The 72,089-nt window shown below is 36.9% G+C and overlaps 4 protein-coding genes across 6 annotated transcripts; 3 read left to right on the plus strand and 1 right to left on the minus strand.

Moving 5' to 3' along the window:
• Positions 1–36,277: 36,277 nt before the first annotated feature.
• Positions 36,278–37,041, plus strand: LOC145064339 (L10-interacting MYB domain-containing protein-like). Its single transcript, XM_079011809.1, has 2 exons — positions 36,278–36,595; positions 36,679–37,041. The coding sequence occupies exons 1-2, from the start codon at positions 36,278–36,280 to the stop codon at positions 37,039–37,041; spliced, it is 681 nt and encodes a 226-aa protein (XP_078867935.1).
• Positions 37,042–37,044: 3 nt separating this feature from the next.
• Positions 37,045–38,700, plus strand: LOC145064340 (uncharacterized). Its single transcript, XM_079011810.1, has 3 exons — positions 37,045–37,138; positions 38,007–38,201; positions 38,270–38,700. Exons 1-3 carry the CDS (start codon positions 37,045–37,047, stop codon positions 38,698–38,700), a joined length of 720 nt encoding a protein of 239 aa, XP_078867936.1.
• Positions 38,701–39,171: 471 nt separating this feature from the next.
• LOC145061217 (Tetratricopeptide repeat (TPR)-like superfamily protein) lies at positions 39,172–40,859 on the plus strand. 2 transcript variants are annotated; one of them, XM_079008641.1, is made up of 8 exons: positions 39,172–39,514; positions 39,600–39,666; positions 39,825–39,864; positions 39,957–40,089; positions 40,173–40,244; positions 40,361–40,441; positions 40,520–40,586; positions 40,678–40,859. In XM_079008641.1, the coding sequence occupies exons 1-8, from the start codon at positions 39,248–39,250 to the stop codon at positions 40,758–40,760; spliced, it is 810 nt and encodes a 269-aa protein (XP_078864767.1). In that variant the 5' UTR covers positions 39,172–39,247; the 3' UTR covers positions 40,761–40,859. The 2 variants fall into 2 exon arrangements, with proteins under 2 accessions (XP_078864767.1, XP_078864768.1); XM_079008642.1 differs by having other exon boundaries at positions 40,520–40,581.
• Positions 40,835–43,373, minus strand: LOC145061216 (Protein phosphatase 2C family protein). 2 transcript variants are annotated; one of them, XM_079008639.1, is made up of 6 exons: positions 43,218–43,373; positions 42,558–42,812; positions 41,955–42,263; positions 41,595–41,712; positions 41,295–41,518; positions 40,835–41,066 (listed from the first exon to the last, which is right to left on the minus strand). In XM_079008639.1, the coding sequence occupies exons 2-6, from the start codon at positions 42,801–42,803 to the stop codon at positions 40,863–40,865; spliced, it is 1,101 nt and encodes a 366-aa protein (XP_078864765.1). In that variant the 5' UTR covers positions 42,804–42,812; positions 43,218–43,373; the 3' UTR covers positions 40,835–40,862. The 2 variants fall into 2 exon arrangements, with proteins under 2 accessions (XP_078864765.1, XP_078864766.1); XM_079008640.1 differs by lacking the exon at positions 41,295–41,518.
• Positions 43,374–72,089: the final 28,716 nt, after the last annotated feature.

Here is a 72,089-nt window from a genome sequence, read left to right on the forward strand (position 1 = left end):
GAGAGAGCCTTCTAGTTGACAGCGGAGGAGGTCCGCGCAACGCCAGATGTTGTGGCTGGTATGTATTCTTTCATATGTTTATTTTGAGTTTGTAGTGTCATGCTTATATTATAATATGTGTAGGTACATTTCTTGTGAGTTTTGTACCTACTTTGGTGTTATTTGACTCGGGTGCGAGTCGGTCTTTTGTGTCGTTAGCCTTTAGTCAGCACATCAGTATTCGTCGTGAGGCGTTGAGTCGACCTTTGCGAGTTTCCATAGCAGACGAGAGAGTAGTGTATGCCACCGATGTGATTCGAGGATGTGTACTCGAGATCTTCGGCGTTGAGTTTTCGATTGATTTGGTCCTGATTGCTATGGGAGATGTCTGTGTCATTGTGGGCATGGACTTGTTGAGTAGATTTGGAGCGGTTATCGACTACGAGCGACATCTGGTGACCATATGAGACCCTAGCGGGGGAGTTCTTACGGTTTATGGCGAGGGTATCCATTCTGGGTCAGCATTTTGTTCAGCCGCGAGAGCGAGGCAGAGTCTACAGCAGGGTTGTAATGGGTTTGTGGCTTATTTGGTGGATACGAGAGTAGGTGTAGAGAGACCGAGTCGGTCGATGAGTTCCCAATAGTGCGTGAGTTCCCAGATGTTTTCCCCAAGGAGTTGCCAGGTGTGCCTCCCGAGAGGCTGGTGGAGTTCCGTATCGATTTGGTTCCGGGGGCAGCGCCTATTGCCAAGGCGCCTTATCGCCTTGCACCTCCAGAGATGCAGGAGTTATCTCCGCAGCTTCAAGAGCTACTGGGAAAGGGGTTTATACGGCCGAGTAGCTCGCCGTGGGGAGCGCCGATCCTTTTTGTCAAGAAAAAGGATGGTTCACATCGGATGTGCATTGATTACCGAGAGTTGAACAAGCTAACAGTCAAGAACCGTTACCCCTTACCGAGGATTGACGATTTGTTCAATCAGTTGTAGGGAACGTCTTGGTTCTCCAAGATTGATTTGAGTTCTGGATATCATCAGATGAGGGTGCGTGATGAGGATATCGAAAAGATAGCGTTCAGGACTCTTTACGGGCATTACAAGTTCGTGGTGATGCCTTTCGGGCTCACCAATGCACTGGCGGCATTCATGGATCTCATGAACAGGGTGTGCAGGCCGATGTTGGATCGTTCGGTGATCGTGTTTATTGATGATATATTGGTGTATTCGAGATCCAGAGAACAACATGAGGAACATTTGAGGGAGATCCTCAGAGTTCTGAGAGCGGAGAGGCTTTACGCCAAATTCTCCAAGTGCGATTTCTGGTTACAAGAGGTCCAGTTTCTAGGACACCTCGTCAACCAGAATGGGATATTGGTCGATCCGGCCAAGATTGAGGCGGTGATGAGTTGGGAGGTGCCGATATCCCCTTCGGAGATTAGGAGTTTCCTGGGGTTGGCCAGTTATTATCGTAGATTTATCCAGGATTTCTCCAGAATTGTTGTTCCTCTCACCAGACTGACCCGGAAGGGCGTGGCTTTCAGTTGGGGCCCGGAGCAGCAGGCCTCATTCGAGACACTTCTCCAGAGATTGTGCAAAGCCCCAGTGTTGGCCCTTCCGGAGGGAATGGAGGACTTTGTGGTATATTGCGTCGATATCGGGATTGGGTGCAGTGCAGATGCAGAGAGTGCATGTGATAGCATATGCATCGAGGCAGCTGAAGCCTCATGAGACGAGGTATCCTACCCATGATCTGGAGTTAGGGGTTGTGGTGTTCGCCCTTAAGACCTGGCCTCACTATTTGTATGGGGTTCGGTGTACCATATACACGGACCACAAGAGCTTGAAGTATCTGATGGATCAGCCCAACCTGAACATGCGTCAGAGGAGATGGTTGGACGTGGTAAAGGATTATGAGATCATGTACCACCTGGGCAAGGCTAACGTGGTAGTTCATGGCTTGAGTCCCAGGGCAGAGAGTGCCCCTTTGTGAGATATTTTTTTGAGGTTGACAGTGATGACTCCAGTGTTGGACACCATTCGGGAGGTCCAGGTAGAGGCCATGAGACCGGAGAACGGCAAGCAAGAGCAGGTGAACGGACAAATATCTGAGTTCATTGCCGATAATCGGGGGCTTATGACCTTCCAGGGCCGGATTTGGTTGCCATTTGAGGGCGGGGCACGTGCCATTTTGATGGAGGATTTGGGTGCCATTTCGAGGTTTTCGATCCTTCCCGGGGCCACTAAGATGTATTTGGACCTGAAAAGAGACTATTGGTGGCCCTGTATTGTCACACCCTCAAACCTGAACGGCGGAAACGTTCGGGGGCGGATGACTTCATGTGGTAACGTAACAAATGAATACATAGTAAAGAAAGCAATACAACCATCATATATATAATTGAAAGTTTACATTTGTCAAAAGTTACATGTTCAAAACCAATTACAATATGATGTCAAAATATGAGATTAAACTGGCGCCGCAGCATCTCTTCTTCAAAAGCATATTAGTACCTGAAATTACTGAATCCCTGGGACATACAAGTAATTTTGAAAGAGTAGATCAGCATTTAAGCTGGTGAATTTCATAAGTATTCAAGTGACAATGTTTGAATGAAATGAAATGTTTTATCTTTGTTTGTTTGTGTTTAGAAAATCCTATATTTTCTACTAGTATAAAAGTAGCCTTCACTCAAGACCAATGTTTGTTTCCAAAATGTATGTAAATGTAAAATAACCAATGAGTTTGAAAACCTTGTAAATCAATGCATTTTTAATACCCCTTGTGAGTTTTATAACCATACTATTGACTCTGAATGCCTATACACAACGTTCTTCAGGCGTTGGAATGTTATGACGTTTGTCACCCCAAACGGTGGACTGCAGCTAACAGTCAGGGCGCGGGTTGTCAAGCCCGTATAGATCTATACACAAACACCATGCTCCCCCTCCAAGGGATTCTGGTATATAATACAGGACTTGAAATGTGTACTCGAACGTACATGAAGTTAGTGTCTCACAAATCCGTGGTATAAAAACAGATCTACTTGTTAAAATGTTACGTTTGTTCTTGTATACGAAAGTGAACTTCTTGAAATATGTGATTCTAGTACATAAGAGTTAGAAATTTGTTCGTAAAACTATACCTATTATAGTTTCCAAAAAGCGTGTCTTGTTTGTTTAGAAACATTGAGAAAAGGAATCAATTGTTTATGAAAGTATAGATTTTTGGGTGTAGAGTCTAGGATAGACAAGAAAAATCTAAGAACAGTTTAGTTTATACATGCATTACAACAACATTATATTTTAAAAGATAAAATGCTATTGTGACATATGTTATATATATATATATATATATATATATATATATATATATATATATATATATATATATATATATATATATAAAAGTTCCTTTAAATGTTTATAAATCGCATGTGATTTGAATATATAACAGTATATAAAAGAGTTTCTTTATGTAACACATGATAATACTCGTGTGTTTTACTTGTAATCCCCCCCTTGAAAGCATATAAAAGTATTTAGAATAATTAAAAAGGTTGATTAAGGGTTTGAAACTCACTTGAAAGTTTTGGAGATAGCGAGATGGAAAACCGGGCAGAGTTTCGTCTCGGGAAACGGATTTTCCTCGGGATTCTCGGGAATCTCGGGAGTAAAATCGACCTTCGGGACTTGAGCCAAAAAGACCAGAGCTTCGGGTTTGAACGGACACGGAAAACGAGGCAAAGTTGAGAGAGAGAGAAGAGAAATGAACCCTTTCTTTGGAAACCCTCGTATCCTATTTATAGTAAGGCTGGTCTGCCTCGGTACGCGGGGCGTACGCTCGTACGCAGCGCGTACGCGTACGTCATGCATGACCGAAGCCTCGACTGCCTCGGTTCGGATGGGACAGGTTGCTGGGTACGCGGGTCGGATGGGACGCCGGGTCGGATGGGACGTCGGGTCGGACGGGTCGGGGCTTCGGACGGGTCGGATGGGTCGGTCTCTTCGGATAGCACGACGTGGACGATCCGAGGCCAATCCTCTCGGTTACGCGGGGCGTACAGGAGTACGCAGCGCGTACTTCGGAGAAGGATGCTGACTCCCCTTCGGATAATATCCGAAATTTGAATTAAATAAATAATTAATATATTTAATAAACTTCAAAAATTCATATCTTCTTCATACGAACTCCGTTTTCGATGGTCTTTATATCCTCGCGTAGGTGAGACTATGCTCTACAACTTTCGTTTAGACTCCGTCGGCAAATTCCAAAATTATATTTTTATTATTTATTAAAAATCCATCGTGTTTAAGGAATTTCTTAGAAAATTCATAACTTCTTTATCTGATGTCGGTTTTTGCCAGACTTTTTACCGCTGGAATACCATTGTCGAGACCTTCGATTCTCGTTTAGGTCATTCCGGCCAAAAGTCGCTCGATCTCCGATTCGAGTTTTTAGCTGTCTGTTGCTAAGCCGAACTTGGAAAAATCATAACTTCGCTATATGAAGTCGGATTTGGGCGTTCTTTTCACGTACGATCATGGTTCAAAGACATTTAATCATAGAAGGAAATTAAGTAGAACTTATTTGTACATTTTATTATGAAAGTAATTTTTTTATTATTATTCGGAAGTGGTTACAATACTTGACCCATTTTGGTCGTTACAAAGAGTTGAAATATCAGGTTGTCACATCATCCCCCCGTTAGAGAGAATTTCATCCCGAAATTTAAAGTAGTAAAGATACTAGTGAACATGAAAGAGATGAGGGTACTTTTGTTTCATCTGATCTTCGCGTTCCCATGTGAATTCGGGTCCCCGCTTGGCGTTCCAGCGAACCTTCACGATGGGTATGCGACTTTGTTTTGTTTGTTTGACCTCTCGGCCCATGATTTCTACTGGTTCTTCCACAAAGTTGAGGCTCTCGTTGATCTCGATCTCGTCGAGTGGAATAACAAGAGTCTCGTCGGACAGACACTTTTTCAAGTTTGAGATGTGGAAGGTTGGATGGATGTTACTAAGTTCGCGCGGTAGGTTAAGCTTGTAAGCCACTGGGCCGATTCTGGCAAGAATCTCGAAAGGCCCTATGTATCTTGGATTTAGTTTCCCACGCTTTCCAAATCGTATTAAACCCTTCCACGGTGAGACCTTTAATAAGACGTGGTCTCCTACCTGGAATTCCAAAGGTTTCCTCCTTTGGTCAGCGTAGCTTTTTTGTCGGTCTCTTGAGGCTTTCAATCGTTCACGAATCTGAACGATCTTCTCTGTTGTTTCACGTATGATCTCCGGACCTGTGAGAGTGCTTTCAGGAACTCTTCCTCTAGCTAACTGGGTATCGCCAACTTCAGTCCAGCACAGAGGGAATCTGCACTTTCGACCATAGAGGGCTTCAAACGGAGCAGCCTTTATGCTTGTATGATAACTATTGTTGTATGAAAATTTGACAAGGGGTAAATGAATATCCCATGCCTTTCCAAAGTCAATCACGCAGGCTCTCAGCATGTCTTCTAAAGTTTGTATTGTTCTCTCACTTTGTCCGTCTGTCTATGGGTGGTAGGCTGTACTCATGTCTAGCCTAGTTCCCAGGGAACTTTGTAGTGACTGCCAGAACCTTGAAGTGAATCTACTATCTCGATCGGAGATAATGGATATCGGAACACCATGCAGTCGCACTACTTCCCTTAAGTAAGTTCTTGTAAGCTTCTCCATTTTGTCAGTCTCCTTGATGGGTAGGAAATGTGCGAATTTGGTCAATCTGTCGACAATGACCCATATGGTATCGAGTCCACTTGTCGTCTTGGGTAACTTGGTTATGAAGTCCATAGTAATCCGCTCCCATTTCCATTCCGGTATCTCTGGTTGTTGTAGTAGTCCTGACGGTTTCTGATACTCGACCTTAACCTTAGCGCAAGTAAGACATTTACTCACGAAGGTAGCAATTTCTGCTTTCATGTTAGGCCACCAGTACAGTTTCTTAAGATCCAGATACATTTTATCTGAACCCGGGTGAACGGAATATCTTGAGTTGTGCGCCTCGGTCATGACTACGTTCCTGAAACCACCATGATTTGGGGTCCAGATTCGGTCCATGAGATAGTAGGCTCCGCCACCCTTGACTTCTAAATTCTTCTCCATTCCTCGCAGGGATTCACTGGCCACATTTTCAGGTTGCAAAGCTTCCATTTGTGCTTCCTTAATTTGTGTGGATAAGTAGGAATGGATAGTTATGGTCAGAGATTTGACCCTCCGACCAGTGTATTCCTTTCGACTGAGGGCGTCGGCTACTACGTTGGCTTTGCCAGGATGATAACGAATTTCGCATTCGTAGTCATTCAGTAACTCGACCCATCGTCGTTGGCGCATGTTGAGTTCCTTCTGATCGAAAATGTGTTGAAGGCTCTTATGATCGGTGAAAATAGTACTCTTTGTTCCGTATAAGTAGTGCCTCCAGATCTTCAGAGCAAATACCACTGCTCCTAATTCGAGATCGTGTGTCGTATAGTTCACTTCGTGTGTCTTAAGCTGTCGGGAGGCATAAGCGATAACCTTCCCTCTCTGTATAAGAACACAACCAAGTCCTTGATTTGAAGCATCGCAATACACTACGAAGTCTTCTATCCCTTCGGGCAGAGATAGTATTGGTGCGATGCATAAGGCCTGCTTTAGTGTCTGGAATGCCTTCTCTTGTTTCGCTTCCCAATCAAAGGCCACACCTTTCTGGGTTAATGAAGTAAGAGGTTTCGCAATGCTCGAAAAGTTCTTTATGAATCTGCGATAGTAGCCAGCTAGACCTAGAAATTGACGAATTTCTGTAGGTGTCTTTGGTGCCGACCAGTTCTCAATAGCCTTAATTTTGGAGGGGTCCACGTGTATACCTTCCTCGCTAACAACGTGGCCTAAAAATTCGACTCTTCGAATCCAAAATTCGCATTTAGAGAACTTCGCATAGAGTTTCTCCGTTCGCAGTGTTTCTAGGACTTTTCGTAGGTGTTGACTATGCTCTTCCTCACTTCGAGAGTAGATAAGTATATCATCGATAAAAACGATGACGAACTGATCCAAGTAAGGGCGGCATACCCTATTCATTAGGTCCATGAATACCGCTGGTGCATTGGTTAATCCGAACGGCATTACCACGAATTCGTAGTGTCCATAACGAGTTCGAAAAGCTGTCTTTGGAATGTCCCCCTCTAAAACTCGTAATTGGTGATATCCGGATCGCAGGTCTATTTTGGAGAAGTAGTTCGCTCCTTGAAGTTGATCGAATAGGTCGTCAATACGGGGTAGAGGATAGCGGTTCTTGACAGTAAGTTTGTTCAGCTCTCTGTAGTCGATGCACATACGGAACGATCCGTCTTTCTTCTTTACGAACAAGACTGGTGCTCCCCAAGGTGAGAAGCTTGGTCTTATGAATCCTTTGTGAAGGAGTTCATTAAGCTGACTGGAAAGTTCCTACATCTCTGCTGGTGCAAGACGATAAGGCGACTTCGCTACTGGGGTAGCTCCTGGAATTAAGTCGATTCTGAACTCGACTTGGCGTTGCGGTGGTAATCCTGGTAGTTCTTTTGGAAAGATATCGGGAAAGTCGCGTACTACCGAGATGCTCTTGATGTCCTTCAGTTCTTGACTTGTATCGACGATGTGCGCTAGGAATGCTCGACAATCCTTCCGCAAGCACTTTCGAGCTTGGATGCACGAAATGATGCGAAGGTTTGTACTAGATTTGTCGTCGTAGATAACTAATGTTTCGGTGTTTGGGAGGTTAAGACGGACTGCTTTCTCAAAGCACATGATGTCGGCGCGAAGAAGACTCAACCAATCCATGCCGACTATGACGTCGAAACTTTTAATTTGAACCGGCATGAGATTGATTGGGAAAGAATGGCCGTCTAATGTTAACGTACAGCCCATGTATATGCAATTTGTGTTTTCGGTTTTTCCATTGGCCATCTCTACAGTGAATGAATTTTCTAACTTGCTAGGTTTAGGTTTAAGTAAATGAATAAAGTTTTGACTCACGAAGCTTCTCTCCGCTCCACTATCGAATAATATGCATGCGTATGAATTATCGAGAAGGAACGTACCAGCAACTATAGTTGGGTCAGCTACAGCTTCGTCGTGGCCTATTGCCAAAACTCGTCTCACACCTCCGGTGTCTGCTGCCTTAGGACAGTTTCTCTGGTAGTGGCCCACCTCGCCACAACCGTAGCAAGCCTGCCCTACACCCGCACCGGGAACTTGAGTGATCGGCTTTGCGGTTTCCTTACAGAAACGGGTTGTGTGCCCTTTCCTGCTGCAGTTGGCGCACTGCATATCTCGACAAGGTCCATGGTGGTGGTAATTGCATTTGGTGCATTTTGGGAGGTTGCCTATATAAGGCTTTGTTGGGTAGGTATTTATAGGGGCTGTAGCAGGTACAATGGCAGCATTTACTGACACCAGTTGTTTCTTTACGGATTCTTGGGAAGACCCACCCTTCCCTTTAATCCACGCTCTCTTCCTGCCATTGTTGTTGTTGTTGCTGTTGTTGTTGTAGTTGTTGTTGTTGTTGTTGTTTCCTTTCTGTGGTGCTGATGCAGAAGTGGTTGAGTTCTGATGACCTCCGTAGTCGATCAGAGATTGTGCCAGTTCCTTAGCACTTTCAAAGGTGTCAGGTTTAGAAGCTAACACGCTTGATCGCATTTGGGGCGTCAGTCCCCAGATGTACCTTTCTATCTTCTTGCTCTCGGGAGCAATCATATCTGGACAAAGGATTGCCAGTTCGCAGAATCTGTTGGTATAAGTAGCGATGTCGGTACCCACCATTCCGAGAGTCCATAGCTCGTGCTCAAGCTTTTGAATCTCTCCCCGTGGGCAGTATTCTCTCATCATCATGGCCTTCAAGTTCTCCCAGCTTATGGAGTTTGCCACGATTAGGGTGAGTACTTTAACGTGGCCATTCCACCAAGTTAAAGCTTTATCGAGAAGGGTGAAAGTTGCAAATTTGACCTTGCTGTGCTCGGGGCAGGAGCAGATTTCAAAGACTGCCTCCGTCCTTTCAATCCACTGCCTCAGGGCCATCACACCACCAGTACCATAAAACATCCGGGGCTTGGCATTAGTGAAGTCCTTATAGGTGCATTCTCGAGGTGGTCCATGACTCTCGCCATGGTTGGATGGGTGTGTGCCAGATCCCGAGCCATTAGTACTCGAGTTATTGATCTGTGACATGGCAGCTGCTACCGCTGCGGTGACTGCTGCTTGAAACATAACAGCATCAAATTGGGGTGGTGGAGGTGGTTGTGGTATAGGTGCTTCCTCACCGTTGTTTCGCCTCGGATTCCTACGCGGAGGCATCCTTCAACTATAGATTTGAGAAGACAAGGATAAGAATTTCATAGAATGGAAAATGTATGTGTCTCATGAACTAAATCGTTTATAGTTCAACAACAGATGATAGTATGAGTCTTAAAATAGAAGAATGAAAGTTATTTGTAAGACTGAAGGTATGAAACAAGTATTTGGGTTCACAAAGACCATTCAAGGTTCGAACGAAATGATCAACATAGTAGTAGTAGTGCCACTTATATTAATATAAAAGTTGTTACAACGATCAAGAAAACTTGACCCCTATAAGGGTCTCCGATTACTAAGTTCGAGAAATTTAAAGACTTTTAGCCGAGGTCCTAAGCTATAACAAAATTGGAGTCCTAGACAAGCACTACTTGCGTCGAAGGTTGTGCTTGGAGCTTGACTCCGTATCTGATTGCTTTGACTCCATTAGACGCCTATCGAAAGCGGCTTGTTGTTCCCTTAGTTCGGCGAGGGCTGCAATCATTTGCGCTTGAAACGATTCAGCTTGGAATTGGGCGTTGTCTTGCATCTTGTCCAGCCTACGGATGTCAGAAGTGTGAACCTGCACTTCCACGTTGATATCCCGGAGTCGACTAGCTTGTACTCCAGACTGATAGGACTGATTGGCTAACTTACCCACCATTACCGGGAGTGCTCGATCAGCCGAACCTCCGCCGCGGACATCATAGAAGTCCCGGCACATGCCGTAGGGAGGGCGTAGGTTTTGCTGTTGGCTCCAATGGTGGAGGTGACTTCCCCAGACGGGAGTCGGTCCTTGAAAGTTCCTTACGAAGACGGGAGGTTGAATGGGTGGTGGATCGATAACTTCTGGCTCTGAGTCAGTACCGGAGTCATCACCCACTTATATGGGTTCCTCGTCCTCTTCGGGATCATCTTCGATCCATCCTCCGTTGCCTTGGTTGGGAAAGTAGGGGTCGCCAGGGTGGTGAAATCCAGCCATTTGACTGTACGAGAAATAGGGTTATAAGAATTGAATAAAGTCGGAACATGTAAAACATGTAAGTTAAACTAGTTTAGATAGCAAATACTCCTATAGTATTTAAGTTCTTGTGTTTGATTCTTGTAATGGTTTGGTAAGTTTTGACTTGTTGCTTACTACGATCATTCCTCGATATACGTTGGTCCAATCTTGGGCAAATATAGTTGATCACGCTATATTTGTCCAAAATCTGATTACATATATCGAGTCTCAATCGTAGTGTCAACTTGTCTAAATACTTGTATAGTTATATAACATGAAAATAATTTGTGGTACGCATGTAAGTGTACTTAAATGAACTATCAATTTAAGTTGAACGAAATGCTGCTTAAGTGTAAAAAGAAAATTTGTTTTGTCAGAGAGTATTAGTCCCTTAAGCATTTATAGTTTGTATATCTTATGTGGTTCGATATACTTAGTTCACTATAAACATTGCTCTGATACCAATCTGTCACACCCCCAAACCTGAACGGCGGAAACGTTCGGGGGCGGATGACTTCATGTGGTAACGTAACAAATGAATACATAGTAAAGAAAGCAATACAACCATCATATATATAATTGAAAGTTTACATTTGTCAAAAGTTACATGTTCAAAACCAATTACAATATGATGTCAAAATATGAGATTAAACTGGCGCCGCAGCATCTCTTCTTCAAAAGCATATTAGTACCTGAAATTACTGAATCCCTGGGACATACAAGTAATTTTGAAAGAGTAGATCAGCATTTAAGCTGGTGAATTTCATAAGTATTCAAGTGACAATGTTTGAATGAAATGAAATGTTTTATCTTTGTTTGTTTGTGTTTAGAAAATCCTATATTTTCTACTAGTATAAAAGTAGCCTTCACTCAAGACCAATGTTTGTTTCCAAAATGTATGTAAATGTAAAATAACCAATGAGTTTGAAAACCTTGTAAATCAATGCATTTTTAATACCCCTTGTGAGTTTTATAACCATACTATTGACTCTGAATGCCTATACACAACGTTCTTCAGGCGTTGGAATGTTATGACGTTTGTCACCCCAAACGGTGGACTGCAGCTAACAGTCAGGGCGCGGGTTGTCAAGCCCGTATAGATCTATACACAAACACCATGCTCCCCCTCCAAGGGATTCTGGTATATAATACAGGACTTGAAATGTGTACTCGAACGTACATGAAGTTAGTGTCTCACAAATCCGTGGTATAAAAACAGATCTACTTGTTAAAATGTTACGTTTGTTCTTGTATACGAAAGTGAACTTCTTGAAATATGTGATTCTAGTACATAAGAGTTAGAAATTTGTTCGTAAAACTATACCTATTATAGTTTCCAAAAAGCGTGTCTTGTTTGTTTAGAAACATTGAGAAAAGGAATCAATTGTTTATGAAAGTATAGATTTTTGGGTGTAGAGTCTAGGATAGACAAGAAAAATCTAAGAACAGTTTAGTTTATACATGCATTACAACAACATTATATTTTAAAAGATAAAATGCTATTGTGACATATGTTATATATATATATATATATATATATATATATATATATATATATATATATATATATATATATATATATATAAAAGTTCCTTTAAATGTTTATAAATCGCATGTGATTTGAATATATAACAGTATATAAAAGAGTTTCTTTATGTAACACATGATAATACTCGTGTGTTTTACTTGTAATCCCCCCTTGAAAGCATATAAAAGTATTTAGAATAATTAAAAAGGTTGATTAAGGGTTTGAAACTCACTTGAAAGTTTTGGAGATAGCGAGATGGAAAACCGGGCAGAGTTTCGTCTCGGGAAACGGATTTTCCTCGGGATTCTCGGGAATCTCGGGAGTAAAATCGACCTTCGGGACTTGAGCCAAAAAGACCAGAGCTTCGGGTTTGAACGGACACGGAAAACGAGGCAAAGTTGAGAGAGAGAGAAGAGAAATGAACCCTTTCTTTGGAAACCCTCGTATCCTATTTATAGTAAGGCTGGTCTGCCTCGGTACGCGGGGCGTACGCTCGTATGCAGCGCGTACGCGTACGTCATGCATGACCGAAGCCTCGACTGCCTCGGTTCGGATGGGACAGGTTGCTGGGTACGCGGGTCGGATGGGACGCCGGGTCGGATGGGACGTCGGGTCGGACGGGTCGGGGCTTCGGACGGGTCGGATGGGTCGGTCTCTTCGGATAGCACGACGTGGACGATCCGAGGCCAATCCTCTCGGTTACGCGGGGCGTACAGGAGTACGCAGCGCGTACTTCGGAGAAGGATGCTGACTCCCCTTCGGATAATATCCGAAATTTGAATTAAATAAATAATTAATATATTTAATAAACTTCAAAAATTCATATCTTCTTCATACGAACTCCGTTTTTGATGGTCTTTATATCCTCGCGTAGGTGAGACTATGCTCTACAACTTTCGTTTAGACTCCGTCGGCAAATTCCAAAATTATATTTTTATTATTTATTAAAAATCCATCGTGTTTAAGGAATTTCTTAGAAAATTCATAACTTCTTTATCTGATGTCGGTTTTTGCCAGACTTTTTACCGCTGGAATACCATTGTCGAGACCTTCGATTCTCGTTTAGGTCATTCCGGCCAAAAGTCGCTCGATCTCCGATTCGAGTTTTTAGCTGTCTGTTGCTAAGCCGAACTTGGAAAAATCATAACTTCGCTATATGAAGTCGGATTTGGGCGTTCTTTTCACGTACGATCATGGTTCAAAGACATTTAATCATAGAAGGAAATTAAGTAGAACTTATTTGTACATTTTATTATGAAAGTAATTTTTTTATTATTATTCGGAAGTGGTTACAATACTTGACCCATTTTGGTCGTTACAAAGAGTTGAAATATCAGGTTGTCACATGTATGAAGAGGGATGTGGCGTGGTTTGTAGAAACGTGCTTGACCTGTCGCAGGGTTAAGGCCGAGCACCAGTGCCCTCATGGCAAGTTGCAGCCACTTGAGGTTCCCCAGTGGAAATGGGAACAGATATCCATGGATTTTATCACCAAATTGCCGAGGACTGCAAGAGGCGTCGATGCAATTTGGGTGATCGTCGACCGGCTGACAAAGAGCACTCATTTCCTTGCTATCAGTGAGAGCTCTTCCACAGAGAGGCTGGCAAAGGTGTATGTGAAAGAGGTGGTATCGCAGCATGGTGCACCGATCTCGATTGTGTCAGATCGAGATGTGTGTTTTGATGGGTTTTGAGCATTCTAACACTTCCTAAGTATACATGCAAACCTAATAACCTTGGATCTATGTTTGTCTAATTATCATGCAAAGTTGATTTCCAAGGCTATGATCCTATCTAGCATACATGGGGAACAATTTTAACTTAAATAATAGATTGAATTACATACCTTGTTGTTGTAAATGTTCCTTGAAACCTTGTGAGCCTAGCACCCCAAGTGTGATGCCTCAAATGCTTCACACAACACCAAATGTTATGGAGTAAACTTGGAGAGAAAGTGTAAAACACTAAAATCGGCTCTAGCCCTCTTGTTTCTTGTCAAACCGATTTTGGGAGAACACATGAGCTTTATATAGTGTTGACACATCTAGGGTTACACCATGTAAACCCTAATGTGTCATGACTCTTCCTTTCCATGACCCATGGGTTTGTAACTCCCATGGAGCCTCCATGGAGCATCCAATGGGTTTAACCCAACTTGATTATCCATGGAGCCTCTTAGCCCACTATATAAGTTATGGATGATTTACATAATCAACCCATATATTTAATTAGTTATCTTTTGATCACTTAATTAATTCTAAAATTAATTCTTGATCAAACTAATTAAATAATATTATTAATATATTAGAACTTATAATATATTAATAACCACAAGTGTTATTTCTCTCATTTAGTCTATCCAATTGCATGGTGCCATGCAACCCAAATGGACCATGTCGGGTCGGGTCAAGTACATACCAGAAATAGTTATGGACTTAGACACTTTATCCAACAGTCTCCCACTTGGATAAGTCTAATAACTATAACCGCAAGTATGAATTCAGGAACCGATCGGCAATCGTAGCTCTTTTCAAGGTTTCTCGGAATTGAGAAGATGATGGTACGCCATTTCAGATAAGGGACCATATAATCCTCTATTCTAGATATCAGTCGGACAAATACATGGAACAATGTCTTACTTATTGTCCAGCAGTTTGTTTCCTGATTTCCGATTTGTTTAACATAGAACTTAATTGAACACATCAACTTAGTTCTGACCGGGCCCGGTACATAGGTCAAAACAAAATCATCGAGGGGCCCAGATATCAGCTTCTAATCCAAGAAAGAACAAATAAACTTCGACTCATATGCTTGTTCTACTACTTGTTAAATTACACACAAACGCACGTTTTATAACATCGAGTTACCAATGCGGTTTCACACGTTCAATGCATAACTAACTCATAGTTAACAAGTCATATCTCTAGGTTTGAAGACTTATATGATACTACCATCTCGCGATCACTCGAGATAAATTCCATGAAGTGATATCAGCGAGCGTGGGTTGAATCCAATACTCAGAACTTATGAGCACTCAAGAGTGTTGATGCCATGTCCAACATCTTAGACCTCTACAACCAACTCATGACAGTCTTATTTCATATCTACTTCCAACATATGACTGACTGTGGATAATTTGAATAATATGTAAAATAACATAAATATTCTGGAAGTCAAAACATGCAAAAGAAATAATAGTAAACGATTGACCAAAGATAGTAACACTTTACTCATAAACAAACACAACTTTTATTCATCATCAAATGTCAATTACATTTTACAAATTTCAAAATTATCTAACTACTAAGACTAATATCATCCTTCAGCCCTATGCTCCTAGCATGTTGGAGATGCTTAACACTACCCAGTCCCTTCGTGAGGGGATCTGTCGGGTAATCATCCGATGATACCCTCTTTGCCACGAGAAGTCCTTCTTCTATACGATGTCTGATGAAATGATATTTTCTGTCAATGTGTCTGGATCTCCCGTGATCCCTTGGTTCCTTTGCTAAGGCAACTGCACTTTCACTGTCACAGAAAATCTCTATAGGCTTCGATATAGCTGGTACAACTCCAAGGTCTCCAATGAAGTTCTTTAGCCACAAAGCCTCTTTTGCCGCTTTGCTTTCCACTATATAATCTGATTCGCAAGTTGAATCAGCCACTGTCTCCTGCTTGGAACTTTTCCAAGAGATTGCTCCTCCGTTTAAGGTAAAGACCCAGCCCGACTGAGAGCGGAAATTATCCCTGTCAGTCTGGAAGCTAGCATCACTATACCCTACAACTCTTAAGTCATCACTCCCACCGAGGGTAAGTACCCAGTCCTTAGTCCTCCGTAGGTACTTGAGAATGTTCTTTACCGCTGTCCAATGAGCCTTACCAGGATTCTCCTGATACCTGCTAAACATGCTTAAAGCAAAGGCTACATCAGGACGAGTACAGGTCATAGCATACATGATCGAGCCTACTGCTGAAGCATAAGGTATCCGACTCATTTCTGCTATCTCATCCTCAGTACTCGGGCTCTGAGTCTTACTCAGTCTAGTGTTACTCTGGATGGGTAACTCTCCTTTCTTGGAATCTTGCATGCTGAATCTCTTCAGTACCTTATCCAAGTATGTACTCTGACTAAGTCCAGTTAGTCTTTTACTCCGGTTTTTCAAGATCCTTATCCCTAGAATATAGGCAGCTTCTCCTAGGTCCTTCATAGCAAAACACTTCCCAAGCCAGGACTTAACTTCCTTCAGGTTGGAGATTGTGTACTCCTGAAAGTGTCTCATTGGAAAGGAGTGATCCGATTTAGGAAAAAGGGAAAGTCGGGGCCCCGGTACATTGGACCGTTCAGGGTGATCGCAAGGGTGGGCAGGGTAGCATATCAATTGGAGCTACCTGCGGAGTTGAGCCAGATTCATGATACCTTCCACGTGTCTCAGCTAAGGAAGTGTATAGCCGACGAGTCGGCAGTGGTACCGTTGGAGGATATCCAGGTGGACGTGGGGCTGAACTATGTTGAGAGACCGATCACGATCTTGGACCGAAAGGTCAAGGTTCTGAGAAACCAGGAGGTGCCTCTGGTTCAGGTCCAGTGGCAACATCGGAGGGGGTCTGAGCTAGCTTGGGAGACGGAGTCAGAGATGTGGGAGCAGCATCCGGAGTTGTTTTCGGCATGAGACTTCGAGGGCGAAGTCTGGTTCTAGTAGGGGAGAATTGTAACATCCAGAAATTCAGGTAAAGCTATTTAACCCTTCCATTTTTTCAAGTTGTCAAGATTAGTCCCTTGAGTGAGTTCTTGTAGCAAATGAGTATGTTGGTCGTACTTGGGAGTACGATGCACGTACTCATGCGCTTAATTTGGACGCGGAATCGCCTGGGTACGTTGGGCGTACCCAGGGTTACGCTGGGCATAACGGGTCCAGATGCAAACCCTAAATTTTCGCTTGTGCACTATTTAAAGGATGCTAAGGCTCGTTTCTCAGCCTCCATATCAGAGAGTGAAACCCTAAGAGAGCCTTCCATCGTCCTTAGCTTGAGTGTGTGTGTTTTGGAGCTTAAAGTGTCTTGGTGTGTTAGTGAAGAAGAAGGAGAGGAGCTTGTGGAGGGTAGGGCTTGAAGTGCAAGTTTGGATCTTGTAGATGTAAAATTGTAAAAGTCGAATATAGTGTATTGTATAGTTTCACATTTTATGTTATTTTACTAAGTCATCTGTTTTGCGAAGTGATAATGTCTAGACTTAGTATATTTTTTGTACACTCATGTTCCCTATAAATAGGGACTAAGGTTAGAAGTAGAGAGAGACTTTTTCCGTAACAGATATCTCTTTTCTGCTTACATTGTAATCAGTCTTTATCAATATGAGATCTTATTAATATTTACACTTCGTGTTCTTAATCTTCAATCACTCAAATCTAACTTTGTTTTCTCAAATCTCGATAACAATTCTCATCAATTGGTATCAGAGCCTGATTCAAACTGCTTTGATCTGATTTTCGTGTTAGAATCATTTGCTTCTTGAGTTGTAACTTTACTCAAAATTTTCCGTGCATTTTGGTTTTGAAAATCATTTTTGATCTTCAAATTTGAATTGATTCTGTCTTTGAATTGTTATGTCGAGTAATGGATTAGTGATTTGTGATCAATTCATTTGATCAAATTCTCTATTTCAACAAGTTTTTCAAGCTTTTTGAAATTTTCTGTGTTCATCAATGGCGAACTTCAACATGAATACAACGACTTGCTTCTCTCACTTGCTTGGTTCCTCAACCAAAATTCTGATGTTAATTCCAGAATACTATGATCAGTGGGCTGATAGAATGGAAGATTACTTAAATGGAATTGATGAAGAACTTTGGAATTGTATCGATGGAACAGTGCAAGCTCCTGCTAATGTTCAACCAATTGGACCTTCTACAACATCTACTGAAGTTGCTGATCAGGAAAAACGATTGAAGAATAATGAAAAGAGGTGCATGAGGGAACTAAGAGGTGCTCTACCTCCTGTGGTTTACAATTACATCCGTAGTTGTAAAACAGCCAAGGATATCTGGAACACTCTGAAAGAGAAGTATCAAGGTAGCGAAAAGACGAAGATCAACTCTGTGAAGCAATGTCTAGTTGAACTAAAGGAATTCAGACAAAAGGATACAGAAACTCTTCAAAATTACTATGATCGTCTGAATGAGCTTATGTTTCGCTACAATAGGTATGGAATCACTAGGTCTCTCATGGAGTTCAATTTAACTTTCATTATGGGTCTTCGCAAGGAATGGCGAAGTGTGAGCATGATGATTAAGAATCAATAGAGTTTTGATACAACTAAACTGAATGATCTCTACAATCAACTGAAAACACATGAAAATGAGGTTTCAGAAATGTATGAAGAATCAAAACAGGTTATTGGAGGTCCTTTGGCTCTTGTTTCAAAGGTATCAGAAACTGATGTTAATGAAAAATATGGTTCAGATGAAGAAGGATTTTTGATGAACCCTGATGATGAAGCTGTGGCATTCTATTCAAACAACAGAGTGAAAAAGTTTTTCAAAAAGCCTTTTAATCCAAAAGGAAAGACTAGTGATGTGAAAAATGTAGTCACAAGAACTGGAGGGGAGGAGAGGAAGAAATTGGAAAAAGCAGATGAGAAACAAAAAGATGGAAAAGAAGAGAAGAAGTTGAAAGGTGATTCAGGAATTTACTGTCACTACTGCAATGGTGCGAATCACTTCGCAGCCGATTGCATGCTGCGAAAGAAAGAAGAGAAGAAGGAAAAAGTTAAAGATGAAGCATAATACTCTGAAAAGATTGAAGAGATACGTGCTAAGACCAAAGGAGTGTCTTTGGTTGCGAAGGGTGAATCTGCTGATGAAGAAAGTAGAACGTATCAGATCTGGTCTTCAGGATCTGATGATGAGGAAATGAGGCATCCCACACATGGAGCAATGTTCGCAAGTTTTGAAGATTGCGAAGAGAACATTTCAGGGAGATGCTTCGTATCTAAATCCACTGACAAATCACCAATGACAACCAAGGTACGTGCAATACTTGAATTTTTTAATATTCCTTTATCTACTTATGATGTTGAAATTGTTTCATTTGATGATACTGTGGCTTATTTTGATTCTGTGATTGTGTCTGCTAGTACTGAAGCTCAAAAATTAAATTTGCAACTAGGTGAGACACGGAGAGAATTAGAAATAAAGAGGAGCAAAGTAGAAAAACTTGAAATGCAGATCAAAAATATAGATTGTGATAGGAATAATCTTACAAATGATGTTAGGTTGTTGCTAGCACAAAGAAACATATATTGTAATTCTGCAAAACGATTGTATGCAAAATTAACTGCTTTACATCATTCTTCTGACATTAGCAAAGAAAAACATAGGAAACTTTTACCTTTTCTTGAGTATGAACGTGAAAAAATTGATGTTGTTTCTTATGATTGCGAAAGTACAATTGCTCAATTTGACAAAATACCTGATAATAGATATCCATATGGTATTGTCAAAATTGATGAATTTCTGAATGTTGATGAGTTGGTTAACATTGTCAATGAAAGTTTGACAAAGAGTGAACAAGTGAAAATCATAAAGAAAACCGAAAATTCAACTCTTGCCTCACAATTCAATTATGCTGATATTGATGAAAATTCAGATAATGTGAGTGAAATCGGTGAGATAGAAGAGGAAGAAGAGGTTGATTTTTCTCAATTGTCAATCATTAATATCACATCTAACATCAAAGGTAAAGAAATAATAGTTGATTCGATAGTAAAGGATGAAATTGATAAACCTTCACCTTCGCAACATTGTAAGCTTGATAATGTGGAAGTTGAAAGCTGGAAATCTGATGATACTGATGAGAACAAAGAAGAAGTGAAAGATTCACATGAAATACCTCCACGAGTTGTGGTTGATCAAGTGTTTGAGAATACAAAAGAATTTGACAAAATTTTAAATGACAAAGGCGCACATTATTTGGAAATCAACACTGTGGTATATCCAAATTTTGTATGCACTGATAAAACTATTTTTCCAAATCAAGTTTTTGTCACTACTAGAAATGCTGAGAAAGTTCATCTTGAATTCAACAAAATGATTGAAAAAGATAATCTAAAGTCAACAACAGAAGGCTTTTTCACAAATCAAAACACAGAAGAAAACAATTTAACTCAAAATCCTTATGTGTTTCAAAAACAAAAATCATTACAAAAATGGGTGGTTAAAGGTGAAAAATCAAACAAAATTTTTGAAAAAGTTGAAAAATCAAAGTCTGAAGTGAAACTAAATTCACATGAATTCAAATTGATGGTTGGAAATTATTCAACAGAAAATAATGTTTCAAAAAGAAAAGCAAGAAAAGCAATTTTCTGGCAAGTTGTGTCTATTGACAAACCAAGAGTTGAAAAAGAACAAATTTCAAAAACATCATCAAAATTTCAAAACAAAAATAAACAAACAGATTCAAGTTTTCATAAATCAATAAACTTTGTTGACAAAGTTCCATATATTCGCAAATATGACAACAATCGAAAATTTGAGAATTCGCAAAAATTTGCAAATAATCAAAAGTTTAAAATGTTGGCAAATTCACGAATACTTCATCAAGTTTGAAAAACTCAACTCAAGCCAAAGTCAAATTTTCACCAAAACAACCAAATTTTCCAAATCCTTCAGTCTCAAAACCAACCAAACTTTCATATACAAAAGGAAAATCTGATGTAAGTACGATCAATCGTTGGTTTGAAGGGAAAGGAAGAAAATATCAAAGTGGGAAGTTTTCAGAGGAACAAATCAAAAATGCATTTGATAAGTTCGCAAATAACTCTTCAACTGCTAGTTCAACATCTCATAATTCGCAAGTTCCGGTTCAAAAATGGAAACCAGTTATCAAAAATGCGAATGTTGTGAAGGATAAGATTACAATCAATGGAAATCCAAAACTATTGAATGACTATATCTCAATATCTAGATCTGATGATGTTGATATAATGGATTTTGTCACAAAAAAAGTGAAAACATGGTTTTTAAATTCCAAGAATTTGTTTCATTCTACTAATGATGGACCCAACAAGTCTTGGTTTCCTAAATTCTAAAAAAAAATGCAGGTGATATGTGACGAGCAATATGATACGAAATGGTATATTGATAGTGGTTGCTCTCGTCATATGACTGGAAGAAAGGAAAACTTGCGAGATTATAGAAGCTTGGAAAATGCTGGAGTAGTCAAATTTGGAAATAATCACAAGTGTCAAGTGAAAGGATATGGGAAAGTCACAAATGGAAACTTCACTGTAAACAGAGTTGCTTATGTTGAAGGACTTCAACATAATTTGATAAGTGTGTCACAACTTGTTATGGGTACTGGCAATCAAGTTGTATTTAATGAAGAAGGAAGTATCATTCAAATGCGAAGTCAAATGAAATACTTCTCAAATCCAAAAGATATGGTGATATGTTTACACTGGACATCAAACCAATTGTGGGAAAACCTGTTGTGTGTTTACTATCAAAAGCATCTAATGATCTCAGCTGGCTTTGGCATAGATGATTGTCACACTTGAACTTTCGAAATATTAATAAACTTGTAACTGAAGATTTAGTTCGAGGGTTACCAGTACTAAAATTTGACAATGATTCTTTGTGTGCAGCTTGCGAACAAGGAAAACAACATCGAAAAGGTCATCCGATTGTGATAGATTCAAAAATCGTAGAACCATTGGAACTTCTTCACATTGACTTATGTGGACCATCGACTGTTGCAACAATCAATAAAAAGCGGTATATTTTAGTTGTTGTAGATGATTTCTCTAGATTCACATGGGTGTTTTTTCTCAGGTTGAAATCTGAAGCTGCTCAGACGATGATAGATTTTATCAAAAAGATTGAACTAAGTCTCAAGAAGAATGTACGAAAAATTAAAAGTGATAATGGCTCTGAGTTTAAAAATCACACTCTTGATATTTTTCTCACAAGCAAAGGCATTTCGCATAATTTCTCATCACCATATACTCCACAACAAAATGGAGTTGTTGAAAGAAGAAATCGATCTATATGCGAAGCACCCAGGACCATGTTAACATATGCGAATCTACCTCAATATCTTTGGGCAGAAGCAGTGTCCACTGCATGTTTTACTCAGAATCGATCATTCATTCATCGAGGATTCAATGTTACTCCATATGAAATAATCAATAATCGGAAACCTAATGTAAAATTCTTTCATGTTTTTGGTTGCAGGTGTTTTATCATGAATCTCAAAGATAATTTGTCCAAGTTCCAAGCTAAAGCTGATGAAGGCATATTCTTAGGATATTCACAGAATTCAGTTGCATACATAGTGCTTAATAAAAGAACAAGAAAAGTTGAAGAAACTTTCAATTTAACATTCGATGATTACTATCTTAAACAAATGGATAGTAAATTTGAAAATAAATCAATATTTGTGGATTCAAATACTCCAATTGATAATTCTGAAATAAATGATTTTGATTATGACTTAATTTTCGACATTCCTGACAGGGCAATTGATGCAGAAACTAATGCTCCTGATAATCAAACATCAGAATCCTCAAAACATATTGATGATTCGACAATAACTTGTGAAAGTATGCCTGATATTCTTGTGGAGGAGGAACATACGAGTATTCATGAAGATAATCAGCCAACTTTCGAGGGGGAGAATGAAATTATGAATCATCAAGTTGAGGGGGAGCATTCGCAGAATCAACAGGAACATTATTTTGAGGGGGAGCATCAAGATGAAGATCATGTTGAGGGGGAGCATGATGAAACAGAGACAATTAATCTTGATGAAAATGATGAGTTTCATGAACTAAATGATAACTTTTCTGTTGCAGGATCTGAAAATGAAGATATGTATGAAGATGCACCATTAGAATTTGATCCTAATTTTCCACCACTTGAGAAATGGACAAGAAATCATCCAAAAGAACAGGTAATTGGTAATCCACAAGAGGGTGTGTTGACTAGAGCTCAAATTCGTGCGAAAAATGAGGTACTGAATGCGAACCAAGAACTATGTATGTTTAATGTCTTTATTTCGAAAATAGAGCCAAAGACAGTAAAGGATGCTATGGAACACTCAGATTGGGTTGTTGCTATGCAATCTGAACTGGCTGGATTTGAACGAAACAAGGTTTGGAGATTAGTTTCTAAACCTTCTGATGTTTCAATTGTCGGACTAAAATGGATTTTTAAAAACAAAACCGACAAAGATGGTAATATTATTCGAAATAAAGCTAGACTAGTGGTTAAAGGTTATTTGCAACAAGAAGGCATAGAATATGAAGAAACATTTGCACCTGTTGCAAGACTTGAAGCAGTTCGCATATTTTTAGCCTATGCAGCTCACAAAGACTTTGATGTTTATCAAATGGATGTTAAATGTGCACTGTTGGATGTCAACTATTGGATGGGAAGTTGGTGAGTTGGCAATCAAAGAAACAGACTTGTGTGGCTATCAACCGCTGAGGCAGAATACATTGTTGCTGCTGCTTGCACTTCGCAAATTATTTGGATTCAGAGCCAACTTTGTGACTATGCAATAAACATGAAAAAGATTCCTTTTTATTGTGATTCGCAAAGTGCAATTCGCATTTGTTATAATCAAGTACAACATTAAAAGACAAAACACATTGCTCTTCGATATCATTTTATCAAAGATCATGTGGAAGATGGGAATATTGAAATTCATTTTGTTAAAACAACTGAACAACTTGCTGATATTTTTACAAAACCTCTTGATAAAAAATCATTTGTTAGAATTTTAGCAGGTTTGGGGATGATTAATGCGAATTCAATTTCAACAACTCATGCCTAAAAGTCTTGTTCAGCAGTTATGAGTCAAATTTGTTCAGAGGTTACTGTTCATTCAGAGGCTTCGCATGGCTTCGCATCCACATCTTTTTGCATTTGAGATCATAACAACTAAGGTAAGGTTTACGACTAATTTTTTTTTTAACTTTTGAAAAATCAAAAATCCAAAAAGATTTTATTTTGTTATGTTTTTCATTTTGAAAAATTATAAATCCAAAAAGATTTTCTGTTGTTATGTTCTTTAATTTTGAAAAATTCAAAAATCACAAAAATATTTTTGTTTTCTTTGTTCTTTAAACTTTGTGTGCTGAGAATTTAATACAGGGCTAAAATGCGAAGAGGTCATACTTATGTGTTTCTACGGGAAGGTATCAAATTTCTTTTAAAAACTAGTTAGGATGTCCCTAGAAGCATGCTGCTGCATGTTGTCTCAAGCCTCATGTGACTCTATGTGTGGGAAATGAAAGCCTTGATGAAATTATCTCATGAAAATTTCTTCCCAACAAGGCTTGTATTCGCATAAGTCAACAAGAGCTACCTTACTCTTCTCAAATGAGTTAAGAGTTTTCTGTTTTGTCCATTATAACAGAGGTACACTTCGATTCTTATCCAATCTTTTTATACCAAACAATTCTTACACTCCAAATTTTTGAAGAGATTTGTCCTTGAGGTCTTTGATAAAACCAATCAAAACCTAGACAAATCACAAGTCTGTTTTTATGATCTAACATCATGAGTCCGTGATGGAAGTGAAACCCAAAAATCATACACCTTAAGGAATTGACGGGGAACTTTGTTCCAGATTTTTACAAAACCTTTGTTTCAGTATCAAAAATTTCGAAACTTCAAATCATATTCAATTTGCATGTGTGGTCTTGATCAAATATTCACAACCAAGAATGTTTGTTACCCAACAAGATCCAAAACAAATTTTCTTTTGAATATGATTTCAGTGTAAGTTTCATTCGCAAATCCTTGTCATGATAAATATTTTCACAAGCCAACTTGTCACTGACTACACTAGTCAAACAAGTAATTTCATTTACAATTTCTCACCTTATGTTAAGGCTGATATGTAATGAAATTTCAAACCAATCCACAATGTCTTTTAAAAAGAAGCTCTTCGATACTTCTCTACAAGTATTTGATTGTAAATCACGGGAAACTACACAAGCTGTTGATTATCTCTCTTGATAATTAATGAAGCAACCTTTGCCTGGGGTTTTACTGCATTCATGTCAAATTAAATGTTTGACATCACAACATTCCAAAATTTTTTGTTTCTCATCTTATTTTGTTGACACAATGCACACACGAAATCCTTGAGGTTCTGAGTAAAACCAACTCAGACTGATGATTTCGCAAATCTGGCATATGACTTCACTTTATATCCCAAAAGTGAAAGAGCCTTGAATCCATGTGAAGGGTTTTAACGGTTCAGATTCTATAACAGGAAACTTGACAGGCTGTATACTCAAAATGGTTGGTATTCTATCCGGATTTCAAGGAGATGGGACAGTTACTTTTTTGAAACATGGTTATCTTTTGGAGTCATGATCCGATTTTCAAGGTGCCACATAGGATAACATTAAATGCATCCCGCTTCAATTTCAAATCACTTTGAGTAAACTATAAAAGGGGGATCAAGAACACCATATACGGTTACGCAAACAAAACTCTCACAAACCTTCAAAGTTTCAACCTTGCTTAAAACTTCATCTTTTTCAAACCCTACAAATGGCAGCCACTCAATCCAACACTGATGAAGTTCTTTCTCAATCCCTAATGAAAATCCAAAGCACCAACTATCAAGTTGATCCAAATGTATCTTCGTATCCTGAAGAATTGAAGATGCTTATCGTTGCCCTGAAATGATCAACTCTGTCAACTGCCATGTTCAGTTCCTTCTCTGTTCCAATGATATGGTTATCCTTGGCAGCTTCAACGGCATCATACAATCACACAGCGGATGTGATAACCTTCAATTTAACCAACAACAAACGGGTTAAACTGTCCAAGAAGATCTTTGTTGAAATCTTGCAGATTCCAAACAACCCTCCGTTTGTCAAACCTGTCAACGCGCAAATCATTAACATGTTCAACGAGATGGGTCATCAACCGGAGCTTGAGAAAATCAGTGACTTTAGAAAGTCTGGGTTGCCGTGTATTTGGAATTTTTCTAAAATGTCTTACAGGAAGATCCGTTGGACTGGATAGAGGAAGAATGGAAGTATATGCCATGGTAATGGGCATATACTATGATATAAACGTAGATTATGCAACCAGTTATGGAAGGAATTTGTTAAAAGTCTTGAAAACACAAATTCGGAAAAGGGGATCTCGTGTGCAAGATATTGGAGCTTGATTCTAGAAAAGGTCTATGAAAAAGAATCAATTCCAGTAATGGAGGATGCTGAAGTTGCAGAATTTTCTTTCTATCAGTTTCCAAAGACAGTAGAAGATGATGAAGCCATCTTTACTCATGTGGCTCGCATTCCAGATGTGATGCTTCACAAAGTGCCTCAAACTCACAAAGTTTTGGTGAGATATTTGCGCACTGTTGATCCATCAGAGCAGACTGGAGTATTACTGGATGTTGCTGCTCCGTCAAAGAAGAAGAAGATTATAAAGAAGGATGCGAAAGGTTCTTCTCCACAAAAAGTTCAAGATGAAGATATTCAGATTGAAGAAACTTCATCAAAATCAAAGAAAGAAATAATACCTTCCAAGTCTGGGGTATTGAAGAAAATTCGCAAGGCTGAGGTGAGTAGTAAAGGTGTCACTATTCGCAGTATTCCAGCTTCGGTTTCTCCAGGCAAGAAAAGACAAAGAGCTGAAGATGTTGCCAAAAACATGCAACGTACTCTCATCAAAAGGAAAAAGATGGTGATTCGCAATGAATCATCTGATGAAGAAATTGTACCAGAAACTCCACCAGTAACATCTATGGTAAATGTTTCTTTACCGATTATTCATACTTCGCAAATTACTACCACCTTACCACTTACCAAACCACTCAAAATAGTCCCTACCAAATCAGTTTCTGAGGAGGTACCTATTTCTGATACGGCTGTCAACGTATCTGATACGGGGGCACCTATCCTGAGTGTTGCAACCACAATCCCAATCTCCTTACCTACTTCATTACCAGTTGTTTCAATTCCTGTTACAACTTTATCCACCACTTCATCTATTTTTGATCATGTTCTTCAAAACCCATTTACAACTTTTTTCCCTTCTCAATCACCCGAAAATCCTCAACCTTCGCAATCTTTATCTGATACTGAAGCTGAAGGCGGTGCCTTTGGAGGGATCATTGAAGATATTCATTTTGATTCAGAGGAAGAGGATATTCCGGATCATATGCTTATGACAGGAAAACAATTTAAAATCCTGAATCAAAAATTAAATGCTATTATTCAGTCACAAGCTAATTTTGGCAGGATGTCCTCTATTTCTGCTATGGAGGTTGATGTAATGATCAAAGGGGCTGAGAAGCAGATTATGGAGAAGGTTGATCAATCCGACAAAAATAATGAGCTTCGCATTCAAGCACAAGGGAGCAATTTTTCTTCAGCAGTCAAGGATTTGAAAGCTGTTGCAAAAGAACGTCATGTTCTTTTTGTACAAGATGTGAAGAAAGTTCGCAAAGATGTCAACTATAAGATTCAATAGTTGAAGTCTGAAATTGCGAAGGAGCTTCAGGATATTCATGCACAAAATGCTGAAGTTCAAAAACAGATTGTGGAGGTTTCTTCACGAGTACAAAAGTTTGTTGATATTCCTGTTCGTGAAGCTTCTACTAAAGAAACAAAAGAAAAGCTTGATCAGCTAACCAAGTTGGTGACTGAGCTCAAAGTGATGGTTTCGCAATCTTTAACAACACAAATTCTCACTCCTAAGTTCTTGTCTCTAAAGATTAATACTTTAGAACAAGCAATTCAGAAAGCTCTTGCTCCACTCGCAAATTTTACTTCTTTACTACCAAGGAGTGCCCCACCTGCTTTCACAGGGTGCAAGGGGGAGAGAAAATATCAAGTAAAGAAGAAGATGCGAAGACAGTTGGGAAAGTTATATCTACTCAACTTATCACTACTCTTCCCATACTTACGAAGCCAATTTCCTCAACCACAGTAACCACAAAAACGATTGCCAAAGGAATCGTTATTGGAGAAAAAGAAGGAGGTTCAAGTTCAAAACCTCAAACAGATACGGTAGGAAAAGGAAAAGGGATCTTATATGAAAAATCAAAGGAGGAGAAGAAAGCTTAGGCTGAAGCTGAATTGGAAAGAATGAGGCAAGTACAGAGCATTATGAGGCAGAGGGCAAGTGATCCTCCCACAATGAACAAAGGAGATCCTGCGAAGCTTTACTCTTATGAAACAATAGAGTCAAAAGTTGTAGGAAGGGAGATGTACGAATTTGAGAAGAAGCCGAAGAGGAGTTATGATATTGCAGACTCAGATAATTGTCAGCTAGATTTTCCGATAAATGAAATGCTATTCATTACTGCTCAGTACAAGATAAGTGAGAAGTTTGATAATCCTGATGATTATACTCACATGAAAATCAGATTTCATGTTGTCTTGGGGAAGAATCCAGATGAAGTTTGGTCTTTATTGAAGATCAAAAAGGTGCTAACAATCAAGAAAGACGTATTGTTTGAAGATATGCTTCAAAATTTTTGTTATTTTGTTATTAGAGCAGACAACAAGCAGTATGACTTCACGGTAGCTGATTTTCCATTGATGAACTGCAATGATTTAATTCAAGTGGCTCTGATCTTGAAGCATATGGAAGAAAATAATCTCAAAGGCTCTGAGATAGAAGTGTTCAAGGTTGGATTCGCACATGTGAAAACATTCATTGACAACTACTTCGACTGTTTGGCCCTTACAGATGACGAATTGGCTAATGTGTTGGGAAGAGAAGTAAATGTTCCTTGGAAAGAAACTTTATCTCAATCAGCACTATCGAAATATGTAGTCGGAGAAATATGCCTAAAACCGTTCGGCATGGTGTTTTCTGGAAGAGACACAAAAGGGAAACCCAAGAATTTTTTGTTCAAAGTCTCGGAGATTGAAAGATATAATTCTTCGCAATATATGCACTTTATTGTCCGTATGAATAATTGCAAGAAGAATAATGAAGGAGACAAGAAAGATCTCAAGAAGGTGATCTCCTGGTATGGAGAAGTGCGAAAGACAATCCACTCAGTTGTTCAAAAGCTTATGGGATTAATAGCTTCGACTGTTTACAAAGGGGGAGAATGTAGATGTAAAATTGTAAAAGTCGAATATAGTGTATTGTATAGTTTCGCATTTTATGTTATTTTACTAAGTCATCTGTTTTGCGAAGTGATAATGTCTAGACTTAGTATATTTTTTGTACACTCATGTTCCCTATAAATAGGGATTGAGGTAAGAAGTAGAGAGAGACTTTTTCTGTAACAGATATCTCTTTTCTGCTTACATTGTAATCAGTCTTTATCAATATGAGATCTGATTAATATTTACACTTCGTGTTCTTAATCTTCAATCACTCAAATCTAACTTTGTTTTCTCAAATCTCGATAACAATTCTCATCAGATCTGAGATCTTCAGAGAAAGGAGCTTCATCTAGAGGTATAAAGTGCAAAAGTTTCCTCTTTATTTGGTTTGATATTGCATGGACCATTTCTAGGGTTAAAAGTCCCAAAGGTGGAGACTTTATGAGTGTAATGTACTCCATGGACCTAGATCTGTCCCATTTCAGTGATAATTGTGTTATAGATCCATAAAAATTCCATCTTGGTCGTTTTTATGAGGTCATGCTTGAGTTATGAGCTTTCTAGAGTTGGGAAATGGAATGTTATGGGTGTTAGTGACTTGTCCAGCCATGCAAAGGCTTAAAGTCACCAACTTTATGGATTAAGAGGCTTAGAAATGGTCAGATCTAGAAGTGGGACGTGGGTCTTCACTGTTTAAGACCTCAAGAGCTTAGAGTCTGAAACTGGGAGTTACGCTGGGCATAATCCTAGTACGCGCGACGTAAGGGCTCGCGCACCCCGTTTCTGTGAGGACGCCGGGTACACCCAGCGTACATGTTTGGTATGCGCAGCGTAACCCGGAGAGTTGACTTGTGTTGACTTTTAGGGTTTGGTCAACTTTAGGGTCTTTAAGCCATTAGAGGGGTAAAATTGTCTTTTACCCTTCTGAGAGTACCAAGAGAGGGAATTGTCTAGCCTTGAGAGATGTATTGATTAAGAGTATTTATTTCATATGATTAGGCAGAGGCTAGGCCAGATTTTATAGAGTTCGAGATTACCGAGTTACCCGAGGTGAATCTTCTCATTATACTTTACTTAGAGTGGTAATTAGAGTTACGTGACAGAGTATTTTGTATGATTTTGCATGATGTGATTTCTATGTGATTTATGCTATGTATGTTTAGAGTTTACAGAGTTAGGACCGGAAGGTCCACAGAGTTAGGGCCAGAGGGTCCACAGAGTTATGGGACTGGAGGGTCCCACTGAGACACATTGACCAGAGGTTCAAACAGAGTTATAGCCTCGAGTGGCTAATATGTGTTGTGTGTGGTATTTTGGGGAACTCACTAAGCATTTATGCTTGCAGTGTTGTGTTATGTGTTTCAGGTACCAGTGAGCATCATGGGAAGGCGCCGGCTTGATCAGTACACACATGAGGAGCTTTTACATATTATGATCTTGGGATGTGATGTTATGAATTGATTATGTGATACAATGATATTTTTATAACAATTATGAATGAAAGTGTTTTTTTAAAATGTGAAAAATTATTTGAAAATTTAGGTGTTAAAATATCTTGTGTATTCTCCACTACAACTTGCTTTTGGTCAAGAGCCAAATATATCCCATTTGAGAATTTTTGGGTGTGAAGTATATGTCCCTATTTCCCCACCTCGATGGACAAAAATGGTTCCTCAAAGAAGGTTAGGAATATATGTTGGTTATGAGTCAGTATCTATTATATGATATCTTGAACCGTTAACAAGTGATGTTTTTACAGCACGCCTAGCAGATTACCAATTTGATGAGGCAAATTTCCCATAATTAGGGGAGAAAAGAAGATTCTGGAAAAAGATGTGTCATGGCAAGAGCCTTCTTTATCATATCTTGACCCTCGCATAAAGCAATGTGACATGGAAGTTCAAAAGATAATGCATTTTCAAGAAATGGCAAATCAATTGCCTGATGCATTTATGACACAAAAGGGTTACTAAATCATATATACCTCTTGTCAATGTTCTAGATCGAATTGAAATTCCACATGGACAATCTAATGATAAAGTCACTCAAGAGTCTAAAACACACCTGAAGCATGGAAGGCCATTTGGTTCTAAGGATAAGAACCCACGAAAAAGAAGAGGATCAGAAACTACACTGGATCATGAGGAAAGTGTTCCTGGAGAGACACGAATTATTCAAATTCCCTAGGAAAAAGGAGGATAATGCACAAAATTATTTTCAAGCAAATAGAATACGTGACCAAAATGAAACTGACAATATAAGTACAATATTTTCTTATTCAGTTGCATGTGATATTGTGAATGATGATCCCGAACTACAATCTATCATTGAATGTCAAAGAAGAAATGATTGGGCTAAATGGAAGGAAGCTATGCAAGTTGAGTTAAATTTTCATAACAAGAGAAAGGTTTTTGGGACCATTATCCTCACACCAAGAGTTGTGAAACCATTAGGGTATAGATGGATCTTCGCACGAAAAAAAAAATGAGAAAGACGAAATTGTAAGATACAAGGCTAGACATGTTGCTCAAGGTTTCTCTCAAAGACCTGGAATAGATTATGATGAAACTTATTCACCGGTAATGGATGCAACCACTTTTAGGTATTTAATTAGCTTGCCAGTCTCTAAAAATTTAGAGATGCGTCTTATGGATGTTGTTACAGCTTACTTGTATGGATCACTTGATTGTGATATATATATATATATATATATATATATATATATATATATATATATATATATATATATATATATGAAAATCCCTGAAGGATTTAAAATGCCCGAAGCATTAAGTGCAAAACCCAAAGAAATATATTCTATAAAATTACAAAGATCTTTGTATGGGTTAAAGCAATCTGGACGCATGTGGTACAATCGTTTGAGCGATTATTTGACAAGTAAAGGTTATAAAAATAACACTATTTGTCCATGGGTATTTATTAAGAAAACAACATCTGGGTATGTGATCATAGCAGTCTATGTTGATGATCAAAACATCATTAGAACGAATAAAGAAATCCTTGAAGTGATTGAACTTTTAAAGAAAGAGTTTGAAATGAAAGATCTTGGAAAAACCAAATATTGTCTTGGTTTACAGATTGAGCATATGCCTAACGGAATACTTGTACATCAATCAAATTACACAGAAAGAGTCTTGAGAGGTTTCAATATGGACAATGATAATCCTTTAAGCACTCTAATGGTTGTTAGATCATTAAATATTGAGAATGATCCATTTCGTCCATGCGAAGAGAATGAAGAAGTCCTTGGTCCAGAAGTACCATACCTTAATGCAATTGGAGCTCTTATGTATTTTACCAATTATACTAGACCTGACATTTCTTTTGCTGTAAACTTGCTAGCAAGATTTAGTTCAGACCCAACAAAAAGACATTAGAATGTAATCAAACATATTTTTCGATACCTTCGAGGAACTAGTGATTTAGGATTATTTAATCCTAACAATTCAAAACAAGGCTTGATTGGTTATGCAGATGCAAGTTATTTGTCTGATCCTCATAAAGCTAGATCTCAAACTGGATATGTATTCATGAATGCAGGTACTGCAATTTCTTGGCATTCTCAAAAGCAAACACTTGTTGCCACATCCTCAAATCATGCTGAAGTAATTGCACTAAATGAAGCTAGTAGAGAATGTACATGGTTGAGATCGATGACACAACTAGTTTTAACTTCATGTGGACTTGAAAAAGATATAGGTCCAGATTTAATATATGAAGATAACTCAGCATGTGTCACTCAAATGAAAGATGGATATATCAAGAGCGACAGGACAAAACATATACCTCCAAAGTTTATTTTAGTACACTCAAGAGCTTATAAAAAATCATCAAGTTGAAATCAAATATGTTCAATCCAGCAACAATGCAGCAGAACTTTTTACGAAGGCACTTCCTACTACAATCTTCAGGAAACATGTACATGGCATTGGAATGCGACATGTGCATAGAATATAATGTAACATATATCTAAATTAGGGGGAGTCAAATATACACTGCACTCTTTTTCCCTTTGCTAAAGTTTTTCCTATTGGGTTTTCTTTAGCAAGGGTTTTAATGAGGCAGTACTTCAAAACTGAACTCTAGATCAGAAATGGTGTCATCCAAGGGGGAGTGTTGTAAATTATTGTGAATGACACCAATAATTGGTGAATTGGTGAAAGCTATCATATCATACTATTTACATGACATATGATAGGTAATTTTTATAGTATAAATAACATGCTCTTGCAAAGATATGACAATACAATTTCACAAGATATAAAATATCTCATATCTTTTCTAAATCTTCTTCTCCATCAAATTCCTTTATATATGCTGTTAGTTTAGTTTGTTTTAAATTATCTTAATCACGTTGAATTTTATAACTATATATATATATATATATATATATATAGAAAGAGAGAGAGAGAGAGAGAGAGAGAGAGCTAGGTTTAAGTATTCTAACTAATTATTGTACATCTATCGTATGCTATGAGAATGATAAAGAAAATATGTTGTTTGATAGTATAAATACGTTCAATCTTACATAACTATTGTCATTAACACACATTCTCACTAATTAAATCGTCTATAAGGTTATTATACACTTATTATTATTATTTTCATTTCTGTCATAATGTTGTCAGAATGTTTTATTGGGTCGTATTTTGTCAGAATGAAAATGAGTGAAAAACGATGTGTAAGAACAAAAAAAATAATAAATAACGAGAATGAATGAAAATGACGATATTCTTGTAAGGTTGAACGTATTCGCATTGCTAAACAACTTATTCTCTTAGTAATTCTCATAACATACGATAGATGTACAATAATTAGTTTGAATAGAATAACCTAAGACTATATATATATATATATATATATATATATATATATATATATATATATATACAATGGCGTTTAGACCGCAATCTTGTAATTATAAACCGCAACCCACACCACAAAGGCGATTATGCGGTTTTTATGCACACCCCTATACATTATAACTATTTTTGAGTTTTCATTTTTGAGTTATGAAACATAACTTCAACAAAAAATCAGTAAAGATAACGCTTTTAATAGATATGAAAATAATTTAATTGGTTTTTTAATATAATTGAGTAATATATTATGTTGTGTCGGGCATTCTCATGTTTTTATAAAGATTGTAATCTTTTTTTAAATTTATTTATCATAGCTTCTAATAAGTAAGTTTACAAACATCCTTATTGAAAAATATCGTTTAAAAATCATTAATGCTTACCCTTTGCAATAATTTTATCATAATATAAATATCTTTTTAATTTTTAAACCGAGTTTTAAGGGGTTTTGGAAATACCTTTTAAACTCAAAAGTTCTTTTTATAAAAGTTCGTTTTTTTAAAGTGCTTTTAAGAGATAAAAGTTAAAAGTTGTTTTTAAAAAGTGTTTGGATGATATCTCTTAATTTTTTAATGTATTTTAGGGTTTAAAAGGCTAAAAGTCACAAAAAGTTATAATTTCATGACCGGGGGGGGGGGGGGGGTGGGGGAGGGGAGGGGGATGTTTGGGATTGCTTAAAAAAGGACTTTTTTGACTTTTGACTTTTTCAAAAAATCAAAAATTCTAAAAGATGTTTGGTATTTCCAAAATAATTTTTTGGCAACAAGGAATTAATGGTTTTCCAAAAGACAAGAAAACATGATTTTTTATGACTTTTGCCTTCTTACAAGCAAAATTATTTTCAAAAAGTCAAGAAATATTTGACAAACATTTTTTAAAACTGACTTTTGATTTTTATTCCCTTAAAAATTAAAATCAAAAAGCTATTTCACACAAAAAAAACTTTTCACCTTGAAAAGCAATCCCAAACACCCTTTTAGAAAATCCTTTTATTATTTTTGGATAAAAAAAGTTATTTTCAAAAGTTCCGTTTTTTTTTAAACATCAAATATTTTAATATATCAAAAGCCCAAACCAAAAATAAGAAGCAATGGAGGGGAAGGGATACAAACAAACAAAAAATCACAGAAAAAACAAAGAAGCATAGTTACATGAAACTAAAGAGAGATTTTTTTTAGAATGGGAAGTAACTCTATTCCACCCATCTACCCAACCAATTCCCCCTGTATTTGATCAATTCGTAAGTTTGAAGAATTATAGAAGCCGCAATGATTGCAGTGGAAGCACCATTTTTCGTGAAAGTTTTTCCATTTCTTGCTATCCATATGTTCCAGAACGTGGCGTAAAAAATCATGTTGAGAATTTTTCTTTTCTTGGGTCAATTTCCTCATGAGGCAGCAAAATCAATAAGACCACGTACTGAGTTGAATTGGTTATTGCTAATTCCGCACCATTTTAGAATCCAATACCAGACCTCCTTGGAGAATCCACAATCAGCTAAAAGATGATTCGAAGATTCATTACTTACCCCACATAATTGGCAATTTGGATTTTAGACTAATATACCCCTGAGACTAAAGGGCTATTTGATTTAAACTTACCAGGTCCGGTTAGTGCTGACTGCTGACTCGGTCAGCAGTTGGATGTTTGGTAATTACAAAATATAGCTGATTCGGTCAGCCAATTCCACTTACCCGGTAAGCAAAAAAAACTCTCATGACTGGAAATTAAAGCTACACGTTTTGTTCCCCTTTACCCTTGCTCGCGTCCTTCACCATTACCCTAGACAAAAGCTGCTCCCCTCCATCGTCAACGCCTATTGATCGCCTCCTGCCCCATCTTCTCCGGTGACGATGTACACAGGGGGGCGACTACTCCTCTTCATCGGCGATGAGCAGGTAAGATTTCTGTGTTTTTTTTTTTGCTTTTTTTTATCTGAAATCATAAAACCCTTCATGTCTTTGTCAAATTACTGATTTCATTCTTGGAGAATAGTGTACACAATGCATTTTTCAACAATTTTAGTCTCGTATTGTCTTGAACAAATTTATATGGTTGTTAGTGTAATCGAATGAATTATGTATATTGTGTGTATATGATATGTTTATGTGTATGTCTAATATATACCAATGCTACATAGGTATATGTGTGTAGATAAATAATGAATTTTATCAATGCTACATTTTGTATTTGATATGTTAGTACACTAAAACACATGAATTTTTATATTACATTTATTCAATGATACCATATAGTCGTAGTAAGATCAAAGCTGAATCTCCCAAGTCTTGTCTTCAAGTTGTTTTATCTTTAGTTTAAACAAAAAAATTATATGTTTTATCTTATTGACATCAAGCACATAATGTTAGCTATTTGTAAATGTGTGTTATGTGGATGATTAGCTTATCACATTTATGCTTGATTTATTTGTAAATGTGTGTTAGGTGGATGATTAGATATTTTTTTCTTTTTTACAATAGATATGACAGATAAAAGAATTAGGGTTAGTTGGAAGTCGGAATTGGTGGACAAAACTTTTTTGGAAGCATGTATACAAGAATCAACAACCAATGGCCGGGAGGGTAGTGGCCTAAAAGCAAGCTCATGGGCTGTGGTCGCGGAGAAATTGAAGATAGATCATAATTTTATAGTCGAGAAAAAACAAATGAAAAACCGATACGACTATTTAAAAGCAAAGTATGCAGTGTGGTTAAAACTTAAAAACAAAACAGGAAATATTTATAATCCCGTAACGAATTCTTTTAACATGACTAATGAAGAATGGGAAGCGGAAGCGAAGGTACATATATACATATTTTTTAAATTAGATTATTTTTTTACTACTTTAATAATATTTATTAAATTGTCAAACAATTGAACAAGTATGTAGATAAGCTGAGAAATGCACCCCTCCCTTGCCCTGAACTTTGTACCCAACTATTTGATGGGGTGACCTTGACCGGTGTTCACAGTTGGGGGCCATCTTCGACACTACCTCATCCCAATGAAACCTTCAGTACACATGATTTTGAGGATACAGAGATGGATGAGCCATCACCTCATGCAGATACCCCAAGCTCAACAGTACCTCAACCTACTGGTGAGGAATCATCTGGGTGGACAAAAAACAAGGGGGGCAAACGAAATGGTCCTAAAGAAACCACACTTGATGATGAGTTGAAAGAAGTTGGAAAAGAAATTATCAAGGATGCACAAGCATTCACGGAAGCAAATAATCTTAACTAGGAGATGGATGCTTGTATGGCGAAGTTGACAAGCTTGGAGTGGGGAGAGTATGATCCGAAATACACCACTGCTCTTATGTTATTTGCTAAAAGTGCTGGTAATAGGAAATTTGGTTGCGCCTTAACTTGTCGACTTGTGAGTCATGGGTAACAAAGGCGGGAAGAAAGTTTGGAGTAGTTGGTTGACTTTAGTATGTTATAGTTCATTGTTTGACTTCAATATGTTATGGTTCATTTTTTTGACTTTAGTATGTTATGGTTCATAGTTTGACATTACTATTCTATGGTTTAGTTATGTTATGGATTGTTTTCTTAGGTGCAGTTATGTTATATGAATTTATATCTTATGGAATGTTATGCTTTTAGTATTTACATGTTACGGTTTGTTATGTTATGGATTGTTATGTTATTGATTTAAATATAATTTGTATTTGACATCTAACATGACACATGGATAAAGAAGGTGACTTTTTATATTTCCTTATATTCTCGTGGTATTGGTTGATGTTGGTCCGACAAAGGCAAAGAATAATTAAAAGAATAAGAGCTAGTGAACAGGTAGCAAAGGGGTATATGTATACGCAAGATCTAATACACGGATGTCCTATAGTTACGATATGATACGTCTTTCACAAGATGCATTTGTACTATTATGCAATCACTTTACCTAAAGAAATTGGTTGCAATGTAGTAGGACGATAAGTGTTGAAGAGAAGATGGCTATGTTTTTACATATTATAGGACATAATGAACGTTTTCGAGCTGTTAAAGAAAGATTTTGTCACTCCACCCAAACAATTCATCAATGTTTTCATGAGGTCTTACGTGCAATGATGTGTTTTGCACGAGAAATTATAGTACCAACCCCGTCTAATCCAACAAGAAATACCTAAGAACGACATAGACGGCTATTGCACATATTTCCTGGAGCAATAGGTGCACTGGATGGAACATTTATACATGCAGTTGTGCCTATTGATCAACAAACTCGTTATAGGGGAAAAGAAAAAGGTGAATGTTATCAAAATGTAATTGGAATTTGTAATTTTGATATGATATTCACCTTTGTATGGGCTGGATGGGAGGGCATATCACATCATTCTAAAGTTTTGAAAGAAGTTGCATTTAACCCGACTTCCGGATTTCCATTCCCTCCACCAGGTTTGTAACTTTACTATACGTTTTATTATTTATATTATTTATATGATAAATTTGTCAATCATCTACAGATAAATATTACCTTTGTGATGCCGCATACACCAACACCCGTGGATTTATGGCTCCCTACCGCAATACTAGATATTGGTTAGCCGATTTTCGAAGAAACAGAGCCTTAACTAAGGAAGAAAGGTTCAATCATGCTCATGCACAACTTAGAAATATCATTGAACGTGCTTATGGTGTATTGAAGGCAAGATTTCCAATTTTTAAACAAATGGTTCCTTATCATTTTCCAGTGCAAAGAGACATAGTCATTGCTTGTGTTGCGGTCCATAATTTTATAAGGAAATACGATATTGAAGATGAATTATTTATGAACTTTGAACAAAACACTATGGTTACTCCTAATGTGGGTGGTGGAGGTAGTGAGGGCCAAAACATAGAAGACATAGAATTGGGTTCAGAAGTCGTTGACTATATGACTACTTTGCGTGACTAGATTGCTAACCAGTTACTTTCAAATGATTCATGTTAAATGGTGTACTTTTTTTTATTATGTATGACAATTTGTATTTGGATTTTGTATTACACTTTGTATTTGGATTTTAATTGATGTATGTTTAATTTGGATTTTATATGATAATTTGTGTTTTTATAATTTTTTTTATCCAACACAAGAGACAACACAAGGGTAATATGGTTATTTTTTTTTTCATTCAGCACAACCATTCAGATAAATAATCAAACAGCATAAACTCAGTCAGATATGGACGCAGTCAACATTTCTAACCCAATCAGCAACTATCAAACGACCCCTAAGTGACTCTGCAACAGGAATTCTATCCATTAGAGAGCTCTCCACACAAAACATTTCACCCTTTAGGGGTTGATTCCTAAACATCTTTTGACTTTTTTGAACTTTTTCAAAAAAAAAAATAAAAGCCAAAAAACCTATTTTAAAATCAATCCCAAACACTCTCTTAAACTAACTTTTGTATTTCATCCTCATCCGCCTCTTATCTTCTTTCTCCCTCGCTCCCAAGTCGATGGCAGTATCTCGGAGCATGTCGCCGGCAATTTCCAGTACACCTACCCCTTTTTACCGCTCATCTTCTTCTCTCTCATTTTTTCCAAAAGCCCATCATCCTTCACATTTGTTTCAAACTATAACCTTTTCAACCACTCCCAATTGCCCCCGTAATTCCAAAACTTCAACTTCAGTTTCGGGAATCTGGGACGCCATTACAGGAGGAGCCGGTTCATCCCGTGAAGCCCTAATCGCAATTCGACGAGGAATGGTTCTCTTTCGTCAGGTTCCTCCACATTTCCCAAATCGAATCTTTCTCCTGCTTTTAGTTTCTTGTTATCTTCTCAATATCATCTTTATTTGTAATTAAGGGTGATGTAGCCGGGTCTGTAGCAGAGTTTGATAATGCAATTCAACTTGATCCTCGTCAAAAGGCATGTGAGTTCCTCACTTCCTCTCATTTATATGCCGATGATGAAACCTAATTTGGGGTTTAACTGGAAATTGCATCTTGTTTGTTAATCAATTAATGATGATAACGAAAGCAAGAAACTTATTTTATTTATAAGTATTGATCATTGGTATTGTGTGAATAGATCTTTGGCAAAGAGGGCTCTCACTGTATTACCTTGATAGGTATTTCCAGAAGAAAAAGAAGTTCTCATTTAATTTGATCATTTTCATCTTTCTTATTTACTAATGTCACCATGATTGGCCTATGTGGGTAGATTTGAAGAAGGGGCAGAGCAATTCCGAATAGATGTAGCACAAAATCCAAACGACACTGAGGAGTCAATTTGGTGTTTTCTTTGTGAAGCTCAACTATATGGAGCTACTGAAGCAAGAAAACGATTTCTTGAGGTCTATACATAATTTCCATGAAAGAAAGTCTATCAATTTTGAATCTCTCATTACAATATTTTCCCTTGGTGTATGTTTTACAGGTTGGAAGAGATCCTAGACCTGTAATGAGAGAAGCTTATAACATGTTCAAAGATGGTGGTGACCCTGAAAAGGTACATGTAATAAAACTTTATAATTAACTTTTGATGTTGTGAATGCCTTTTAGTATATGCTATATTGCTATCTTTAAAAGATTACTTCGCCTAAAGTGATTGATTTCTCTTTTCAGCTTGTAGATGTGTTTTCCAAAGGGCGAGAGAGCGAGTATTTTTATGCTTCCCTATACGCTGGCCTTTATTATGAATCTCAGGTTTGTATATCTTTTTTCAAGATTCTTTAAATGCTTCTTGATTTGTTTTCATTCTCTTGTCATCTTTGTTAATTGTAGAATGAAGCTGACAAGGCCAAAGTTCACTTGGTTGCTTCTTGTAAATCACCTTATGGAGAAAGGTCAGGTTGTTTCACTGGTGCTTTGTATATAGAAGACATTTAGATTTAAGGTCGCTAATATTTTATTTTTTTAATGTTGTGTGTTAAATGTTACAGGTTGGATGATTATATGGCATCCTTGGCGAAAGTTCATTGTCAGTGTCGAAACTGGGAGTTGTAAATTGAATTTGACTCTTTGAGAAATCCATTTTATAGATACATGAAATTATATGTTAGAAACGTAAAAAGATTTTATGTAATAATATAAAAGGTGTAAATAACCTTAAAGATTTTGTTAATCTTTATTTTGGAGTAGCTACAAAAGATGAGGAACAATTATTGTGAAAAAAAACACAAATAGCCGAAATGTCATCAATTGCGATCCCTTTTCTTTTGCGTTTCCATTCACGAACTGCACGATCCACTAGACATTTAGCTGATTTGGCCTTGTCTGATGTCGATGACACAATCTCAACTGCTTCTTCATTTGAAACAACATCCCACACCTACAGAATTAAGTCACATAATTTTTATCAACACATAAAAGGTTGTACTGCATTTGACATTGGATCGAAACCAAACCGGACTATGCTAAAGGGAAAAGTAGCAATTTTTGTCTCATTCAAAAAGGTGGGACAGAGACTCACTCTCAGTTTCAGTCACAATCTGTGTGTTACAGATACTGACAAAAGTATAATATCAACTAGTTAAGTTTTACGGATTCTTGAACATACCCCATCGGAAGCAAGCACAATAAATTGGTCTTGGTTGGTTATATTTCGTTGTATGACTTCGGGAACAGAAATAAGCCCGAAATTTTTAATACAGTAATCGCCAAAGGCTCGTGACATAGCCAGACCAGGGGAGTCCTCATTTGGCAGCCACACACGGTGCACACCGGGCTCGTCTTCTAGGTAGAAGACGCGCCCATTGCACTCAACTATCCGTTCGGCCTCCTCTACACACAAAATAAGTTTATTCAAACAGACCTACACAAATTGAAAATAAAATTATTTCCAGAGTCAACCACTCACGAGGTAGATTCGGTTTGAAATCGACTGTAAGTTGTATGGGTATCAAGCCACCATCATCACTAGCCGTGGCCAACACTGCACGAGAATCTCCGACATTCGCTATGACAAGATGATCACCCTGAAAAGTTGTATTTGTAAAAAGGTTATTATTCCAACATATTCTTGTCGTAACATCACATGAGACGTAAATCAGGTAACCTGGGCCCACATGAAAGCCCAATAGAAGAAGCCCAACACTATGGACGTTGAGACCAGGAGAAACTAAGAACATCATGTGATATGTAAATCAGGTATAACAGTTGAAACGACTGTTAATACTTAAACCCTTGCATGTTAAATGTTGAAAGGATCTTGAATTACCTGCCTCACAGCCACCAAAGCTGTTGTTCCACTATAAACTGAATCAATTTTGCGGTATTGTTGTAGATCATGATCGACATCGGCACAAGTCTTTGTGATAGAATGCTGCCATAGATGAAATCTATCAAGTTTTTTATCAGATTCCAAATCAAGATCATCATCAGCTGAACTTTCGACTAGCATATCTTGCCAATTACAAAGCAACGATGATGTCATCGAGTCACAAACTCTCTTTGCAACGTAATGTCCCCATGGACCATGACCATCGAAAACCCCACAAAACATCATGTCCTCCTGGCACCCAAATTCCTACACTCCGAAAAGAAAAAAGAACACATAAAACATCGCTTTTAGTGATCCAAATTCCATACCACTAAAATCAACATGAAATTTGTTGGAGTCTCCCTTCTTTCCTCAATGACTTTTATGGAGAAAAAAATCAAGAACTCCATATATTTATATGGTATTAGAACGGGTGTCTAGCACCTCATGGCCACACCATGTTCAAGGGCTCTTTTGTGCTCACAAAAGTCACAAAATTAAGAAAATTAAGGACTCCTTATTTATAACAAACATGGGATGAAAAAGATAATCTTTATATACCTCCCAAACAATGCAACAATCTTGATTGACACCCTTTTCGCCTTTCCTGGAGCAAACAGAAGCAAAATTATCCGATCCTTTCACGTTGACAGTGCCGGAGGATCTCAAGATCATCTCATTCTTCTTCGCATCTTTTGCCATGGCTTCTGCAGCTTCTTTGCCACTACATTCCGTAGAACTCGTCCCTCTCTTGGAAGTCGAAAACGTTCTTGATAATCCATCTAACATGGAGGAAAAACGGCCCATAATTCACTTCTGAAAATCACAAAAAGTCAATATTTTTAGTTCATATGATTTACATAGATTCTAATAATAAATGTGATACACGGGATGTCAATGTTCCTTACTCAAAAAAGCTGTCAGAAAGAACAATCAAACCTATGAACTTAAAAAAGGGCAATTTTCTTTATATCCTATTTCTGGAAAACATAAATCCAACTTGTGGATAACCCCATTATTCTACATTTTTGTGTACCCAGAAGAAAAATTTTTAAAAGCTATCATTTTAATCTATAAGGAACGCAACAAACCAAATCCATAATAAATAAAATAAGATAGTCGGAGAATATGCCGCATGAGCATCCCGCTGGATACCGCAGGAACTGTAGATTCGGTTTCAAAACCTAAAGAAGAAGTGGGTAGAGGTTTGATGAGAAAGACCTTGTTCTGATCGGGATGCAAGAGGTCGGGATGATCGCCGGAAAGTTGGCCGGAATATGAAGGAAATCCGGTGAGAGTGAAAACGAGTGAGGCAATCCTCAATCATATGGATTTTGTTTGTGCCTTTTAAGATATTTAAGTGGGGGAAGAGACTTGGAAAAACGACGTTTGAGATGTATGCAAATACAAATACAGTATGTGTGGTGGAGGCCATAAGTGGGTGGTTTGTAACTGGAACAAGACCCACCTTTTTTCAGCAGTAAATCTATCCGTTTAATCTGAAGTGACGGATATGTTTTATTATATTTTTTAAGATATGTTTGATTATAATTTTTAACTTCTAACAATTATATAAAATTAAAAATGCTAATGTTACAACATTAGGTTGTGTAGCACATTTTTTTTTCCATAAAAGTATATCGATATTGATTTGTTATTATAGTGAATAAAGATTGATACGTTTTGATATCTTTTAAATAATAAACAAGTGTAATAGTAAAAATAAAAAATAAAAGACATAATGATCATAAAACCGATGATCAGTTTTCACAGTTTCTAACGTTTTTGTGGGTTTGTATTTGTAAAATCACAAAAAATGAATTTATTGATTGCTTAACAGCTTAAGAAATAATTAATTCAAAAAGTGTTAAAGATGTCGGTACAAATAAGATTTGAATAATTGATACTCGGTGACTTAGTATAAACAAACAATTTTGACTTTATGTTTATTTTGTAGCAGGTCAATGAATATGATCATCAACGATAGTTATATATAAATGTGACAATTATTATGTATTCTTGATTATTCCCTATAAATAATGTACTTAAACTCCGTTTAGTAAGTTAGTTCATGTTACCTTGAGTTCTTGTATCTATAAGAATTCGACAAGAAAATCATTCAAAAGCCACATTTGTTCTTATTTTGTTTTCTTGCTTGTGATTGAATATTCAATTCTTAATTTTGTAGCATATATGTTGGTCGTTTTTATATGAATCTCATCTTTTCCGTTGGTTTTATAGCCAACATACTCGTAAAAAAGTTACTAAATTTGTTATTTTTTTTATTGATTCTTCAATTTCAAGTTTTTATTAAATTAGAATAAGGAATATATACATTAAAGTCCCAATATTTTCATCGATTTGACAAGAAAGTTCTAAAATTTATTTTCTTGACAGTAAAGTCCTAAGTACCGGCAATTTTTTTTGACACTTTTACCCTTTTTTCCGGTTTGCCGGTAATCAGGACTTTACTGTAAAAATAAATAAAGTTTATGACTTTCTTGTTAAATTGTGAATTAGGACTTTACTGTTAAAAAATAAAGTTCAAGACTTTTTTGTCTAATCGTTGAAAATATTGAGACTTTAGTGTATTTTCGTAGCCCAAGAGCTTTTTGTTGTGATTTTCGTCGTAGCACCACTGTTTTTCTTACCATCATCATATCATCTTTACCCTGATACAATCACGATCAGGGGATATAGATGCAAAAGAGAGAGCGAGAAAGGATGAGAAGACTTGTAAAACTTTTTTCTTGGTTCGCCGCCAACTCTCGAACTGAAAAGTGGGACAGATTGTACAAGCACAAACAACACATGCCTAGTCAAAAGAGTGTGAATGTGGAGAAGGGTAAGAAGAGCAATTTCGTTTTTTCCAGTTTCTTAGTTCTCCATTTTTAGGACTGCAAAAAGCCAACACAACCTAGGTTATTTCTTTCTTGATTATCTCTATTTTTTCAATGTTGGTTTGTTGAGATTAAAAAAATCATTTAACAATAAACAAACGTTAAAGATTTCAATAGGATCTAGCTGACCAAAGCAGGTTTGATTAACTGTTATGTTTAAAGACTATCATGTCATTAAATTTCTAACCAAAAAAGGGATACATACACTAAAGTCCCAATATTTTCAACGATTTGACAAGAAAGTCTTAAACTTTATTTTTTAACAGTAAAGTCATAATTCACGATTTGACAAGAAAGTCCTAGACTTTATTTTTTTGATAATAAAGTCCTAATTACCGGCTAATAGGAAAAAGGGTAAATGTGTCAAAAACTGCCGGTAGCTAGGACTTGACTGTAAAAAAATAAAGTTTAGAATTTTCTTTGTCAAATCGATGAAAATATTGGGACTTTATTGTATATATCCGTTAGATTAATTTCTAAATTCATTTCAAGTGCCATTTTCATAAATTGAATGGAAATTTTGAATTTCAATTTGTTCACATGTATAATATTTCAATTGTGAGATTATATATGGAAATTTTGAATTTCAATTTGCAAGAAAGTCATTATATTAGCACAAAATTTCGATTTTGACACCAAATTATTATTATTTTTTAATTATGTCACTATATTTACAATTTTGTTGCAATATCAATCGAATGACCGGTTCTCTCGGTAACCACTATTCCCAAACTGCAATAAAGCCACAAAGTTTACCAAAATATCGATTTTGACACCGAGTTTCAAGTTGCAAGAAGGTCACTATATTACCACAAAATTTCAATTTTGACACCAAGTTTTTTTGCTCAATTATGTCATTACATTTACAATTTTGTTGCAATCTCAACTAATTAACCGATCGAAGATATGTTATTCTGGTTTTTTTGCTCACATGTCTTTTTAGGTCAATCCAATGCCTCAAAGTCACTTAAAAGTCAGTGAAAAGGGTGTAGTCACCTTTTTAGGTTACACTTTTTATTATAATGTTTAAATTTTAATTCTCATCAGAGTATTTCTTTACAAATGACATATGAAGGTCAATCTAGTGGTTCAAACTCACTTAAAGGTCAACGAAAAGAGGTACTCACCCTTTCAGGAGATGTTATTGTGGTTTAGAAGCTTGATTTATACAACAAATAAATGAATACCCCTACAAGGTCAGTCCAGGAGATGCTTAGTGAGTTTGAACCACTAAATCGACCTTGTAAGGTCTTCGTTTACTTGTTGTACAATTTGAGATTCTAAACCACAATAAGATCTTTGGAAAGGGTGACTATGCCCATTTTGCTGACTTGTAAGTGAGCTTGAACCATTTAACCGACCTTCATTTACTTGTTATACAAGTCAAACTTCTAAACCACAATAACATCTTATGAATCGGTCAATTGGTTGACATTGCAACAAAATTGTAAATATAATGACATATTTAAGAAAAAAAATTCGATGTCAAAATCAATTCTTTGTGGTAATATAGTGACTTTCTTGCAATTTAAAACTTGATGTCAAAATCGAAATTTTGGTAAATTTAGTGACTTTATTGCAATTCGGAAAAAATGGTTACCGAGCGAACAGGGAAAACCGATCATTTAGTTGTACTGTAACAAAAATGTAAATATAGTGACATAATTAAGAAAAAAATAACCCGATGTTAAAATCGATAGTTTGTTGTAATATAGTGATTTTTTTGCAATTTGTCCTATTACAAACGGTGTTAAAAGGACGTAATAGAGCACCAATTTTAGTTAAACAAGAATGAAGAATATATGCAATGGAGAAAACGTATGAAGTTCTATCTTGACGGTGTAAAAGATATGGTAATTTGGGATTTTATTGTTAATGGACCACGCGATGTAACTATTCAAGTGGAAAGAAGAGCAAAGCAAGCCGACACCGGAGATTTCAACATTCGTGGTATGATGTATGTTCATACTTTTGATAATATTATTGAGTGGAAAATACAAATCTAGTTAAAATTCTTAATTACTTATTAAAAAATAGCTAAATAAAAACCATTTAGCCAAAAATAGCCCATAAAAGAGTAGTCAACTGTAGGTTGACTAGAGGTGGCAAAAAATTGACACGACATGAACCCGACACGAAATAAACGGATTTGGGTAAGATATTTCAACCCGTTTAAATAAACGGGTTGACACGACACGACACGAAAATTAAATTGGTAAGGTTAGGGTTGAGAATTTCAACTCGAATATAACTCGAAAATGATCCGTTTATTTATATCCAAGTTTTTTGAATTATTTAAATAAACTAGAAAGATACAAAACCAAAAGCATAAGTAAAAAAAACATTCGAATTGAATTGTTTTGTAATGTTGAAATGACTTAACCGTCTAGATCAAAATTTCATTTCAGTTTTTTCATTCTCTCCCAAACTACTCAGTCTCTTTCAACAATCTCACATCCTCATGACATTGCCATTCGCCTCCCCAACTCCCATTCTTTTAATTTTGTCATCTAAACTTACTATGACTTCATCTATTCTGCCTCTAAACAATTAGTTTTTCATTTCCGCCTACCAAACTCCTACTCTTTCAACATGCTCAATCTTTTAACCTCACGTGACACGACATATTTCAAGGTATAGCCCTAACCCGAAACCCGACACGATCTCGACACGAAAATAAACGGGTTGACACGACACGACACGTTAATTAAATGAGTCGGGTTAGGGTCAAGCACTTTCAACTCGTTTAGTGTTTCGACACGACACGAACCCGACACGACACGACACGATTGCCACCTTTAAGGTTGACTACTGTTTCGCCAAATCGTCTAGTGTTTCGTGTTTTGTATAAAAAAAAAATTCATTGTTAGGATACAAAACCATAGGTTTTTTAAAACCTATGGTTTCCTCTCGAAACCTACGTTTGTTTTTTTATTTTATTTTATTTTTTTTTTTGTGTGTGTGTAGTTAAAACCCCCAAAACAGTAGATTTAAAAAAAAAGTTGTATTTTTTCACCCAAAACCGTAGCTACAGTTTGGGAAACCGTGGCTTTTAAAAAATCTACGGTTTTGTATCCTAAAAATGATAAAAAAAAATTTTTATACAAAACACGAAACAATAGATGATTTGGCGAAACAGTAGACGAAAATCGAAACATACGGTTTCTTGGGCTATATTTGGACATTTACTATTTGTGGCTATAAATTGCTAATCACTTCCTTAATTTGGCTAGATTAATAATTGTCCCTGTTATTGATGCTGACCGTAAACATATCAAAGATAATTGATAATGGAGTCCTATATAATTTTTTGTTCTTTTCGACGATGTAACAAGCTTCAAACAATTATGGAAAATGCTCAAAAGAATGATAGTTGCATCTGAGCAAAATTAAGAAAATAGAGAAACTACACCACTCAATAATTTGGATCACTTCAAGATGATTGGTAACGAGACAATTACTAATATTCACAACATAATGCTTTTCGAATTACTATTAATGATAGGACAGTAGGAGTCACCAAGTCCAAACGTGAAAAAAAAAAAAAAAACTTAAATGGACTTACACTTACGTGGACCATTGTGAAAATGAGTGTGACCACTACAAAGCTAAAAGGTTTAGAACTCTACAATTACAATTAGTTTGGTAAGATTTTTACACATGAGTATACTTGTTAGATGTATTTGCATCAAAAAAATTCTAAAGAGATTTTTTATTTGAAAACATATTACCAGATCTAAACCTTTAAATTAAAAACCATAAGTGACATTCATTTGTTTGAAACCATAGTGTTATCAGATCAAAATTACTGGAAATCGGAAATCATTATCTTCGATGTGTATGTACAGTCCAACTGAGCTCTTCTTACGAACAACCTGCAAAACATTTAGTCAAAATTTGTAAGCATCAAGCTTAGTGAGATCTACATATTCCATCATACATAAAATACATCCACATAAGGTCCTCGGCTCTAAAGACGACATACTTGCTCTACCTACTACAAGACTACATCACACATAACGAGCCTAACCAAAACAAACATAACGGGCCCCACCTACGTACATAACATGCCCCGTCTACATACCCATCAAGCCCCATCCACATACGCAAGCGGTCTCACCCACATACATAACGAACCCCACCTACATACGGTTCCCACCCACATAAAGGGCCCCACCCACATAAACAACGAGTCAATGACAGGGGCTTGACCCTGGTCTTCCATACTGTGACAACCGTCAAAAGTTGAGACAGTTCGACATGACACATACTAGACTTTGTAACTAGGAGCTATGTTATAACCTATTAGAAACTTGGAAACAAGTAGAATCGAAAGATAGTGTACTTAGATTTCACATTGGTATGTGCTTAGATTTCACATTGGTATGTGAATTCTACAACTACTTAACTGTAATGACTCTCCATATTCGGATCATTCTTTGACTTAACATCTTTGCATGAATCATGTAGACACATCATGCACGTGACTTAGTAGTATAAATTAAGTCCAAGTCTCATAGGAACTTAAGTCAAAGTTGAAACTGTGACTAGTATACTTGGTACTTCAATTTCACGTGAATCTCAGAACCACTACATAGAATGCCAATAATTTGATTTCAATAAAAGTATGTAACTTTCTACAAAATATAATTATTTTATTTTTAGAAATTTGATTTTTTCAAATATTAAACTCAATTCATTATGGTGTTAACAAATTTTATTTGGTTCAAAACAATCCAAGCTATTCTACATCCATTGTGATATTCCAAAATGCCCAAACTTTATAACAAGTGTCAAAATTTTATAAAATAAATGTAAGTTTTATAAAATTTAAACTTACCCAAAAGTTCTATATTATATATAACACTTTAATTATTTACTTATGTCATGAGACCTAAATTATATTATGGACAATAATTTATAAACATTAGCTTACTTATAAGCATAAGAGCTAAATTGTCATAAAATTTTATACAAAATTTTATATTTATAAACATAACCCCAAATGTTATAAATTATATAAATAAAAAAATTAATCTTGGAAAATACACCTTCTCTCCTCAAAATCACGTTCACATCTCTTCCCCCAAGTCATGTCTTCCCTAACCCTAATCATTTTACTCATTCCTTCACTCCACCATTCTCTTTCTCTCTCTAAAAACTTCTATCTCCCTTCTCTCTAAAGCTAACGAACATAAAAGCCAAATCTGTGGGAGAGATTTTTACAGTCAATTTTTCATGAGTTCATAAGCATCTCAGTAATTTGGTGGCCGATTTTGGTGGTGTATAATACCAAAGAGATGACGAGAGAAATGAGCTATCTAGAGAGATAAAATCTCTTTTTTTTTCTCTCTAAAACTGTAACAGCCCGGAATCTCAGGTATTATTTAATTGTGTTTTTAGGGTGATTTAAGAAGGGACTCGGCGAGTTGGAGCCTAGACTCGCCGAGTAGGATTGCAGACTTGGTCGCGGGATCGCGACTGGACTCGACGAGTCCAGATATGGACTCGGCGAGTCTACGCTGTTTAGCGAAAACCCTAACCGTTCAGGTTTGGGACGTATAAAGGAGACTTATTGGCCGTCATTGTTCAGTTTAGCCTTCTGAGAAGAACCCTAAATCGATTGTGTGCATCTGGAGCAAGGATTATAGGCCATTGTTGATTATAGAAGAGTGGTGGTGCAAAGAAGAGAAGGGATTGGCTAAAGGAGCAGCAAGGGAGTCACATTCTGAGGATTGGGGACACAGAGAATACATCATCCAGGTAAGATTTCGAGTATGCTCTGCTATGTTGATGTGATTGTGGAATTAGGGTTTATGGAACCCTTTTATGAATAGATTGAATGTTACCCTAGTCCCCATGTCGATTGTAACCCTGTATTGGGACCTATGGAGGTCCAGAATGTCCCATGTATGTGCATTTCGGGAATTGATGAAGGTTTTGGATTGGAATCCTTATGCCTTAGGCCAAAATGCAAATTATGAATCATATGGTGTATCATGAGCACTGAAATGAGGACTTTACGTGATGGATCAGCCTAGGAAGGCCAGACCTAGGAATGGTCGAAGCAGTTCTGACCTTAGGATGCAGTTTGAGGGGTTGCATGGCATGGACTCGCCGAGTTCGATGAACAGACTCGGCGAGTAGCTTGAAGATTAACTGGGACTCGTCGAGTTGTTCTTCAGACTCGGCAAGTTGAGTCGGGGTGGCCCCGCGATTCTTCCAGGAGTAACTCGTCGGGTCAAGGAGGATACTCGACGAGTAGATAGGGAATCTCAGAGAGTTGGAGGACGTCTAGACTCGCCGAGTCGCCATGGCACTCGCCGAGTCCGGTCGAGTTGACCGTTGACCGTTGACCGTTGACCAGAGTTGACCTAAGTCTGACTTCTTAGGGATAGTCACACTTAGAAGATATAAGTGTTAATGAGAGATATGTGATGTTATAGGGAGGTTGTAGCTCGTCGGATTGTGCACGAGTGATTTCAGGATTTGCTAGCTTTCAGCATTCACGAGGTGAGTCTTCTCACTATACTGTACCCGGAAGGGTTTGATCGTGTGACCGGAAGGTCAGATATGATATGTGATATGTATGCTATATGTGGTAAGCTGTTTGTTATATATCCTATGTATGTTATGGGCCGGAAGGCGATTATGCTATGGGCCGGAAGGCAATATGTTATGGGCCGGAAGGCAATATGTTGTGTGATGGACCGGAAGGTCGGCGTGGGTAGGACCGGAAGGTTTACCCAGCAGGGACGGAAGTCCCCTGAGACACATGGACCGATAGGTCAGGGCCTGGAAAGGCGTATGTGCGTAAGTTGTATATTGGGGAACTCACTAAGCATTTATGCTTACAGTTGTTATGTATGTGTTTCAGGTACTAGCGAGGACCGTGGGAAGGCGCCGGCGTGATCGATACACACTGAAGGATGTTTTTATGATCTTGGGATTTAGACAGTTTGTACTTGACATGACACTTAAATTATTTATGCCTTGTTTTGAATGGAAATACTTTATTTTTTTAAATGAAAAATTTGTTTGAAAATTTGCGTTGTTACAAAAACCCCCATTCTTTACCTCTATGAAATAGCTCTAAAACCCACGAAATTTTCAGCAAATAACCCTCATTTTACTCAAGAATATCGATCATATGAAGTTGTTCTTCAAGATAAACACAAATTCCCTTCATCCTCCTTCATTTTCCTATAAAAAAATTACAAGTTTTCTTGCATTTTTCTTCACCATAAACACTTTTCTTTGAGATTATTCACATGCATGTTCATGTATGTCGAATTTGATGATGATGGTGGTAGGATTTCACCCAAAAACAACATGCATGTTGTTAGAAGGTGAAATCCAATGATCAAAACCTAAATCAAATCCATCAACTTGAGTTTTACAAGTTGTAAGGATTCAAAACCACATGCATTCAAGGTTTTCAGTTAGAAACATCATTTTAAACAAAAATAAGTTCATTCATGGTCTTCAAATCATAATGCATGTGATGAACATCAAGCTTAAAGGCTTGATTATCAAAGTATATTGTTAAAAAATGCTTATAAATGATTTATTCATAAATAAATATCTAAAACTCATTTTCTGCTCAAATTTGATTTTTCCCAAAATCTAAACAACAAAATAAGATGATCTAGAAATTTTCAAGAAATAACTCATTTCTTCGTTTATTGTAACTTTTTGCAAGAAAATAGAGCGACAGTTCACATAAAATACTTTCTTGGTCAATAAATTTTGGTAAATTTCTGATATGACCTATGCACTGATTAAAGACGTTTCATGAAGTTGCATGCATTTCTATGATTGTTTTCTATTGATTTCAAAAAAAAAAAATTGAAGACAAATAAATTGTAAAATAAAGCTATGAATGTCAAAAACCATATTTGATAATTTTCACATCTTGTGGAAATCATAAAGACTCTATGCACAACTTTGTAAATTTTTCTAAGACAATTTATTATTTTTCCTGATTTAATGAATGTTTAAATGATTAAATTGATGAAAAATAGCTACATTTATTTAAAAATTATGAAGCTTCATCAGAATAATTTATATTATATATAAATCATAAATAAAAAAGTTTAGTGAATTTTACCTACTGTTTAATAATTTTTCACGAATTAATGCTTATTTAAATGAATAAAACAAATAAAAATAGTTAAATTGCTTGAAAACCAACTTTGATATTTTTCCGAGCTTAAATAAATTAAATAACAATGGCACAAAGAGAATTTTATAAACTGTTTCCTATTTATTTTGAATTTGTGTTGATTTGAGCAATTAAATAAAGGAAAAATATCTAAACATATCTAAAATTCATGTAAAATTTTATGGAAGTCCTTAACTTCAGTTGGAACACAAATAAAAAGTTTGGTGATTTTTCACTACTTTTTTTAATTAAAATTTCTTGGTGCAAAAGATTATTAAATTATAAAACCAAGTTTTATTGTTCAAAATTGACATGTAACGCCCCGATCCTCAGGTATTAATTAATTAAGAATTTAGGGATGAAGCTCTACTCGACGGGTTGGTCGACCCACTCGTCGAGTAGTAGCGGGGTGAGAACACGTGTTTAGTGACCTACTCGGCGAGTCCACTATTGGGACTTGACGAGTAGGAGCTGGTAGATGAAACCCTACATCGCGGGGTTTGCACCCTTATTTAAAGGAGCCTCAGCCTCCTTTGGGAATCCTTACAGTCTTTGAGAGCCCTTGAAACCCTAATTCGTGTGTGTGTGCCTTGGTGTGGGTTTGAAGCTTGGAAAAGAGGATCTTGGAGGAAGGAAGCTAAAAGTGCAAAGGAAATTGAAGCAAGAAAGGAGTGGGAAGCAGGTTTTGCCTCAGCTAGCATCGTTTGAAGGTATCAAAGTGCCATTCTTACTTCCTTTTCTTCCCTTTTGTTGAGTTCTAGGGCTTTTTATGGATTTTCAAGTTGGGATGTTGAGCTATGGGCTAGATCTGAAGTCGTAACTTCAGATCTGGACCCTCCTTGGATGCTAGAGTCATAAAGTTGTTGTATTGATTGTGGTTGAAGTCCCTCTTGGACCAGAAGATCCATTAAGAACTTAAAATAGACATTTGGAGCCTTTATAACTATGCTTGCACGTAAAGTTTGCAACTTTACGTGGTAAGTATGCCCTAGAAGCTTGGATCTGTGATTTGGAGCTGCTGCATGGCTCAAAACAAGTCTGTATGGAAAGAGGAATGGATGGACTCGGCGATTCGTAAGAATGAACTCGGTGAGTCACATGAAGATGGTCATTGAACTCGGCGAGTTGGATGAACAACTTGGCGAGTCCGATGAAGATCACCATAAAACTCGACGAGTTGAAGAACAACTCGGCGAGTCGGATGGATTTTCCCTAGGATATGCATGCTTGTGTACCTGTCGAGTGGCAAGGAGGAAACTCGACGGGTGGCCTTAAGGATTGATCAGGATTCGAAGGAGCTCGACTAGTCACTCCGATGACTCGGCGAGTTGGAATGTGTTCCATGGACTCGACGAGTGGCCAAGTGTACTCGACGAGTTGAGGTCAACATGGACTGTTGACCTTGACTAAGGATTTTGACCTTGATCAGGAATCACTAAGAGGTTATGGGGTGTCTCATAAGAGTGAGAACTTATGAGTATATTATGCTATGGTTATAGATGGTGGAGCCAGTGTCAAGTGATCCGATAATTGGAGTTTTCATTTCGAATCGACATCTACAAGGTGAGTTATCCTCACTATATCGATAGGGTCTACGACACCAAGGCCGGCCCTTTATGATTTACATCCTGGTCTAGGATGGTTTCTTTGTTACTGCCATGTTAGATTTCATCCTGGTTTAGGATGGGTGTTATGTTATTGCTATGTTAGAATTCATCCTGTTTAGGATGGTTGTTATGCTAGAGATCGGTTAGATCGGTTGTCATGGTATGCTACATATGATTCTGATCTGTTAGATCGAAATCAGGATAGATAGTATGTTATGCTTTTATGATCCGTAAGGATTGGTATGTTAGTGACCTGTTAGGTCGATGCTCTAGTTACAAGTGAAACTCTATGATTGATGGTAATTGAGATATATATGTTTGCTATGTATATGTGCCAGTATATGATAGTATGCGTACATGGTTAGTTGCTGATTGGTTAGGTTGAGGCGGTCCTGCTTTGTGCTGAAGGCCAACACACCCTCTGAGCGGTTCGGGGAGTCTGTAGGCCCACGCGGCGGACCAGTCATGCCGAAGGCTCGGGATAGATTCAGATAGACTGTAGGCCTAGTAGGGTGGACCAGTCCGGCCGATGGCTTAGTATGTATGCTATTTGATTGATCGTTATTGCTATGGTTTCTGCCAGTGTGGTATTGGTATTTTGGGGATAGCTCACTAAGCCCTCGGGCTTACAGTTTTCAGTTTATTGTTTCAGGTACTTCAGGAGAGCGAGGGAAGGCAAAGGCGTGACCGTACCGCTCCTCATCCTTATGATCTGTTTTGGGACACTCTGATGATAAAAGAATTGGAAATGTTTTGTAAATACAATTACTATTTGACTCTTTTGTTAGTGTTAAAAGTTTAAGTTTAGCATAAATTTTATGAATGTTACATGACATTTAATAATTTTACCAGTTTAAGGACATTATGAGGTAGTAACACAAAAAATATTATAATTTTCCGTGATCATTTACTATTTTCCCCAAATTTTATGATGTTTTCAAGGAATTAAATTGTTGAAAAATAGTTAGACAAATAAAAAATTCAGGAAAATTTATTTTAATGTCTTTGATTTCAGTTAAAACTGAAATTCAAAGTTTGGGAAATTTTATAACTTATTTGATTTAGTTTTAAATATTTAACCATTTGAAACACTTTTCAAAATGTTAGAGTTACACTTCAATTGACATTACTAAAAATGGGATTTTTCACTTGAATTTGTTATACAACAAATTGATTCATAGAAATATAAATTTCATAGAAAAATGTTTGTAATTTAACAATATTAAATTTTGACACAATATTGGCATAATTTTATTGTAGTAGTAAGTATACTAGTATTAGATTTCGATTAGAGACTCATTAGTGTGTAGCATCGTTGTAGGAATCGATAGTGGTACAAGTAGAACATAGTTTAAGGCATCATTTGCATCATCTCAATGCATTGTGAGTATTCACGAATCCCTTTATTTTCGGTTTTTATGTTTTGGGGTGGAAAAGCATGTCCAAAAAACTATTTATTGTTTGTTGTATTTAAATTGAATTGTATCAAACTTGATTACTACATTTTGCTATGTATGTCTATGCAACTTGAAACATGAGGCCTTATCGTCTTAAGTCCTTTCCCTTACACTTTACTCCAACCATTAACTCTTTAAGCCAATGGTCATTATGGATAGCGTTATTCGGAATTGACAACTCCTCATTCGCTCGATTGCTTGAGATAATACCATATTCATCTGTGGAATGATAAGCATATATATTTATAGGGAATCAGTCATAGTCTTGGTTGTGAACTTATTATTTGCTCATATACATACGAACTTGTTGAAGATATTATGTTGCGTTATGGGCCTATGTTATTTAGTATACTTTGTATTCACAGTTTGAGCCCTTCCAACCGTATTTGTTATTCTAGGGTTTAGTATATAAGTTGCATGTATGCAATCTTATCATTAATGCTTTTATCATTATCATTTATTGTTCCGTAAAACCTAGCACACCTCTACAGAGGAAGTTCTTAATTGAGCTCTTCTGAGGTGTGACTATATTTTAATCATTCGACATACAGATTGATTCATTGATTTTTCTTGTGTCTATTGTTCTTATTTATTTACCTATTAAAAATCTAATCGATCTAAAGAGTATTTAACTTATCAATTGGTATCAGAGTAGGAGACTGTGTAATCTATATGCATCTCTTCTGTGACTACCCGAAATTTCTTTTGTTCGAACCGTTTAAAAATAAATCAAATTTGGAATTTATTTCTGCTATTTTTAGCATTATTTTGGGTCCATGAACGCGTTTTTCTAAGTCATAACATAGCATCCGGGCCAAACACCCCTTCAAGAGGAGTGTATAGCCGCAAACTCGAGTTTACGGCTGAACACCCCCACCCCACCCCCATGGCCGAAAACTCCCTCTTATATATGGAGTGACTGGCTTTCATTTATCATTTTACCCACTTCAAAGACTTTCTCTCTCTCTCTCTCTCTCTGTCTACTCTCTCTCTCTCTCTACATTCATCGATTTTTCTCAAGGAATCCTCAAGAATGTAAGTGATTCTTCACCTTGATTGTGTTTCAATCACTTATCTAGTGATGAATTCATGTTTCATCTCATTTAATCTCATCTTTGTCTAGATTTTCTTTCTTACCAAGAACACCAAGAACACACACTAGTTCTTGGTGGCTAAAAACCTCATTCCAAGCTTCCTAATAGTAAGCAACTACTTCCTATGCTTGATATCTAATAGAAACCTTTGATTTTTGCCTAGAAATCAACCCAAAAAGCATGAACATGGAGGGTTTATGTGTGACAACCCGAAATTTCTATTCTGTACGAACATTATCAAGTCTATAGAAGTTAGATCAGTGCAGTGAATTTCAGACTTTTCCGAATAAGTTTGAGTATTTCAGGGTTTACATTTAAGGAGATATCAGGAGAGTGGATGCACTTGGGATTGTGCAACTCGGGTATTTCAAAACCTTATGATATTAGAGTTCATTTGTTGAATAAAAATATTTTCTGCCAAAAATCCCAGGACTATATATATGATTCTTAACCAAATTATTTCATTAGTTACATTTCCAACTAGAGAAAAGCCATTTTCTCTCTCACGGATCTTCGGGTTTTCATCCCAAATCATGAGTACACTTCTCTAGCTGTTTTATAATGCTTATAATGTGCTTAATAACATAGATTTAATCGCAAAACAACTAGATTCGGGAGTTTACCGCCCAAGAACATCTTGGGGAGTAAACTCCTATATAAGGCTTAAATGATGTCTAGTCCTTTCCCCGTGTTATGCAACTACCTTAGGCTTGTATATAGGTGTATTTAAGACTAGGAATCATCAAAGAACACCAAGATTTAGGTGTTCACAGCCCAAGAATTTCTTGGACCATGAACTCCAAAAACAAAGGCCAAAGAGTGCCTAAATCACTCCTAAAGCCTTGGACATTAGCCTCTATTTAATCCTAGTTAATTTGAGGACCTTAAAACATCAAAAACCCATCCCCATGAGAGATTATGGCCGTAATCTCTAATGGAAATGGTTCTTTGGCCGTGAACATCAAAAGGGGGTACCAAAGTGTGCCTAATACCTTCATTAGCCTTAGAAAAATGTCTAGAACCCATCCTAAATGATTATGGGACTTGAAAACACAAAAATACCCATTTCCATATGAGTTTACGACACTAAACTCAAAAGGAAATGGCCTTAGGGACGGAAACTCCTAAAAGGAGTGTCTTAATGCCCTAAACTACTCCAAGGATTTAACCACCAAGTAGAATTGCTTCTAGGAATCAAGTAACACTTCAAAACACATAATATCATAAAGTTTGGGAGCTTACGACCATAAAATCAAGGGTTTATGACCGTAAACTCCTTGTGTGGGGTTTAATGAAGAGTAAACACATATATAAGGTCTTTTGGAACCCCAAACCCCTTTAGCCTTGTCCCACAACAACTTAGATGCAACCCTTAGGACTTATAACACTTATACAAAGTGTTTTCATGTTCTAGAGTGTCCCAACTTAATTTATTAGTTATTATTTGGCTAATTAGTTATATATATGTTCGTTATATGATAACTAGGCTCGTGCATGTGTACAAGTCTCCGTTTGCCACCTAGCACAGTATCCGACACTTCAATCCAATCCACTCACCACAAGTGAGTTCATACCCCTTCAATTAACCTTTGAAATACTTTTAAATGTTTTAAATGCTTTTATGGGGGAGGGGGGGGGGAATAAAAGTTGAATATTTATGGTTATTACATCAATCACATGTGATTGATAACTATAAAACTAATGATTTTATTACTGTTCAAACTATTTATCAAACTGTTTTACTTCCAACTGTTTTACAAACTCTTTTACTTATCAAATACTTTACTTAAACTTTGTTACACTTATTATAAATTGCATGCCCGTATATGTATAGTTATATAAACAATGTTTAAAAGGCTTAGGAAGGCTGTCCGCCCTGTTTCCTTTTCCTCGATTTGGATGTGGTCTGGTAGGATATCGGGTAGTCGTCCAAAGGTCGTTTTAATATTGATTATACATCATGTGTACATATATAGTCATAAAAGTGCTTCTATATTCATGCGTACTAGTTACATCATTAGTAGGCTACCATCAGGGTAGCACAGGATCATACTTATACTATTGCTAGATCAATGAGTCAGTTCATTCATGAGTCAATACTTATTACTATGAGAACATATACATTACATTACTATGAGTACATATACAACTATACTAAGAGAAGAACATATACAACTATACTAGAAAGAGAACATATACAACTATACTAGAGAAAGAACATATACAACTATACTAGAAAGAGAACATATACAACGATACTAGAACGAGTAACAATACATTACATATACATATATACATTGACATAATTGTGATCCACTGTATCGGAGCATGCCTTAAATTTCATGGCCCGAGTTGTAGCCAGAGTCTCTTGGAGGGAGAGCGTGAGTTTGCGTATAGATCTATACTGGATTGACTATCCTACACCTTGCTGCTAGCTACAGCCGGACCTGCAGGTCTGCGGGTGCCAAACGTCATTTCTTTTTACGACCATACCTTTGTCGTTGTTTCCAGTCGATAGTATGGTACAATTAATCACATGATACCTTAATATAAATCTGGTTTAAGGTAGTTAGTACAACAGTAGTTCCTATAATACAACACTATAGTACTACAATAATTTATCCTTTATACACATTTAGTGATCATTCACTTAAACAATAATGTACAAACTATATTTTGTTAATGATAGTTATGTTGGATAAGGTGTCTAAGTCCATAACTTATTTGGTACATACTTGACCCGGCCCGGCATGGTCCATTTGGGTTGCACTTCACCCAAACGATTTATGGATAATTTTATGAGAATTGTATACTTATGATTTATTAATATATTATAAGTTATAATATATTAATATGAAGTCATGTTATTTAATTAGTTTTAGTCTTAAATTAATTATGAATTAATTTAGAGATTAAAAGGAAGACTAATTAAATTGTGGGCTATTGTTTTATATGGTGTGGGCTAATACTCATTAGTTAATGGGCTAGGCTTATATGGAAGTCCATGGATGATCCATGGAGCTTTTAACCCATGGATCCTTGGAAAAGGAAAGGTCATGGGTTATTAGGGTTTCACCCTAATCATGTACACTATATAAGCATGCTTATGTTGCATGAAATATCCACTAGTGTCACTAGTGTGTGTGCTTGTGTGTGGCCGATTTTATAGTGTGTATACACTCTCTCAAAGTTTTCCAAGAGTTTGTGGTGATTTGTGATTCCATTTGAGGCATTCACACTATTGGTTCTTGGCCCTCAAACTCCTTAAGAATCAAACTCATCAAAAAGGTATGTAATCTCATCTAATTCTTTTATGTTTAAAAGTACCCCATGCCATGTTAGATAGGTTATGAACCTTGGAAAAATTATTATTTTGCATGTATTTAGACAAACATAGATCCAAGGTTTATTAGGGTTGCATGCACACATAGGAAGTGTTAGATTGCTCAAAACCCAACAGTGGTATCAGAGCCTAGGCTTGTTTTCTTGAATAGTTGATGCAAATTGCTGAAAATCGAAGTTTATGTGCTGTCTGCACAGCAGACTCGCCGAGTCCATGAAGGGACTCGACGAGTCCAAGACAAAATTCATCCAACTCGGCGATTTGGTTCATGCACTCGACGAGTTGGACCCCCAGATAGCATATCTTCGAGTTTTGGTGCTGGAATTGGTCCATAATCATTACCTTAAACTGTTTTGGACTCATAAAACCTATTTTTGATGTGGTAATGATGATGGTGGACCAATTTCAAAGTTATAATCAAAATTTCAAGTTTATATGTGTTCATATGATTCTTGAAATTGTTGATGTGGATGTTCATGTTCATATGAGTTTTGTTAGATCATAGGAATTATTTGCAAATTGTTTGTTAGTTAATTCTTGATCTTAATGTGTTTTAATGGAATTCATAATTTGTCCTCAAGTTATGGAATTCCAAAAGTTTTTTCTTTTAAATGTTTTTTTAAGAAGTCATAAGTTACACTTTTGAAGAGTTTTTCTAATAAATGCTTTTATGGACTTCATAACTTGTCCTCAAGTTATGGATTTCCAAGAGACTCTTCATTAAAAGTTTTAAACACTTAATTAAAACTCATAAGTTATGAATATCCAAAAGTTTATGAATTGTTCAAAACTTTCCCTCAAGTTTTGGAATTTGTAAAGTCTTGCACAAACTTTAATTCCACATCCTAGAGTTTTAAAAGTTAAAATTCAACACTTATACTATTTATAACATTAATGGTTAATTATATATATATATATATATATATATATATATATATATATATATATATATATGTATGTATGTATAAGAACAAGTCGTTTTACCGTTAGTAGGCCTCATTCACGAAGCCGGTCTATAAGGTGGGTATAAGGTTGTTGCCTATAAAATGGCAACTTAATGGGTGTCCACTTTTACCCACCGCTTGCTTGACTGGTGGAGGGTCGTTAGCCGAACGGGTAGGACAATGACTTTAAATTCTCATTAAAAGTATAATGATTATTATAAAGTAACTAAAATTTTTATTTAATTCCCAATCTTAGTTACTTTAGGAAAAATGTGAATTTGGTGCTAGCCCATGGAATTCACACTTTGTACCTTACCAAGTCGTTGGTGGAGCGTGTGTGGTTCACCGGCACACTAACTTGGACTAGTAAGGATCACGAAGGGTGACTTAATATTTGTCATAGATCAATGGAGCGTGTGTGGTTAACCGGCACATTGATTAGGTGATAATATTAAGGGTACCAAGTGAATTGGTATGGTTATTCACACCTTGTTTTGTGATCCTCGGCATCCCAGTCACAAAATTTGAGAGGGCACACTTGAGATTGAAACATGCCATTGAAAAGTTCAATGAATCTCAAAATATCTAGGAATTTCAAATCCAATTAAAACGTAATAAATTGTTTCGTTTTTCATGGTGGAAATTGGTGAATCGTCATTCGCCTACCTTCAAATATTTTATAGCTTGGATTACGGCATCCCTCTTCCAAATTATAAAATATTGTGTTGGGTCCTAGCCTTAATATTTCATATTGGGTGTTATATTAAGGACTTTGAATCAACTAACTTGATTTTCTCCCATTATAGATGTCTGGTTCAGACAACTATGATCTTCCCAAATCTCTTAAAGATGGTGTCCCTCAACATCATGCTTTACTTCCTCCACCTCCTCCAATTATTCTCCCTCACCCACAAGTTCTTGAAAAGTTTAAAGTCACTCAATCCCTATTGGCAAGCATAGTCTATGTGTGCTCACATCTTGGTGATAAAGTCACATATTGACAAGCCGGGAGAGTTGGGTGTCAGTCTCGTGAAAGTTGGATGTTCAATCACTTTCTTTGTAACATAGTGAGTCTCTTTGGGACTACTATGAGACAGACTATGACATGACCCTTAATGATGTTATCTATTTGCTTGGTGTTGTGGAATCAGCAATGATTTGGAACACCAGTAAATCAAATTTGATTAAAAGAAAAACTTCCCAAGTCTTAAATGGACATTGACAATGGTATCATTGGATATCTAGAAAAGCATTTCTCTTCCCAATGGAAAGGGATCGACCATAGTCAACTCGGTTGAACAAATGGTAAAGAGAAAGGCTAAGTCTGAGATAGTCTCATGTGCCATTACCAAAGGGTCTATATGTTTTATTGCCAAAGGGAGGGACACTAAGTGTGAAGCTGCCATATTTACCTGAAAGATCATAAGATTGATCAAGTCAAGAAGTTTGACTCTACTTCAGTTAAAGTCCACTGACTAACTCTATTAAGTTCCTATTTGGAGATTCTTATTACTTAATGTGAATGGGTCACATGTTGATGTTTTTAAGAATCAAAGAAAGGATAGGAAGCTTAAAAGAAGTATATGCTGATTCTGATTGCGAAAATGGGTTTCGATCACATGGTTCGGTGATCAGAATTTTGAGCTATTGCTTGAGAGTTATGATATATTACTTAGGAATAGATAACAACAAGGTTTTCATGTGGATTGTAAAGATAAGTTTTTCCGCAAAGTTTTAAAATAGAAGAAAAAAAGGGTTTTAATTTTATTTATTTTAAAAATATCCTTACAATGGCATCTGTGGAAAATTGTTGCTTATATGTTTCCAGTAATAGCAATATTGGAAAGTGGATTTGATTCCTTCATTTGTGGTAGTGTCTGAATTTACCGAATGAAGAAAGTTTTTCATCACCCAAGTTTCAATTGGACAGAAACTTGGAATCATACAAGTTGTATTGTATGATGAATGAGAATTTTCATCTTTGAAAATTAAGACTAATTCTTTGATCACATGTATATGTGAGTCAATTGAAGGACTAAGGAATTAGGTACACTGGGTGTGCGCTGGTCAAGGTCCACCACAAAGATTGATTTGTCATGATTTACTAAAGACTAGTAAATATGATTATACTTATGAAGTTAAGTATAATTCTGTAACATTGGAAAGGTTACAATGTATGACAAAACAAATGAGAAGAATCAAATTAGGTAGAAAGATAAAAGTTTCTCAAATCCGAAAGGATGGGAGAGTACTTTAGTATCGTATTTCATGATCATCTTAATGATTATGAAACCATATCACAAATTCATACTCTAAGGACGTCTTAGTGCATTGTTATGACTAAGAAGAGAGGTCATGAATTGTTGGATTGGTTAAAATCAAGAAGATGAGTCATACTTCGTTCCAAAACAATTCTTAGAGTCATATTCCAAGATTGTAACCTTGAGTGACATAAAGGAAGATTTATTAACACTAGTCAAATGTAAGAGTAAAATGTTTTCTACTCTTGTACATTTGAGATTGGTAAGTTGTGATGTCTTGGATGAGACAAAGACCAACTAAGACCAATTGTGTGAAGTGTTAGTCTTGATAAGAATCCGCACTATCCCTTGAATATTTGTTTTGTCAAGGAATGGTTCTTAACTGGGGAAACTTATATGTCAAGGGGACAGTGGGAGCCTTAAATATCTTGAAAGAGTTTCAAGATTTAATCAAGAGTAAAACCTGTAATTTATCACTAGCACACGACTTAAGGTTTGCAACCTATCGCGTTGACATAATTCTTATTTCTGTACCTACTTCAAATAAGTTGAATTTGCATGTAAGTTATCAGAGTTCAACTTGGAAGCATTGGTGGGCCTTGTGCTACCAAGGTGACAAGAAACTAAGATTGAACAAGTTTAATCCATGTAAGGCTGAATTTGTCACTAACCTTATCTTGTGATTATGGTTTTGACAAATTCACATGGATAGGAACTCATACACTACAAAATCTAAATGATGGTGAGGAAACGCTTTCACTAAGTAGATTTTACGTAGATATCAATTGTGTTATTTGCATTTTCAAAAGTCGTTAGTGGAGCGCGTGTGGTTAACCGGCACACTAACATGGACTTATGAGAAATGGCAAATGCCTAAGCAATTGAGGCAATGATTACGACATCCCTTTTCATAGTTCTGAAAATTGTTTAGACACACATGTGAGCTATCTACGGAAAGGTGTATGAATCTAAATTTGAGAAGTCCAAGCGATTTCTAAACACATGTCAAAGCTAGTGGGAGCATAAATGTTATGCTAATAATCATCATGTTAGTGGGAGCATGATAATTGTGATTACTATTATTGCAAGCTTGCAATGTTAATTATAGAAAAACAAAAGTTTCAATTCGTGAAGTTGCAGGGGTTGAAAAGTTGTTTTGCTATAATTAAGGGAGAGAAAATTATACTTCATTTCAATTCTAGAAGCTTATATTGAGATTTTAATCATCCTTAGTCAAGGATATATGTATGAATTTTATGTCTGAATGGTTCGACTTAAGGAAATTCTATATATATTGCATTCTCAAAATTCAATTATGACTACGACATCCCTCTTCATAGTTAAATTTTGAAAACATGGCAAATAAAAAATATTGTAGCAAAAGACTGGTCTAGTATCATGTCTTTATGTCAAAGATAATGAATCGTGTCCCATATGCTTCGGATATAGGATCGATTGCATGTGCATTAATATTCATCCTTTCTAGATTTTCCAAATGCTCAGGGCATTTAGAAGGGAAAAGTCTAGAACTGGATATGACTAAAGTGATTAAGCAATTGTTGAGGACAATCTGAGGTTTGCCAAAGATTGGTTGCTCAGGGACATTTGGAAGTATAATGTTAATTTTGGCAGGACCATATTGACATTTTCTGAAAAGAGGCAACTCTTGTTCAAAAGTGATAGTCAAAATGGGACTATGGAAATGTCTCCATAAGTGGAAGTTATTCAATCTATGTAAGATTAGAAAACTTTAATGCAAGAAGGATGTTCAAAGCAATGTACTTTGAATATGTGACTTCGTTTCCATAGAGTTGATCCTCTTTGGAATACTCTGTAATGACTGGTGACAAGGTTTTGGTGACTTTGTGCATAATCATTACAAGAGGAACATTGCATAAAAGTTTAAAATCTAATAGATTTTTTGGTAAATGATAGGAGTCGGGGATTCTCACATTTACAATAAGGATTTGGGATTGTGAACTGAGTATCATTGGAATCATGTTCAATTGATCTACATCGCAATGTAAGGATCATAGACAAACATAGTGTGCATACTTGGAGTATAGCATAACTATTGGTTAGAAAAACAAAGTGTACATGCTAGGAGCATGGGACGACTGTTGTTTTTTATTCAAGTCTTAAGTTGATTGTTTGAAACATTATACAATGAATAATGTGTAATCAATATGGTGATAAATAAAAGGTGGTTCTATTTATATTCAAAAGGGTTCTGAGACCATATTGGATTCGATTATTATTGTGTTTCACTTTGCATGTTTTGACTTCCAAAAGAGCTAGGTTATTCTTTCCGAATTACTAAGTTATTTAAACACTCCATAGTCGTTCATATGTTAGAAGTAGGTATGAATCAAGACTGTCATGAATCGAGTTTGTAGATGGCTAAATGGGTTTAGTCATAGCAATGGTTGCTACAACATTCATGAGTGCTCATAAGTTATGAGTATTGGAATAAACCCACGCTCACTTGTATCACTTCATGGAATTTATCTCGAGTGATCGTGAGACGGTAATATCATATAAATATTGAAACCTAGAGATATGAGTTGTTACCTATGAGTTGGTTGTGCATTGATTGCACGTAAACGCATCAGTAACTTGATGTTATAAAACGTGCCTTTGTGTATAATTCAACAAGTAGTAGAACAAGCATATGAGTCGAAGTTTATCTGTTCCTTCTAGAAATAGAAGCGATATCTGGGCCCCTCGATGATTTTGTTGTGACCTATGTACCGGCCGGTCAGAACTAAATTGATGTGTTCGATTAAGTTCTTTGTCAAACAAATCGAAAATCGGGAAACAAACTGCTGGACAATAAGTACGACGTTGTTCCATGTATTTGTCCGACTGATATCATGAGAATAGAGGATTATATGATCACTTATCTAAAATGGCGCTTCATAGTTCAACAGAGTTTTCGAGTGCTACGATTGCTGGTTGGTTCCTAAAGTAACATACACAAATATAGTTATTAGACTTATCCAAGTGGGAGTCTGTTGGATAAGGTGTCTAAGTCCATAACTTATTTGGTACATACTTGACCCGGCCCGGCATGGTCCATTTGGGTTGCACTTCACCCAAACGATTTATGGATAATTTTATGAGAATTGTATACTTATGATTTATTAATATATTATACGTTATAATATATTAATATGAAGTCATGTTATTTAATTAGTTTTAGTGTTAAATTAATTATGAATTAATTTAGAGATTAAAAGGAAGACTAATTAAATTGTGGGCTATTGTTTTATATGGTGTGGGCTAATACTCATTAGTTAATGGGCTAGGCTTATATGGAAGTCCATGGATGATCCATGGAGCTTTTAACCCATGGATCCTTGGAAAAGGAAAGGTCATGGGTTATTAGGGTTTCACCCTAATCATGTACACTATATAAGCATGCTTATGTTGCATGAAATAGCCACTAGTGTCACTAGTGTGTGTACTTGTGTGTGGCCGATTTTATAGTGTGTATACACTCTCTGAAAGTTTTCCAAGAGTTTGTGGTGATTTGTGATTCCATTTGAGGCATTCACACTATTGGTGCTTGGCCCTCAAACTCCTTAAGAATCAAACTCATCAAAAAGGTATGTAATCTCATCTAATTCTTTTATGTTTAAAAGTACCCCATGCCATCTTAGATAGGTTATCAACCTTGGAAAAATTATTATTTTGCATGTATTTAGACAAACATAGATCCAAGGTTTATTAGGGTTGCATGCACACATAGGAAGTGTTAGATTGCTCAAAACCCAACAAGTTACACTTGGGAAATTACACACTTTTACAATAAACGAACATACAAAACAGTTACTCCTTGGTAGAAGGCGACTTTTTTTTATAGAAAATATAGATTTTTCTGAGAGATTCAAACTTTTACAAACACTTACAAACATTTACATACCTTTTACAAACTCATACCTAAAACCATGTTCAAACGTTTTGATAACAAACACCGACACTAAAATACTTATGAACTCTCCAGCTTAACGCTGATAAACTCTTTCAAAATAACTTGTATTCTCAGGTCGACAGTAGACAGGTACCGAGGCCAACTTTTGAGAAGATGGAGCGCATTCAAGACTCATCTAATTATTTTGATTTACTTTTTGGTGACTATAACTGTACATAACACACTTGTATTAAAATTTTATATTTAATGCAATGGATGATGTTGTTTGCCTATTTACTGTTATACTGTGTTGTGATACTTTACATGACGTCCTCCGCCCCAGAACGTTTCCGCCGTTCTTGGTTTTGGGGTGCGACATTACGACCGTACACACCTCATTGACCATAAACCATAGTATTTGGTCAAATATTGACCTTAAACACTCCTTTTAGCTATGCATGGGACTTAGAACACTTCTGGGAGGCTAGAAAGGACCTTGAAACACCGCAAACCACACCTTTCATCAAGTGTTTACGGCCATAAACTCATGAGCCATAAACAATGGGCCGTAAACCCATGGACCACAAACTATTGGGCTGCAAACTCTTGGGCCGAAAACCCCATTGGGTCGCAAACCCATGACCGTACACCCTTTGTTGTGATCGCAAACTCCTCTCCTTCAATCACATGTGATTCTAACACTTAGTTCCAAGTGTTTCCTAGTACCTAAGGTGGTTTCTTTGCATAACAAATAGTGTTATGCCCTCATCTAATATATATATATATATATATATATATATATATATATATATATATATATATATATATATATATACTTCTATATGTTGAATAGGATCCGTTTGAGTCTGAGGCTTCATTTGACACTCAACAATTCCTATCGACTTACACTCGAATCCCATGTCAAATAGTGAGTTCATACCCTACGCTTTTATGATTTTTAAATGTTTTCAGGGGGGAATACAAGCCAAACATAAAAGCTTTCAACAAGTCAAACTTATTCAATTTATACAAATCTACGAATTTCATCAAGCATTTAGATACTTAATCCCTTTTGTAGTATGCGGAGCATAAGGGATGTTTTCTAAATTTAACTGCATAATTTTCAGAAAACTTCGCAAACTTAACATTACAATCAAACTATAATGGGTATTTTTTGGGGATTTCATTTCCGACTTTACAAATGCGAACTACTTACACAGTTGATTACATAAATTACAACCAAATTTGTTTATAATTCATTACTACAAGAGCAAAACAGTCTAAACTTGGGCTTATATATATATATATATATATATATATATGAACAATACGGTTACATATTATTACACACAAAGTCGTTAACTTAATTGAGAGACACGTTCTTGGGTGCTTACAACATTAACTAAGTCGAGGACTACCCTTATGAACTAGAATTTTCTGGAGGGAAAGCATGGATTTTGTGTATAGATCTATACGGGACTGACTATCCTGCACCTGGCTTCTAGCTACAGTCGGACTGGCAGGTCTACGAGTGACAAATGTCGTAAAGGATATTGGCGTCCGTTTCACGTCGTATTAAGTTTAAGTATGGTCATAAAACTCGCCAATCGTACGACATAATTAAGTAATAATATACTTATGAACAATTGCTTTAATAACATGAGTGTGACGCTTATGCTTTACAGTTTCGGAACCATTAAAGCAACAAAAACACGTTTAACAGGGAAAATAAGGGATTTTCCCAGACAAACAGAACATATTTCACATACTAGTGGTAGCCAGGGTTTCGATACGAACGATGCTTTATATATAATGAAAATTAACATTTATACAAATTTAGTGACTTGTTTTCATTACAAAAACATGTTTATGAACTCACCAGCCTTATGCTGATACACTTTCAAAGGTGCTTGTATTCTCAGGACAACAATAGACAGGTACCCTTGTCAGCTTTTGGAGAAGATGGAGCATTTTGGAGTCACGTCTTTTACTTTTATCATATAGTGATGTATACAAACTATGTTTTTCAAACAAATGTACATATTCATATCTAATGTAATGTTTGTGTTTACTTTGATTACTATGATGCAATTTTTGTGATACTACGCAAAACGTCATCCACCCCCGGACATTTCTGCCGTTTGTCTTACGGTTCGGGGGTGTGACAGATTGGTATCAGAGCTATTGTTTATAGTGAACTAAGTATACCGAACCTTACATGGTATAAAACTACAAACACTAAGGGGCCAAAGTGCTCTGAACTAAAAGTATACTTTAAAATATATGTATATACATACTAGAAACAATATCATGAGTAAAATAAAACAAAAATAATTGGATGTTGGACACTGCGGTTAAACCTAGGAATTTATGTAATCATGTCTAGGTTCAATATAGACTGATCAACTATATTTATTCGAGACATGACCAACATGTGCTTGGTAGTGACTGTGATGTTGCAGCAAATCTAAAACTTGCCAAGTATTCATACAATAAGATGTTGATATAACTTAAAAAAAATACTATAGGAGTATTTTAAATAGAGTCAAATTCATTGAAGAAATTCATTTCCAAGTGTTGCTACTCATTCCTTTTAGCGATAATTTACTTGCATTAGTAGCTTTTCCTTGTTTATCGCTTACTAGAACACACTATCTATCAGGCTGAGATATATCTTGCTTCATATCTATTGATTCAACCCCAGAGGACTTACCATCCTCTTCTTCCTGATTATTTTTAGAACAAGATGCCTCCGAAGAAAAGACCCAGCAAAAAGAACAACAATCCCCTGATGGATCTGACGCCTCCACCTCCTCAATTCGATCCTGCTATGTTCCAGGCAGCAGTCACGGCCGCTATGGCTGCCGCAATGTCGTAGATAAATTCTGACGGCTCTAGCGGGTCAGGTAGTGGTGCCCAACCCCTCAATCTCGATGGAAGCCAGGGACACCAGAAGGAGTGTTCATACAAGGAATTTATGAACGCAAAACCCACATCCTTCGACGGCAATGTAGGTGTTATTGCCCTAACTCGATGGTTTGAAAAGATTGAGTCCATCTTCGAAATTTGTTCCTGTTCTGAAGCCAACAAGGTGAAATTCGCCGCTTGCACTTTCACCAACAGAGCACTGACCTGGTGGAATGGTCGGGTCAAATCCCTAACCCTTCCAGTAGCAAATACTATGGGTTTGGAGAGCTTGAAAGAGCTCATGCTTGCTGAGTACTGCCCAAGGGGCGAGATGCAGAAACTGGAGCACAAATTATGGAACTTGAAAATGAAGGGTTCCGACATTGCCTCCTACACGGCTAGATTCGGTGATCTGGCACTTTTCTGTCTGGGAATGGTCACCTCGGAAAACAAGAAAATAGAAAGATACATTTGGGGATTGACGCCTTCAACGCAAGGAAATGTCTTGGCCGCTAGGTCAACCACTTTTGACAGCGCCAAGTGCCTAGCGCAGACTCTCATAGATGACACAGTTGATCTCGATGCAGCTGCAGCCACTCCCGAACCAGCAAAGGAGAGTGGTGGGAAAAGAAAGTTTTGGAAGCAGTGAAAGGGCCAGCCTTCGCAGGAGCCCTCAAAGAAACAACAAATGGTGGTAGTTCACGCTGCTACTACTCCTGCCGCTGCTCCTTCCACTCAAGCACCTACCGGTAGATATGTTGGTACCCTTCCTCGGTGCGAAAAGTGCAATTATCATCATAATCCCAACCATGCTGTGAAATGCTCTAATAGCTATGGCAAAAAGGGGTACACAACTCAAATTTGTAAGGCACAAGTCTAACCAACCAATCAGACATCTGGAGCGGGTGTCGGTCAAGCCTGTTATGGTTGTGGTGAAGTCGGGCACTACAAGAGAAACTGCCCTAAGACAGCAACAACTGGTAGCACGGGGATAGTGTTAGCTATGGGCCAGGAGGAGGCAGTTACATATCCCACAGTTGTTACGGGTACGTTCCTCCTCGACAACTCTTATGCATGCATTCTTTTCGATTCTGGTGCGGAGAGAAGTTTCGTTAGTCATGCATTCAAGCATCTTCTCAAACATAAACTCCAACCTCTAAACGAAACATTTACCATTGAGATGGATAATAGTGAGAAAGAGAGAACTAACAATATATTCATTGGCTGTGCCCTACCCTAAATGATCATTCCTTTCCAATCGATCTTATGCCAGTCTCCATAAAGAGTTTCAATGTCATCATCAGCATGGATTGGTTGAGCCCCAATCGTGCTGATATCCTTTGCTATGAAAAAGCAATTCGTCTCAATATTCCCTCTGGTGAAACCCTCATGATATATGGTGATAAACTAAGCTCGAACCTTCATATCATTTCGTGCATCCAAGCCCAAAAATTTATGTGAAAGGAGTGTCATGCATTCCTATCCCATGTTGGTAATGAGAAA

Source organism: Lactuca serriola, chromosome 7 (genome assembly GCF_051521515.1).
Source record: "Lactuca serriola cultivar US96UC23 chromosome 7, Lser_US96UC23_V15, whole genome shotgun sequence".
In the NCBI taxonomy this organism is placed as follows: domain Eukaryota; kingdom Viridiplantae; phylum Streptophyta; class Magnoliopsida; order Asterales; family Asteraceae; genus Lactuca; species Lactuca serriola.

Coding starts and splice junctions, on each gene's coding strand:
- LOC145064339 (XM_079011809.1), top strand. CDS start 36,278: ATGACAGATAAAAGAATTAGGGTTAGTTGGAAGTCGGAATTGGTGGAC. Junction 36,596..36,678: donor AATGGGAAGCGGAAGCGAAG/GTACATATATAC, acceptor CAATTGAACAAG/TATGTAGATAAGCTGAGAAA.
- LOC145064340 (XM_079011810.1), top strand. CDS start 37,045: ATGGATGCTTGTATGGCGAAGTTGACAAGCTTGGAGTGGGGAGAGTAT. Junction 37,139..38,006: donor GTTATTTGCTAAAAGTGCTG/GTAATAGGAAAT, acceptor TTATACATGCAG/TTGTGCCTATTGATCAACAA. Junction 38,202..38,269: donor ATTTCCATTCCCTCCACCAG/GTTTGTAACTTT, acceptor AATCATCTACAG/ATAAATATTACCTTTGTGAT.
- LOC145061217 (XM_079008641.1), top strand. CDS start 39,248: ATGGCAGTATCTCGGAGCATGTCGCCGGCAATTTCCAGTACACCTACC. Junction 39,515..39,599: donor GAATGGTTCTCTTTCGTCAG/GTTCCTCCACAT, acceptor TTTGTAATTAAG/GGTGATGTAGCCGGGTCTGT. Junction 39,667..39,824: donor TGATCCTCGTCAAAAGGCAT/GTGAGTTCCTCA, acceptor TTGTGTGAATAG/ATCTTTGGCAAAGAGGGCTC.
- LOC145061216 (XM_079008639.1), bottom strand. CDS start 42,803: ATGGGCCGTTTTTCCTCCATGTTAGATGGATTATCAAGAACGTTTTCG. Junction 41,713..41,954: donor CTTTGGTGGCTGTGAGGCAG/GTAATTCAAGAT, acceptor ACAACTTTTCAG/GGTGATCATCTTGTCATAGC. Junction 41,519..41,594: donor TTTCAAACCGAATCTACCTC/GTGAGTGGTTGA, acceptor TTTTGTGTGTAG/AGGAGGCCGAACGGATAGTT.